This window comes from Salmo trutta, chromosome 23 (assembly GCF_901001165.1).
Source record: "Salmo trutta chromosome 23, fSalTru1.1, whole genome shotgun sequence".
NCBI lineage: Eukaryota > Metazoa > Chordata > Actinopteri > Salmoniformes > Salmonidae > Salmo > Salmo trutta.
The window spans coordinates 10,881,169-10,953,257 of record NC_042979.1 but is presented as its reverse complement, the minus strand read 5'-3'; the positions used below and the strand labels follow the sequence as shown (position 1 = coordinate 10,953,257).

General features: G+C 43.0%; 1 pseudogene; it reads right to left on the bottom strand.

Moving 5' to 3' along the window:
• Positions 1-35,631: 35,631 nt before the first annotated feature.
• LOC115160259 (NAD(P) transhydrogenase, mitochondrial-like) lies at positions 35,632-69,176 on the bottom strand (annotated as a pseudogene).
• Between the last annotated feature and the right edge of the window lie 2,913 nt (positions 69,177-72,089).

Below are 72,089 nucleotides of genomic sequence, written 5' to 3'. Positions count from 1 at the left end.
AAAACCCGGAAATAATAAATCAAACGCCCTACTAAATAAACCACCACCCTGAACCACATAAAACAAATACCCTCTGCTACGTCCTGACCAAACTACAATAACAAATAACCCTTATACTGGTCAGGACGTGACATGCGGGTACTATTTTATGAAGCTGTACTATTTAAAAATCAGTTTTTGCTTTGTCATTATGGGGTATTGTGTGTAGATTAATGAGGAATTTTATTTTATAATAAGGTTGTAACATAACAAAATGCGGATAAAGTCAAGGGGTCTGAATACTTTCCGAAAGCACTGTACGTACATCTACCTCTGCCAAATTTGGTGCTTTTACACAAAGTTTGCTATTGAGTCCACATTTACATACTAGTCCTCTAATATACAAAATAAATATAATGTTTCATTCCTCCATATTAATACAGAATCATAGATAATATGAAATGTTTTACCACCGGTGCGTTTAGGGTTTAACTACACCCTGTTGCAGGAGAAGTTGTAGGGTATTTTAGGTTTAAAAAGGCTTCTGAAGTTTCTAATTTCCACTTTCACATTTCAGACTTGCCTTTCCGTTATGAAAAATGCATTAACCCCTACAAAAATGTCCATGAATTATAATCCACATAATAATTCACATTTTCTGTTGCTGCAGGATTACTGTCTTGCTGTAGCAAACTGGCTCAAATTAAGATCCTACATCTGTAATCCAACACATAATGGTCAAACCTTTCACAAGTGCCATACTGTACACTGCAGTGATATAAAACAAACAGTATCATTGTTTGAAATGTTTTGTACCCATCCCCAGAATAATTTTCTCGTTTTAGTTCCATCAGTTGATCTGGTCATAGTGAGATGCCTCAATGGTAAATGTAACCAGAGTCTACATATTGAAAAGCCTCTCATGGAAAATGTAAACCACATGCTTGCCACATATAAGTAGTAAACATCTTCTGGCCCCCTGCCCCCAATTTCAGCCGTCACACAACACAAGCGTAGATAATAGCAATGATGACTGTCCAAAACACATGTATTGTATTTAATTAATTAGCAGCCCAATGTTATAAGAATGAGAACAGTTGGGTGGGTTTAATCACACAGTTTGAAGACTTAATTATTAAAAGCATAATGCAAACCTTCAATGTAATACTAGTAATATGTAATAATACATTTTTCTATGACCCAACTGTCAAAAGAAGTTGTGACGAGATTGTTACATTGCCTCATTATAAAGTAGATTTAGATAAGCCCTAGCATTTGCCTTTTTGATGTCCCTGAAATATTGCATAATATCTGGGAGACACGAGAGTTCTTGGCATTGACACTATTGGTCTCAATATAGTCAACTGGATGATCCCTATTAGATGTTGGGGAAAACTGGGCTGGTTTTCAAATGGGTCATATTAAAATCTGGACTGTGATATGAATCGATTTGGACACTGAATTGTGTGATAGTAAATTAGAGTGAATCAGATGAGGATCAGATGAGGTAATCCGCATATCATTGTGACTTCATGTTAGCCCATGAATATTCAGCGAAATCTTGAGTTATATTGTTAAAAAAGGTGGGTAACCGATAAAGGGTGGTGGAGATTACATAAACGCCAATGCCAACAATGCTAATTTAGCACAATAGGTGCTTGAACGTTACAAAAAAGGGTGTGTTAAACAACATTTACATGTGTTTATGCTCCACTACGCTCCACTACATCCCAAGCTAAATCCATGTGAACAGCTATCCATGCTTTAGACAGTGTCCTTAGATGACAGGTTTCACAGTCTGCTGTACTATTGCACAGTACTTCAACAACTACAGTGTAGGAACGAAAACAAAGATGGAAACTTTTCAGAAGCCTTTGAGTTGCACTTAATTGTCATTGTGATGTTCTTCTAATGGAAACCACAGAACGCTAGAGAATTCATCGGCAGTGCCTAATCCTGTCATCCCCGACTCCCCAGCTAGAGAAAAACACTGGTTCAGAGAGATGGAAACCAGGATAGCTGACCACAGTGTCACTCATGTCTTTTCCCAGACTGGACGGGGACCAAAAACTGCTCAAAGTCAGCATTTTACAAAGGCACGGACGACAATAGCAGCTAAAGCAGACATTTTTGCTTCTTCCCAATACACCTTCCCAGCCGAACCTGACACCACTTGTCACCCACAATGTCTCCAGTGTAGAGTGCTTCAGTCTACACGAGACCTACCAGTATCATCTGGAGTTTCAACAGCAATTGGTCGCCACTGAAGCAGAAACAAAATCCTAGTTGGTTGGATCGATTCGATTGCTCTCATCAGCAGAGGTCAGCAGACAGTCACTCCACTCTATAAAACATTATTTCTATAACCTACTCAGTTCCAAATCAGTGTTTTATTTAGAGCTATCCTATTGGACAGTTACATGGGGATGACCTTAGCAGTCCAACCAGAACCTTCAAGCCCAACTTCATGAGTCCGGTTCCTCTAAATCAGCTTCCTCTTCGTGATTTAAAAAGCATCCTGTGACAAATGTGAATTTGAAAGTAAGTTTAGAATTGCCTGTTGTTGGCACAGATCACAAATGCTTCTGTTATTTCAGTGTGTGAGTGTATGCAGTTTGCTATAAGTGCGGGGGCTAAGCAGGATAAAGAAATATTTCATAAGGCCTCCTAAAGACTGCATTGCAACATGAGTTTGTTTGGAGAGAAAACAAGAGAATGAGACAGAGGAAAGCACTGCAAAGCTTTTTCAGGTCTCGCTCATTGGCTTCAATTTTCTTATCTCTCCTCTCTAGTTTCTTTCCAAAATCCTAGCTCCACTTCTCTTTTTTCTCCTGCAGACTCAAGTCTTTGCACTATGCATTCAAAACTCAAGGTTACTTTCGTAACCTCGGTTCTCTGATATTTTGAGTGAGATATCTCGCATGTGGAATTCACCTGAATCTCGTAAGCTCAAAGAACCAATTACACATCTGTCGGAGACAGACAGGTCGAGTGGCAAATGAGGTGAGCCACTTCCCTCATGATAAGGAGCCACTCGCCCATGATAAGGAGCCAATCATTTTCAAGAATGGCTAACTTCCTCACACTCTTGCGAATAGGGGAATGAGGTGAGTTCTCGCACTCATAATCTCAGAGAACCGGGGTTACAAAAGTACACTTGAGTTCTCTTTCAATTATTTGTTTCGATATCTCACATGTGGGATATGGCCAACTCCTGTATCACAAACGTGATCTCTGAAGCCAGGTAGTCTCAATGTATCAACCCTCAGAGGCCCCGACAATGAGGACAGTATGCGCCAAAGAAGGTGCAGTGACGTCTAGACGGTAGTACCTCATAAAAGTATGAGGGGGTGCCCAACAAGCCATGTCGCAAATCTCCTGTAAGGAGATGCCCTTGAATAGTACCCAAGAGGTAACTGTAACTCTGGAGGAGTGAGCCTTCAGGCCCTCCGGAGGCTGTAACTCCTTGCTATTATAGGCTAACATAATAGCATCCACAATCCAATGTGACAACTGTTGACGAGAGAGAGGCCTCCCCTTGCCCAGGAGACAAAAGAGTTGGTCGCTCTTGCGCAAAACTCTTGTTCTATCCAAGTATATGCACAACGTGTGTACTGGACACAAACGGGGGAGACGCTCTTCTTCTGTAGAAGTGAAGGGCGGTGGGTGGAAAGCCACAAGATCCAAGGCGAGACAATTGTAGTTGTCACTGACCTTAGGCAAAAAGGCAGGGTTGGGAAACAAGGAAACCTTGGAAAAGCCCAGGGCAAACTGGAGGCATGAATGGTGAACTGACACTGCATGCAGCTCAGTCACTCGCTTTGCAGACGTAAGGGCGACCAGTAAAGCAGGGCCGGAACCAGAACGAATCAGCTGGACGGGCATTTGATTCCCATAGGGGGCGTGTTTTTTTCAAGGGACCTTCAATACGAACACGCACTTGCTCGTGCACAAATGTTTTTAAATGGATTTTATAGTAAAGATATGTAATTTAACTGTAAAAATATATTACCTTAGGTATGAAAACAACCAGTCATGATGTTTTCATCTGATTGTCAAAGAAACAAATCCCTTCATAGAGTTTCAAATTTGCTTAAAATTTATCCTACCATTTTTACAGATCTGCATTCCAGTTTCATAATGCGCATTTTCATGGAACTGTTTCATTTCAATAATAATATCATTGTTACTTGGTTAATGACCAACTGGCAAGTGTCTTTACTGACATTTTCAACCTGTCCCCGACTGAGTCTGTAATACCAACATGTTTCAAGCAGACCACCATAGTCCCTGTGCCCAAGAACACTAAGGTAACCTGCCTAAATGACTACCGACCTTTGAAAGGCTGGTCATGGCTCACATCAGCACCATTATCCCAGAAACCCTAGACCCACTCCAATTTGCATACCGCTCCAACAGATCCACATATGATGCAATCTCTATGGCACTCCACACTGCCCTTTCACACCTGGACAAAAGGAACACCTATGTGAGAATGCTATTTATTGACTACAGCACAGCGTTCAACACCATAGTGCCCTCAAATCTCATCCCTAAGCTAAGGACTATAAGAATATTTTGAAGATAAATACACAACGCAGAGGACGAGAGGACAAGAATTAACGATCAATTGGAGTTGGTTTTCAGTTCAACATCTGTTTAGAATCTGTGGGGTGTCAGTCCTGGACTCAGAGCTACGTGTGCCATGTTTTCATTGGTCTGTACTGTACATTGAGTCTGGAGCAGGACAGTTGTTATTTGGCCATTGGCCCAGTTGTACTGAAAGGACTTCTGATTGGTCAACCCCAGGCTAGGGTGGGGGGTTATAAATAGCCTCCTGTGTCTTTGTTCTGTGGAGAAAAGCTGAGAACAGGAGAGACTGAACATCTACCTCCCAGCATAACATCTATGATTTGTCCTTCTCAAATGAATCTATTTTTCTCCCCCTGATTTTCTTTGGAGTTTGTGTTATTGAAGAATAACATCAACTGCTAACAAGACCCTGGGACTAAACACCTCCCTCTGCAACTGGATCCTGGAATTCCTGATGGGCCGCCCCCAGGTGGTAAGGGTAGGTAACATCACATCCGCCACGCTGATCCTCAACACGGGGTCCCCTCAGGGGTGTGTGCTCAGTCCCCTTCTGTACTCCCTGTTCACCAATGATTGCATGGCCAGGCACGATTCCAACACCATCATTAAGTTTGCAGATGACACAACAGTTGTTGGCCTGATCACCAACAACAATGAGACAGCTTATAGGGAGGAGGTCAGAGACCTGGCCGTGTGGTGCCAGGACAACAACGTCTCCCTCAATGTGATCACAACAAAGGAGATGATTGTGGTCTACAGGAAAAGCAGGACCGAGCACGCCCCCATTTTCATCGACAGGGCTGTAGTGGAGCAAGTTGAGAGCTTCAAGTTCCTTGGTGTCCACATCAACAACAAACTATGATCCAAACACATCAAGACAGTCGTGAAGAGGGCACGACAAAGCCTGCTCAACTTCTGACCTCAAGGCACTACAGAGGGTAGTGCGAATGGCCCAGTACATCACTGGGGCCAAGCTTCCTGCCATCCAGGACCTCTATACCAGCCGGTGTCAGAGAAAGGCCCTAAAAATTGTCAAGACTCCAGCCACCCTTATCATAGACTGTTCTCTCTGCTACCACACGTCAAGCGGTCCAAAATACTTCTTAACAGCTTCTACCCACAAACCATAAGACTCCTGAACAGCTAATCAAATGGCTAACCCAGACTATTTGCATTGCCCCCCCCCCTTTTACGCTGCTGCTACTCTCTGTTTATTATCTCGGTATAGTCACTTTAACTCTACCTACATGCACATATTACCTCAATTACCTCGACTAACCGGTGCTCCCTCACATTGACTCTGTACCGGTACCCCCTGTATATACAGTAGCCTCGCTATTGTTATTTTACTGCTGCTCTATATTATTTGTTACTTTTATTCTTTAATTTGTTTTATTTTTTACTTATCTATTTTTAATGATCTTTTTCTTAAAACTGCTTTGTTAGTTAAGTGCTTGCAAGTAAGCATTTCACTGTAAGGTCTGCATCTGTTGTATTCGGCACGTGACAAATAACATTTGACTTGATTTGATTTTATAATAAAAATCGGAATTCAATTTCTTTTAAATCTAAAGGTAAATATTCAACTAGAGCACCAGCCTCTGCTATATGGACACATTGATACACCCTGATCCATTGGCTGCTAAACAAATGAGTGCATGCATAGAACTCAGAGATAGCCTATAGGCCAACACAGGAGTAGGCCTATAACTTCCATTGTCAACTAAGTAAAAATACATAAAGCCGACAAATGAAACCCGTAGAAAATATCCAGATGAAAATCGCATTCATCTCTCTACTCCCCTTTCTATCTGTCTTGACTTGAACTATTGCTAATGAAGTGCAACATTGTTCAAATCTATCAAATGGGTCCGGCCCGAAGCTGTCTCTAGTGAACTTGCAACATTGTATCAACTAGCCTATTACTGGCCCTCAGAGTTTCCAGCACCACTGAGCTCAGGACAGACATCTGTTTTGGGGCAAGGGGAAAGTGTTCAGGTATTTTATGACACTTTTACTGGCTATATGGGATCATCAGATCATAGGTGAGGGAAAAATGACTGAGAAGCTCAACTTATTAGTGGTGGATGTTGTGAGTTAAGACTACATTTGCGCACAGCAGGCCAGGTACTTCTATGCATGCTCAGGCGCGAGCTCCCTCAACATTAACAGGACAGAGAAACCAGACACATGCTCAGTGCTAACATGGAGCACTCCAAACAAAAGACAATAAAAATACTGACAAAACTCATAAATGGTAGTTATGAAATGAATAAAACTTGATTCTCACAAGTGTAGCAGGTTGTGAACTTCGAGAAAAACAACGGTAAACGACTGTAATTAATAGGCTACATGCATTAACTGAAATTAATGTAACAAAATAACGATACATTTACTAATGATGACATACAGTACCAGTCTAAAGTTTGGACATACCTACTCATTCAAGTGTTTTTCTTTAATTTTACTATTTTCTACATTGTAGAATAATAGTGAAGACATGAAACTATGAAATAACACATACTGTATGGAATCATGAAGTAACCAAAAAAAGTGTTAAACAAATTGCCACTCTGCCTTGACAACAGCTTTGCACACTCTTGGCATTCTCTCAACCAGCTTCACCTGGAATGCTTTTCCAACAGTCTTGAAGGTGTTCCCACATATGCTTAGCACTTGTTGGCTGCTTATCCTTCACTCTGCAGTCCAATTCATCCCAAACCATCTCAATTGGGTTGAGGTTGGGTGATTGTGGAGGCCAGGTCATTTGATGCAGCACCTCATCCCTCTCCTTCTTGGTCAAATAGACCTTACACAGCCTGGAGGTGTGTTTTTGGTCATTGTCCAGTTGAAAAACAAATGATAATCCCACTAAGCGCAAACCAGACGGGATGGCATTATAGCTTCAGAATGCTGTGGTAGCCATGCTGGTTAAGTGTGCCTTGAATTCTAAATAAATCACTGACAGTGTCACCAACAAAGCACCCCCACACCATCACACCTCCTCCTCCTTGCTTCACGATGGGAACCACACATGCGGCGATCATCCATTCACCTACTATGCGTCTCACAAAAACACAGCGGTTGAACCAAAAATCTCAAATTTGGACTCATCAGACCAAAGGACAGATTTCCACTGGTTTAATGTCCATTGCTCGTGTTTCTTTACCCTAGCAAGTCTCTTCTTCTTATTGGTGTCCTTTAGTAGTGGTTTCTTTGCAGCAATTCGACCATGAAGGCCTAATTCACACAGTCTCCTCTGAACAGTTGATGTTGAGATGTGTCCGTTACCTGAACTCTGTGAAGCATTTATTTGGCTTGCAGTCTGAGGTGCAGTTAACTCTAATGAACTTATCCTCTGCAGCAGACGTAACTCTGGGTCTTCCTTTCCTGTGGTGGTCCTCATGAGAGCCAGTTCCATCATAGCGCTTGAGGGTTTTTGCAACTGCACTTGAAGAAACTTTCAAAGCTTTTGAAATGTTATACATTGAATAACCTTCATGTCTTAAAGTAATGATGGACTGTTGTTTCTCTTTGCTTATTTGAGCTGTTCTTGCCATAATATGGACTTGGTCTTTTACCAAATGGGGCTATCTTCTGTATACCACCCCTACCTTGTCACAACACAACTGATTGGCTCAAACGCATTAAGAAGGAAAGAAATTCCACAAATTAACTTTTAATAAGGCACACCTGTTAATTGAAATGCATTCCAGGTGACTACCTCATGCAGCTGGTTGAGAGAATGCCAAGAGAGTGCAAAGCTGTCATAGAGGCAAAGGGTGGTTACCTTGAAGAATGTCAAATATAAAATGTATTTTGATTTTTTTAACACTTTTTTGGTTACTACATGATTCCATATGTGCTATTTCATAGTTGTGATGTCTTGACTATTATTCTACAATGTAGAAAATAGTAATAATAAAGAAAAACCCTGGAATGAGTAGGTGTGTCCAAACATTTGACTGGTACTCTATGTAATTGATTGTCACGTCCTGATCAGTAAAGGGGTATTTTGTTATTGTAGTTTGGTCAGGACGTGGCAGGGGGTGTTTGTTTTATGTGGTTCGGGGTTTGATGGGCTATGTTATTATGTAAGAGGGGTGTTTGTTTAGAGTCTTCCGGGGTTTTTGGTCTATGTTCTATGTTAGTGTATTTCTATGTTCAGTCTTTCTATTTCTATGTTTAGGGTTTGTTGATTGACCTTCAATTGGAGGCAGCTGTTCCTCGTTGCCTCTGATTGAAGGTCCTATGTATAGGGGTGTTTGTGCTATGGGGGTTTGTGGGTAGTTGTTTCCTGTTTTGTGTCTGTGCACCTGACAGGACTCTTTAGTGTCGTTTTGTATACGTGATTTGTTTGTTTTTCCTTCTTTTGAGTTAATAAAGAAGATGAATATACACGTTCCCGCTGCACCTTGGTCTAATCCTTACGACGCCCGTTACATTGATAAAAATAAATAATCATAGGTTAAACAATTCACACAATTAAACAATGAATGCGCAAGAATTGGCGGGAGACAGTTAAGGCATTCTTGAGAACTGAGCGCATATATTCTGGAGATAGACGCACCTATATCTTCGCCACTCACCCCTCCTCTTCTTCTTGTCTCAACATTAAATTATACTCAAGACACATTATCTTCACACAATTGTTTTATGCTTTTCACTGACAGCTGCAAGTCAATAATCAGCTAAGTCCATTGCCATACGTGCTGCACAAATTGCGGGCTTCCCAAATAGGAAACAACCCACATCTATTTTTTTACAAGCTAATAATCCTTTGTGGCTAAGTCATGCTCTCTGTTGAAGTATGATTTTATTTTGTTCTGTATAGACAGGAGTAAATACACTGAGTGTACAAAACATTATGCTCTTTCCATGACATGCTCTTTCCATGACATAAACTGAATTCAGGTGAAAGCTTTGATCCCTTATTGATGTCACTTGATGAATCCACTTCAGTCAGTGTAGATGAAGGGGAGGAGGCAGGTTAAAGAACGATTTTTAATCCTCGAGACAACTGAGATAGGGACTGTGTATGTGTGCCATTCAGAAGGGCAAGACAAAATATTTAAGTGCTTTTGAACGGGGTATGGTAGTACTCTTTTTGACCAGACAGCATCAGATACATGGGCTACACATACAGGGGCTTGCGAAAGTATTCACCCCCCTTGGCATTTTTCCTATTTTGTTGCCTTACAAAAAAAACCTGGAATGAGTAGGTTTTAACCTGGAATTAAAATGGGTTTTGGGGGGGGTTGTATCATTTGATTTACACAACATGCCTATCACTTTGAAGATGCAAAAAACAAACAAGAAATAGGACAAAAAAAACAGAAAACTTGTGTGTGCATAACTATTCACCCCCCAAAGTCAATACTTTGTAGAGCCACCCCCAAGTCTCTTGGGGTATGTCTCTATAAGCTTGGCACATCTAGCCACTGGGATTTTTGCCCATTGTTCAAGGCAAAACTGCTCCAGCTCCTTCAAGTTGGATGGGTTCCGCTGGTGTACAGCAATCTTTAAGTCATACCACAGATTCTCAATTGGTTTGAGGTCTGGGCTTTGACTAGGCCATTCCAAGACATTTAAATGTTTCCCCTTAAACCAAGTGTTGCTTTAGCAGTATGCTTAGGGTCATTGTCCTGCTGGAAGGTGAACCTCTGTCCCAGTCTCAAATCTCTGGAAGACTGAAACAGGTTTCCCTCAAGAATTTCCCTGTATTTAGCGCCATCCATCATTCCTTCAATTCTGACTAGTTTCCCAGTCCCTGCCAATGAAAAACATTCCCAAGGCATGATGCTGCCACCACCGTACTTCACTGTGGGGATGACGTACCTGATACCTAAATATAATTATTTCAAGAGCGTGAATCTTAATTTAAATTGGCATGTCAATTTATTTTGAGGTTCCTTGAGAATTTGGATGATTTGGATGGTTTGTTCTCTTAGTTGATGCTTTTATGGATCTGCAGGTTGGTCTGTCCTCCTCTCTAAAAGTTTGTGTCTCTGTGGATATGTCTTTTTCTCTGTGGATTTTCTCTGTGGATGTCTTTTCTCAACCTCCACTCATTTGTGGTTTGATGAGATGTCTCCAGCTGCGTCTCAGAGCAGTCTCAGAGCTCCAGGTCCATCTCTGCGCCTCTAATCTGCCTGAAGCCTCCCCCCCCCCCCTCACTTTTACAAGAAAAGCACACTCAGCCAGATGTACACAATACCAATTAAGTTTATCTTACCTTTGCCAGCCTGGCTTTAATGGACGTCCTCAATTATGAGTAAAAAAAAAAGAGTCAACGGCGGTATAGGGTCTAACATCAAAACCAAGAGACCGCTGAAGGGAAAAGAGTCTGATAAGAGTCTAAACTGAGAGGAACAGAGGTTAAGGCCAAGGCGTTTAATATACCCAATAATTAACTTTTTAAATCTCAAGTAAAATTGTTAATTCCCAGGTAGAAAGTGTGAAGAACTACCCAATATAACCCAGAGCAAATCCTATCAGAAGGTTATATTATGTATCCTGGCACAGTCATCCTAGGTGTATGAAGCTTGGCATACCCTTAATCGAGTTTATCTCTTCTCCCCTGTGCCCTGGCAGTAACCTGGTATGTGTATGCGTAAGTGTGTCGTATGGGTTTGCGTAGGCAACGGATTACTGATTAAGCAAGCAAATGAGTAGACCGAAGCCTCATTCATTACTGTCTAAACATTCTGACTCCAGGAGTTGATTGAATTACCCCGCAGTTGTCAAATATATTTAACAAGATGGTATAGCAGTAACCAGAGCAGCTTGTCTTTTTTATAAAGAAATAATGAGACGCATAGGCCATTATCAGTTCATTTAACAGGAAGTTAACACTTGTTTTCTCAAAAGGCCAATATGAGCTTTTACATTCAATTTCACATTTCTTGTATTGAGTAATTGTGGTTTTGAAATTACAATCCTCCAGAGCACTAAGAGGGCCAAAAGTCTCATTTGAGATCCAGAAGTTAAGGTCAATGTTTCTCTTGTGATACTTTATGGCAAAACATTATTTATTAATAAGTAGAATCTAAAGAAAATGCCTGGCAGAATATTAGAGCGTGTACTGTATATATGTAGATGCAGGGCTTGGCTACTGTCATGGTTAATGATAAATTGTATGTATGAGTGAGCCAAACACTAGTCATGACCTAAGCCCAAAGTTGCATTCAGTAATATCAAGTAATACAGTACATTACACTAAAGAGCAATACAATACATCTATGAAAAATAAGAAATATTTCATAAAAGGTTTTGGCAATGCTGTCCCAATGCATGTCATGTTCATTCAAACTATATTCCCAGAGAGATACTGTAACAGTGCAAGCAAGAAGCAACTGTAGTAGTTAAACTGTCAAATAGTCCTTTGGTCTTCAGTCTATTTCACATTCACATACATGACATTCGGCACTTGCTATCTCTGCAACATTATGTATATTTTTTTGTTAAAACATCCCATAAATATTATTTGAAATTTCCCTCAAGGGCATATTCCAATAACATTCTCATTAATAGAATGACTGGTTAAATTGTTGCCCTTTTAAGTGATGGACAAAGTGAGTTTCTGTTCATTCATTTCATTGCACATTTCTCAGGTTTCCATGGCTGGTGGTGAATGCCAGCAGGAACTCAACACATCTACCACACTAGTCTAGCTCAGGGCAGACTCTGCTGCTGAGGAATTAATGCAAGCATTCGGCACATTCCTTTGTTTCAGAAACACATTCAATTGGGTGGTTTAGTAATCTCAGGTCTCCATTATTTCCAACCAGTATCTGGGTCCAAGCCCAGATGAAATTCATTTTTTGCTCATGAAAAGAGAGAGAAACCTCTGTCAATGGATGATGCTGAATCCATCATCCCTTTATAAGTTCAGGCTACACTTTTCACATTAGTAGTCTTACATATCTGCATGCAAATATTGCTCAATAACTACCAATTTATGCATACCTTTATGTAATTTTGTGTGGTTGAATTTTGATCTTATAAAGATGTTTGGTGGTAAAGTTGTGTGTTAAAATACCTATTTAAACAGGAGGGATCAGGAATCTTACAGGTAGGCCGCAATTACTCCGTCAGAGGCTGACCGGGTAGTTTTGTGGCTGACAGACTAGTGGAAAACAAGAACACCTTTTAAAAACAGGTACGTTTAATTACTCACATGGGAATCACTTGCTTAGTGACCAAGTCATTACATGAGAGGGAAGAAGAGGGGGAAGTAGTAGTCATGGACACATGCCTTTCCTGTCTGGGAAGACAGGACATGGTACAGTACAACGTAAACTGGGGAGAACCTGTTAGCAGTTACACGAATTTGTTGTGCTCTGTGTTTTGTAGGTCAACATGTCCTCCTCCTCCCCATTAATTGGTGTCTCGGTCTATCACGCGAGGAGAGGACGAGGAGCAGCCTAGCACAGCTGGTACTGATTAGAACTGGGCCAGGGGGGACACAGCCAGAGAGGAGAGGAAGTTGGTAAGGGTATCTCCTGTTGGAACAGGTTATTTGAGCCCATTGGTAGTACAGCATACCTTGGCACAGTTATATTATCTTACTACCCATTACATTAGGATGGCAGTACTTTACATCTCAAAATCCACTCATACTGTCAATCAACCATGAAACAACCCCAAAAGGCAAACAAATGGTTTGGTTGTCCAACCTGGGAGATAACGTCTCATCAGATAAAGTCACTTATTCCATTGTCTGTCCAAGAAGCAAATCCCTTTCTATAGTATGTTGTCATTGAAATGGACATTTCTACTATTCCACATGTCCCAGGCCAGGCTTGACCAGAGGGCCAAGTCCATGTCTCAATGACTAATCACAGGAAGAGAGGATATACATGAGGACTGATTCCCCCCTTGTTTACACCTCACTTGTATTTTAGTGAGCAGTCAGGTGGATTAAAACAAGTGGTGTTTGTGGATAATCAAGGGTGTAGTAATTAAGGGTTGATGTGTAATACTGGTTCTCTTGATGACCCAACTCATAGGACTGCTACATACACAGATGTATACAATGTATACAGAATTTAGACGCATCATTTAAAGGATCAATATGTAAGTATTCAAAAGCAAATGGATCACATTTGTACTGTAACTATGTTCTTACAATGTTTTTACAGACTATATATTTAATCACTTCAAGTACACGGTTTTGGTGCCACCTAATTTAAGGGGCATCCAGCAGGGTAAACCACATTGTTGTTGACGTTGAAATAATTAATTGCTTGTTTCAGCCTCATTTTACTGAATTTAGTCATGGATAACATATTAGTGTATATAGACCTATATGTAACTACACAGTACACATTGTCTTAATTTGTTGTGGTCTTGCATCTTTGCTACATTGTTGTTATCTGGTTGCTGCAGTACAGACCTGAACCCGCAGGTTATGGAAAGCCTGGCATAGTTGGCAACAACACCCAAATGTGTAAAGCACCTGCTAGTTTATGTTGCACAAAACCCAGACTCTGTAAAACACACAAACAAATAACGTAGCAATCACCTTTCAATCAGTCTTAAAGAGGTGACGTCAACCACACACCCGCAGTTTGACTGCTTTCATACTTGGCCACCCAACAATCAGGGGCTAAGAGTACAGAGTACAAATAACGTTTTTTTGTTCCTGGCCCAAAAAGCAATGGGGCTGGGGTGTGTGGGCCTGAAATAACTCCCACACTTCACGTTCTGTCAAGCCGTAAACAACAGATCGTTGAAAAGAGTTATACGGGTTTATCAATAATTGATAGATTGTCTCTGGAATAAACAAAAATACATCAAGTTGACCTTTATCTCTGTAAAACAACCTTTTAAACAAGTAACTGTGACCTGAGAAGAGAATAGGTTTATACAGGGAGAGCATCCCAACCTCAAAGCTCCAGTCTCTCACCCACCTCAGTCTCTTCATTCAGCCGGCCCAAGATGGGGAGGGATTTAGTAAATGTATTGCTTCTAAATGAAAGTAGGACAGAATATATCAACAGAAACTTCTGGCGGAGTAGTTTCCATTGGTTTCTTGGGGTGTAGGGTTTGAGTATAGCTTGAAGGTAGGGAGGGGCAGTTCCTCTTGCTGTTCCGTAGGTAAGCACCATGGTCTTGCAGTGGATGCGCGCTTCGACTGGAAGCCAGTGGAGTGTGCGGAGGAGCAGGGTGATATGGGAGAACTTGGGAAGGTTGAAAACCAGGCGGGCTTCAGCATTCTGGATAAGTTGCAGGGGTTTGATGGCACCAGCAAAGAGCCCAGCCAACAGCGAGTTGCAGTGGGAAAAAATACAAAACATTAACAATATTACATACTTTCATCCTCATAAAAGCTGATTTATACTTATGCATTATTTTGTGAGTGGAAAATGGAAAATGATCGGATGAACGGCAACCTGCATCACAGGCAAAGTGTGAGGCTTCAATGTGTCATGCTTCATAGCAAGTTTATGCAAGACATCACCCCAGTGATGAAGCTGCTATACTTTTTTATGTCAAACTCAAAGTCATCTTTATGATAACTGTATTGACTTGGCATCATGAATGAACACTGATATCAAATGTGACAGATATAGCCTTGGTGGAAAGTAAGACATACGATCATCATGTCGACATGTGTTCAGCTTAACATTTGACAAACTCACATCTCCTGTTTGTGTTGGATTGGATTTTTCTGATGGAATGAGAAAAATGGCCTCCCACATGGCTGGATCTATGCTTTTCACCACAAATGGGTGGCATGACCGGCAGAGGAAAAACGCATCTCCTCAGAGAGAGATGAAATAATGTTCGCACAGAGGAAAAAAAAACACAATCGACTTCCAAAGAATGAGCAGCAAAAACAGGCTAGCTGTATAATATGTGACCTGGAAAGTACCCTTCAAACAAAGGGCTTATACAAAAGGCCAGGCACCGAAAGTATTGATAGATATTTTAAATATATCGCTACTTTTCCAGCTCGACAACCACACAATAACACCAATTGTTGATTTTTTTAGGCAAGACATAAACTTAATACATTTAATACTGAGTAGTAAAATTAGAATGTGTCTAGGAATATCCTTGGCCCTTTCCTAATCCCAGAAAATAGCCAATGGTAATACTTCTTACACCTCAAGCCACCATAAAGCATGTTATTTCATATGGGTATTTATTGAGGGGAGGGAAGGGGTATTACATCAAGTTCGAGTCACAACTGAAACAAAGCGAGCCAAGGAAAACCACACACAATGGAATCTCTAGTATGTTTGTTTTGTTTCATTCCAGGCCCTCAGGAACAGAACTGACAGAACATTGTGGAACAGGAGCTGAGCGCTGCCCAGCAAAAAGACATGGCTGCCTGCGGTCACTGGAGGTAGAGCAGAAATAAGATGTGGCTCCCCGCATCAAAACAGACAGTGTGGTAATGCTAGACTTGAGGCAACAAATTGGTCTCTTCATCCCACTCTACTCTATACAGCAGACAGAGGGAGGTACTGGTGGTCCCGGGTCTCTATCGTTAGGATGCTTAATTATCGTGACTTGTATGATTTGTAGGAGTTAGAGCACACTCTCAAGTAGCAAGTGACTGGTTATTAGAATATTATTACAAACCCCAGGAGCAGGCGAAGGAGCTGATTACTGGCTCATGTGGGAGGCACAATTTACCAGGAATGTAGAGAGGCGGAATGGGAATGAATTGCTTGGAAGTAGCGTGGCACACTGGGTAATTACCTGGTCCAAAAAGGAACTGAACGGAGCGCTCTCAGATCATATCCCGATTAAGTTCGAGAGAAATTAGCCAAAACTTTGCCATTATTTATTCCAAGATTTGCTTTGTTCATTTAAAAGGGTCACCGACTTCCACCTGGTGTGGTCCTGCACCCCCCACAGTGACAGGAAAGGGAGAACATTGAGACCAATCAGACCACAAGGAATGTCTAATATGGAGTCTTTCAAAGAGCAAACAAAATATTATTGAATAAAATATTGCTTATTTTCTGTATGCTGTATAATTCTACTGGAAAATGTATTCAACTTGAGTCATTGTACAGTATATCTCACCTTCGTTCAAATGTCCCCTACCTGACACACACAGGCACACTCACGCACACACACACACACACCAACCACTCCTGTGCCACAGAGGTGCAGGGGGAGAGAGGCAAGGCTGCTGGGCTCCTTTAATTTGCTATTGTTTGTACATTTGCAAGACGTGTAAATGATGAAGGAAGCAGGTGGCCCTGATCATCTGGTCTGCAGATGTGGCTTTATGACTCACTTATACCTTGACCAAGCTAGCTACATCACACACACACACACACACACACACACACACACACACACACACACACACACACACACACACACACACACACACACACACACACACACACACACACACACACACACCGATGTGTCCACTAAGTCTATCCTGAGTCAAAAGAGAGAGAGAGAGAGAGACAGCTGGAAGGGCACTTGCCCTCTGGGGCATTGTAAAGTCCTCTAGAGCTAAATAACTTTTTCCTTTCATTTGACTTTGATTCCTGGAACCCTAAACATGGACAATTTACTGACAACAAGTTGGGCAACAACTCAACCTCACTGCTTTCAATGAAATAACAATTTACAACACTAACATTCTCTGCTGAGTCTCCAAATTAGAGATCTTTACTTTCCTGGATTTGAATCAGATTATGATAAGATACAATCAATGATTGTTCCTGAGATCAGAAAGGTATATCAATACCTATGCCACATGCCAAAGTAAGCCTACGTTTAAAGTAAGCATGCTATGACTAAACATGTAGGCGGTACACATTATAGATAGCTTTGCAATGGCCAAACACATGCCAAATGACTGGGTTAATATAACAAATCTGTTACATTTACAATTGGTTACAACATCCTGAGTGACAGGACGCTTGACCAATCAAGGGACTTCCTGGGTCTTTCTTCACACTTCAAACAAAATCATTTGTAGCACCAGACCAGAGCCAGTTTGCTGCGTCAGATGTTTTACGGGAAAGAAGGCCTGAGTGCTTCATTAAAACAGCCCTCTCACACTCCTGTGAAGGTTTTTCTTGCCCATTCTTTCTTTCTTTTTCCATTCTTCATGGCTTATTGGGATTCCTTCTTTGGCATTTGTGTTTTGGCTGTACAGTTATGGTCATTTCTTCTTAACTGCTCATAAATTCATTTGATTTCACTGAAGGTATTTTGCCAGTGTGAGCTAACTGGCCGAATAAAATGTTCTATGTTGGCCGTACAATGACCATCAAGAGTTAAATGTCAACCTTACAGGAAGTTGTGACTTTGCTACTGTGCCAAAGCATATGTGTTTGACGGGTGAACGACAGCAAATACACTAACCAAGATATGACGAAACCTGAACTATGGATACATTAGCATACAACTGGCCTACTATTCTTTACTGTATGAAATCATTTCTAACACCCACTGACCAGTGCACTGCCAAATGACCTTCACGATAAGCTCACAGTAGGTTTCCCCGGCGGCACCATTTCCACCATGGGGGATGATATGGCGGAATCAGTGCACTGTATCTTTGGCCAGTTCTACTCTGGATGAGAGATAAAGTTCAGCAGCTCATGGAGGTTCAGAGAGAATGCTGTAATCTTGCATCTTTGTCTTTCCCCAATTGATATGTTTACCCTGCCTAGACTGTGATGGGCATGTAGCTGATGGGAGTCCAAACAAAAACTCACCCACGCAACATGGTGAATACAATCCATCTATCCTAATAGGTAGATAAAGGTCACATGGACTAGAAAAGGGTGCCCAATAAAATGTTAGACCTAATATGTATGTAAAGAGTGCCCACTGCCCAATTCAATCAAAACGGGTGATCAGGTTACTAGAATAAGTCAAAAACAATATTATTCAAGTGCTAAGTGAACGTAGCCTGTTTGGATTCCTGATATCAAATCAAACAATGTTTACTGTCTGAAAAAGAAGAAACTCAGCGGCATAATTATTGAAATATTCTTCCGTTGAAATAGGATGCTGTTTATGACGCATGCATGGAACCCAGTTCACACTATTTATGGTGATTCATATTGGAATTCAAGCCACAACTACTGACACTCCAAACGACACTGATGACAATTAAAATTCTCAGAATACTTGCGGAAACGTAATGTCAGTGTGAGGCATACATACTTTAAGACACTTGAAGTTGTACAAATATTGCACAAGAGCTCAAATATCACATCAATCACGTTAGCATAATTAACACAATTCAAGTTAAAACTGGGAATATAGGGGGATTTGATATCCCCCCATACCAAACACCTCTGGATGGGACAAGACTGAACATGTTCCTGCTGCTGAGACTAGTAGTACGGTTCAGGCCCTCACTCCCCCACACATGAGTACTAATCTATGGCCAAAATGTTAAGTCAATTTGTCAGTGTTATCTTCATGTCAACAGTTCCCCTCAAATATTTATAATAGGCCCTGTGCTCAGACGACCAGTGAGAGCAGGATGAATCTAAGAATGTTAACATGTAGGGCCCAGTTTTTCCACAGGCTGCTAGTCTAGTACTGGGAAACGGTAGTCACGCCCCAAACAACATGTTTTATAATACAGACCTCTTCAGGAGAGAAAGAGTCATGAGTCATTTTATAAATTAGCATATCATACATCTATGATTATTACCCTATATAGATATAACATAATTCATACCATATATCAGAACCACTCACAGCTGCACTGAAGTTGGGAGATGAGACAAATGCACGAATGAGATGAGCAGTGAGTTGGAGCTAGCTGTCACACAGACTGTCCCACTGATGGACAGTTTCTGTGGGGTTGGTGACCCTGTAATCTATGGAACAGTGCAGCTATGGCCCTAATGCATCACAAAGGTATCCTTTATTAGCCGAAGATCTGCAGCAGTAGCAAACCCAGGGAAACCACAAATGTAAACAGAGCAGCACTTTCTGCTTTACACACACACACCGCAATGTGTCCACTGAGTCAATCCTAAACCCTGACACAAACAATTTATGGAATGTTGTGTTTATTTGATGATTCTTTCTCGTTTGACTCTTTTGGCCGATCTTTAGGATAGCAACAACCTCACTTTTTATTTATTTTGAAGTTCTGGCTCTGCTGGGTATTTCAGGGAAACACACATTGCCTAATAGATGCAGGAAATGGGGCAACACAATGTTTGCTAGGTCACTTCTGACGTGTGCTGCATTTCTTTTCCAATATTACATTTTCATTGCTGAATCATATCCTTGAAGGTCCAATGCAGCCATTGTTATCTCAATATCAAATCATTTCTGGGTAACAATTAAGTACCTTAAGGAAAATTCACATACTATGGTGACGGAAGGTTAGGAGCGTAGCGCAGTGTTGCAATGTCGTTTTTCATCACAAAAGGGGCGGCTCCTTGTAATACGCTCTAGCATTTGTTATAATTTTGTACTACATGAAAATTGAGACATGCCTTATCATTTGTTCTGCAGCCATGGGGGCAGTATTGTCGCTTTGTTCCTTGATCTGATCTATAGGCTATACAGTATAGGCTATTCATCAAAGTAGCCTATTTTGCCTTGATAACCAAATATAATCTCAGCGACTGTTCAAACAGTAAACCAAACAACAAGAATCCACCCAAAAATGTATTTTGTTTAGAAGTAATAACTATTGATTACTGGATATTGTGAAATGGTATTACCTGCATTAGCCAACTAGCTAGCCGTGTGCTTTTTCTCCATGACCAAAACATGATGAACTCTTTTAGCTGATATGGGAATGAATACACAAGCAGCATATCAAACTGGGATAATGTTTTAGGTTACACAGGCAAGTATAAGAATACCTGCCAGGGCATATTTTTATTTATTTAAATCTGATTATTTCACATGGAGATGTGGGAAACTAAAAAGGTTAGCTAGCTTGCTATGTTTTTAGCCAGGCTAAAGCCAGCTAGCTAGATTTCCAGCTAGTGACTCTTCCTTGATTTTACAAAATGAAATGACACATTTTTTTTGCGTTGGGTGATGCGTTGGGCAGACCGCACCAACCTCTGGAGAGCCTGCGGTTGCAGGTGGTGCAGTTGCCTTACCAGGCGGTGATACAGCCTGACAGAATGCTCTCAATTGTGCATCTGTAAAAGTTTGCGAGGGTCTTATGGACCAAGCCAAACTTCTTCAGCCTTCTGAGGTTGAAGGGACGCTGTTGCACCTTCTTCAAAACACTGTTTGTGTGGGTGGACCATTTCAGATCGTCAGTGACATGTACGCCGAGGAACTTGAAGCTTTCCACCATTCCTCCTGGCAGAGCTGGTCTAACTGAGTCCGGTTTGTAAGCCTCCGTGCTCACACACGCTTTTCCAGTTCTGCCCACAAATGTTCTATAGGATTGAGGTCAGGGCTTTCTGGTGGCCACTCCATCAGAAAGCCATTAAAAAGTCAGAAAGTCCTTAAGCCATTTTGCCACAACTTTGGAAGTATGCTTGGGGTCATTTTCCATTTGGAAGACCCATTTGTGACCAAGCTTTAACTTCCTGACTGATGTCTTGAGATGTTGCTTTAATATAGCCACATTATTTTCCATCCTCATGATGCCATCTGTTTTGTGAAGTGCACCAGTACTCCTGCAGTAAATCACCCCCACAACATGATGCTGCCACCCCCGTGCTTCACGGTTGGGATGGTGTCTTCGGCTTCCAAGCCTCCCCCTTCTTCCTCCAAACATAACAATGGTCATTATGGCCAAACAGTTCTGTTTTTGTTTCATCAGACCAGAGGACATTTATCCAAAAAGTACGATCTTTGTCCCCATGTGCAGTTGTAAACCGTAGTCTGGCTTTTTTTATGGCGGTTTTGGATCAGTGGCTTCTTCCTTGCTGAGCAGCCTTTCAGGTTATGTCAATATAGGACTCAATTTACTGTGGATATAGATACTTTTATACCTGTTTCCTCCAGCATCTTCACAAGGTCCTTTGTTGTTGTTCTGGGATTGATTTGCACTTTTCGCACCAAAGCACGTTCATCTCTAGGAGACAGAACGCATCTCCTTCCTGAGCGGTATGACGGCTGCATGGTCCCATGGTGTTTATACTTGCATACTATTGTTTGTACAGATGAACGTGGTACCTTCAGGCGTTTGGAAATTGCTCCCAAGGATGAACCAGGCTTGTGGAGGTCTACAATTGTTTTCTGAGGTCTTGGCTGATTTCTTTTGATTTTCCCATGATGTCAAGCAAAGAGGCACTGAGTTTGAAGGTAGGCCTTGAAATACATCCACAGGTACACCTCCAATTGACTCAAACAATGTCAATTAGCCTATCAGAAGCTTCTAAAGCCATGACATCATTTTCTGGAATTTTCCAAGCTGTTTAAAGGCACAGTCAACTTAGTGTATGTAAACTTCTGACCCACTGGAAAATTGTGATACAGTGAATTATAAGCGAAATAATCTGTCTGTAAACAATTGTTGGAAAAATGACTTGTGTCATGCACAAAGTAGATGTCCTAACCGACTTGCCAAACTATAGTTTGTTAACAAGATATTTGTTGAGTAGTTGAAAAACACGTTTTATTGACTCCAACCTAAGTGTATGTAAATGTCTGACTTCAACTGTATCTACTGAAGATATATTAATGTTTTATTTTTCATATTTTTGTTTTTACAAAATATTATACTTTTTTGAATTTATTTCGTGTAGATAGTTGACAAGAAATGACAATTAAATCCATTTTAATCTTACCTAGTAACACAACAAAATGTGTAAAAGTCAAGGGGTGTGAATACTCTCTGAAGGAACAGAAGATATGTCCTAACGCATGATTTTGTCTGTCTTTCCCGCCTGAGAGAGCTCTTTAAAGTATGGAGGAACAAACACGAGTGTTACCTACTGCTTCATGTGACAGCAGTTTGAACCACAACCATAGAGGCCTAGAAAGATGTAGCAAAGTGGGTTACCCTGCAGCATAATTACAACAACCTCGAACAAGAGTTACTCTTAGATCAATTTACCTTTCATTGACTGCCCATGATCTGGTCACAGAGCTCTGGGAGTTGTGTAAAGGGATTACATTTCAAAACAGACAGAGTTGAGGTCAGAGTCAGGGGATACGGTAGCCTTATATGGACAACACTCTACAAGCTAGTAACAAGAGGCTTAAAAACAATCTGAATCAACATGAGAGGAAAATGGTCATTTTGCATTAGACTGTAATAATCAGTCTTGTCCATGAAGGGGAGGAATCACATTCTGCTCAGATTGATGCAATATTGTATAAATAAAAGCAGAAATAGAGGGAGAGTATGATTTCTAATGTATTATTTAAATGTACAGTTACATTACTCTTTTCATTTGCTAAAATAAGCATTTCATAATGAGATTCACTTCATCGGCTCTTCGTTACATTCTGGCTCAATGACCTGTCCAATACCTCTAGATTAGACCTATCATAATTCTAGAGCTGGAGTCTAATTCAAAGTATTTGAATCATTTTACATCCATATTGCTAAAAGAGTCTGAGCAATACTTTATATCAAGGTAGGTCTTTGAAGGATATAGAAAGGGATTAAAAGAAGCTAGTAAATTGTTATTTGGTTCATAAATACCTACAAATGGCTACTACCCACTGGGCAAAAACTGGTTGAATCAACGTTGTTTCCATGCCATTTCAACACAAAGATTAAAAATCAAAGTGGAAAACTGATTGGATTTGCAAAAAGTCATCAACGTAAGGGAATTTCGTATTTTTTTCACCCAACTTTTAACCTACATGCAATGACATGGTGACATTTGTTTGATTTTGCGTCGAATTCACATTAGTTCACAACTCAACCAAAACTGACTCCATTACCCCCTGATGTCTGTGACCAGTGGGTACGGCCTCCTACAAATGCTTTGTAATGGCATGACTCTCAAAAGAAATAAACTAATATTCCAATGATAATTGTACAGATGACAGATTGCTCTGCACTTCGATTTCTATGTCAGGACAGTTTTCCTTCATAAAATCTCCAGATATTATAAATGTTGTGGTAATATTATGGTCATTGCGGTATGTTATTTTTGTAACTTCTCAAGAGGGGTATTATAAACTGGCTGGTTGGAGCCCTGAATGCTGATTGGCTGACAGCCGTGGTACACGGGTACGACAAAACATTTATATTTACTGCTCTAATTACGTTGTTAGCCAGTTTATAATAGCAATAAAGCACCTCTGGGGTTTGTGGTATATGGCCAATATACCACAGGCTGTTCTTATCCACGACGCAATACAGAGTGCCTGGACACTACACCTCCTCCTTGCTTAAATATACCACACTTAAACTGTTGATAACTAATATATTGTGAATCTTTCCGTATTACATTGGCTCCAGAAAGACCCCGGAGTTGGTTTGTTTTTGAAGATTGCTTTGTTGATCCAATCTTCTGTGACTATTCCATCACATGACTGTTCCATCACAGCTAGTTTCTAAGCAAACTGTTGCTCTTTTGCTCTTGTTTCTTGTTGATGTTATGGCTAACTTTGTGAGTCTGTGTGCCATTTTTATAATAGAATATACTAGCATATTCATACTTGAATATATCTACCAATTAGTCTTTCACATCAAAATCATAATACGTCATGATATTTTCTTCCCCACATAGTGAATTATGAATCGGTTGATTGACTGTGCCGATTTAAGGCTGATTGGTATTCTCACTGAAAGTTTCTATTTCTCTAGCAAGTTTCCATCTTCCTACTCAACTATATTTTGGAAATTGTGACCTCTACAACAACAACCAAGACAAAACATTGCTCTGTCTGAAATCCCTTGTAAAGCTCTCCATTGCAAATAAACACATTTCCCGTACTCCAATAACTCCACAAAAAAACCCATCTAGGTCTGGCTGGGAATGACAGGAACAGGACCGACTCAGGTCACGACCTGTAATTGGGCTCTTGGCATTGCCTGCTCTAGTGTGTGGGCTGAGCATATACTATGTTTTCTCAAACCACTAAATTAAGTTTGCACTGCAGTTCCAGCAGGGGGTGAGTCATTGGACAATCACACTAATGAGGATTTCCTTTTCTCTGTGCTGTCTTTTCCCCTCTCTCTCGTTCTCCCGCTCACTCTGTTCCTAGAGAGGTATACATCACTGGACGGACCAGCCTTTTAGACTATCTTCCATGTGGATAATCAGATAAGTAGCTCCATAGTTCAACATTACGCCAAAGGTTAAATCAAATTAGTCAAAGAGCGTTTCTACAGCGATGGGCTTGTTTGTCCGTCAGCAGGAAGATAGGACAGCAGCCATTTCTATGTAATTGCATTTTGCTGTCGTTGCAGCGTACATGGATACAAATGCAGAGCCATGTACCGTACGTACTTGAAAGAAGATCTTTATCAAACTTGTTATGACTTAATAGCCTGTGATGCTATGAAATATTTGATAGGATGTCTATACACTCCCCTTCTGTGATGAAGGGTATGCAAGTCAAGTATGAGTTCAGATTTTAGAATCCTTCTGCATATGTCCAGTTATGTTATCAAGAATAATTGCCCCATTCAAGTCAATGTTTACAGTTGAAATGTATTCTTTTTTTTATTTGAGTGCTATGCCTATCCTAAGGCCCGGGAATGAAAAAGCTTTTTGAATCCAGTGCAAGGAGAAGAATAACTGCCCCATACTGTTAAATTCTGTCCATACAGAATGTAACACTATGGGACAGTAGGCCAACAGAAAATAACATCCATCCTTAAAATGTCATAGATTTACCCATTGCTCAAATCCTTTCTCTTTAACCATGAAAGTGGGGAAGGTCAATAATGATGGCATCTCAAATGGGAAATGAGATTTGATTGGGCTGTATCATTGGCCTCCATCACATTGGTTACATCAGACCATTGCCCCTTTTCCTGTTACCTCAATAGTCAGACGCTGTGTTCAACAAAACCTTGTTAAGATACTCAGATAAAGGTTATGTTTGACTTTTATTTATGAGAGATACAGGCGATAAGGCAGCTATGGAAATCAAACGCAACAGATTGTGCTGTTCTGCAGTGTAAAAAGTTGATTGGTATTGGTGTTTTGGTCCGTGGCCGGTGGCAGGTATTTTTTTCCCCTGGTACCAGGGAAACTCACATAACATACAAACAGTCTGTATGTCTCGGTCTGACTGGGAGTCTTAATCCTGTTTGCAGGTGTAGAATCTGTCTCTTTGTCCCGTGTTCCTGACCCAATCGTCGCACGCTCAGGGATGACTGTAGAGCCCTACACCCTCTCCTCGTGGCACGGAAAGGTATTGTCTGTCCCCCACCTTTGAAACGCCCCGCCAGATAACCTCATCGTGCACAAAGACGTGTGGGATGAGGGCAACACAAGACCGGCGTGATTCCAAGCCTGCCTTGAGGCTTCCTCCGCCGCCCACAAACAACAAAGGGAACCCCACCACGATAAGAGCAGGACAGGTGTTGTTTTTAAATCATTTTAGCTAATCTCCCGCGTGCTTCATCAAAACCCCACTTCTATAATCAGAAGCTGCTTCGCAAGACCATCTAATCACTGAGTGAGCCATTCTAGAAGGGGGAAAAAAGTGTTCAAAGAAAGTTAAAGCAAAGGTATGCTGCTCCTGTGACTCTTCAGAAGTTAAAATACCTTCAGCGGTGACACATTGTTGCCCACATGAGGGGCTGATTTGTTTTTTTGTAGCTTTCGAACACAAAAGAAAAAGAAAGTGAGTGAGAGATAGAGAGAGAGAGAGGGAGAGAATGTTTTCCTTTTTATGCCCAGGCTCTGAAACTCCATCCCTCTTTCATGGTGTCAGTCATTCTTTTGTGTATGGCAGTGGCGGGCCCCTTTGACACTGTGGTGGTTATCCTCTTGATACCCGACTCCCATTGAAGCTATGCTCTCTCACTCCTTTGTTCGCTCATCACTTCTGTGCTACCTACCCAGACGGAGACAGAGAGAACACAGTGGTAACACCATGCCAAGGTCCAGGCCCCCCCACAGCTAAACAGGCTCTCAGGTAGAGCTTTCTAAAAGGCCTTAACGGCATTCTGGACAGGTACGGCTGTAGAGTCTGATCAGAGTGTGTGTTCTTAACTCTCACCCTCAGAATTCTGAATGAATAGTCTCTATCTGTGTCGCTCCCTTTTTCTCAAACACACACACACACACACACACACACACACACACACACACACACACACACACACACACACACCTGAGTAGCCAGCAAAAAAGGACTCTCCAGGGCCTGGCCTCCCTAGCTACAGAATACCACTGTCAGATCATTCCTATGGGATTTCAACTCCATTCCAAAAGGTTCCTTCAAGACATTTCTTAGGAGATTCTCACGGAAATCTTCAGAACTCCCCAGATAAGAGGCACCTCTTGTGACAACCCAAAGTGGCTGCAATGTGATGGGGGAGATAAGGGCTGGGGGGAGGGGCCCTGAGTAAAGCAACATTCTGGTAAGACTGAAACAGCTCACAGCTGTTTTATACCAACACAACTTCTCACTGTTGAATGGACTTTAATAAATGTCACTAAAATGGAATTTGCAGTGTTATGTATTGACCTAGAGAAACATTCTCTCATTCAAAAGGTTAAAGAATCAAAGTAGTGGATGACTTAGTAATATTATTTCAGATTTTACGGTAAAGGTTGAGGGTATTTTCCATCATTATTTTATGACAGTCTCATCAGAGATTAGACTAGTAATAAAGTTGGTATTCAAAAACTCTTAATATAAACATTGATGTTTAAAAAAATACGCAGCAAAAAATGTTTCACAAATTATCCCAGCATTATTTAATAAAAATTGGCAATATCAGTAGATTATTTTAACTGCAATGTAAATAGTTGTGAGGACACAGAGCAAGTGTACAAATGTTTGTCATCGTTTCCATATTTCCCATAAAAAAAATGGAAATATCACATTTACATACGTATTCAGACTCTTTACTCTGAATGTTGTTGAAGCACCGTTGGCAGTGATTACAGCCTCGAGTGTTCTTGGGTATCACACTACAAGCTTGGCGCACCTTTATTTGGTGAGTTTCTCCCATTCTTCTCTGCAGCTCCTCTGTCAGTTTGGATGGGGAGCGTCGCTGCACAGCTATTTTCAGGTCTCTCCAGAGATATTTGATTGGGTTTAAGTCCAGGTTCTGGCTGGGCCATTCAAGAACATTCAGAGACTTGTCCCAAAGCCACTCCCGCATTGTCTTGGTTGTGTGCTTACGGTCATTGTCCTGTTGGAAGGTGAACATTCGCCCTAGTCTGAGGTCCTGAGCGCTCTGGAGGATCTCTCTCTATTTTACTCATCTTTCCCTCGATCCTGACTAGTCTCCCAGTCCCTGCCGCTGAGAAAAATCCCCACAGCTTGATGCTGCCACCACCATGCTTCACTGTAGGGATGGTGCCAGGTTTCCTCCAGACGTGATGCTTGGTATTCAGGCCAAAGAGTTCAATCTTGGTTTCATCAGAGCAGAAAATCTTGTTTCTCATCTCATGGTCTGAGAGTCCTTTAGGTGCCTTTTGGCAAACTCCAAGTGGACTGTCATGTGCCTTTTACTGGGGAGTGGCTTCTGTCTGGCCACTCTACCATAAAGGCCTGATTGGTGGAGTGCTGCATAGATGGTTGTCCTTCTGGAATGTTCTCCTATCTCCACAGAGGACCTCTGGAGCTCTGTCAGAGTGACCATCAGGTTCTTGGTCACCTTCCTGACCAAGGCCCTTCTTCCCCAATTGCTCAGTTTGGCCCAGTGGCCAGCTCTAGGAAGAGTCTTGGTGGTTCCAAACTTCTTCTATTTAGGAATGATGTAGGCCACTGTATTCTTGGGGACCTTCAATGCTGCAGAAATGTTTTGGTACCCTTCCCCAGATCTGTGCCTCGACACCATCCTGTCTCGAAGCACTACGGACAATTCCTTTGACTTCATGGCTTGGTTTTTGCTCTGACATGCACTGTCAATTGTGGGACCTTATATAGACAGGTGTGTGCCTTTCCAAATCATGTCCAATCAACTGAATTTACCACAGGTGGACTCCAATCAAGTTGTCGAGAAATCTCAAGGATGATCAATAGAAACAGGATGCACCTGAGCTCAATTTTGAGTCTCATAGAAAAGGGTCTGAATACTTATGTAAATTAGGTTTCTTTTTTTCCTATTTTTTTCTTCGCAAAAATGTGTAAAAACCTGTTTTCGCTTTGGCATTATGGGGTATTGTGTGTAGATTGATGAGAAAAAAACATTTTGGAATAAGTCTAACATAACAAAATGTGGAAAAATACAAGGGGTCTGAATACTTTCCGAATGCACTGTAAGTTCTTTAAAAAAATGTCAACGGTGTGAATGTCTCTGTAGTCAATTCATCTGATTATACTGTAGTCGTACCTACTGAATAGCTAACTAAGGATGACCCCAATACGGACAACAGTGTCTCTAAATAGAGTATGTAAAAAAATAAAATGCAAACGATGCAGATAGCGAACAACCAGCCTTCTTGCTATGGTCCAGCAATGCAATAATACCACAGGCAGCTACGAATGTTATCGTTCCCATTGTGGAGGAGTAGAGCGACGTCAGACCATGCAGCATCATTAATTCTCCAAACATGTCTTGAGATGAGGCATTTTACTCCTCCTGGAGCGCACTCAGGCTGCTGGGGGCTTGGCTCTGGGATCCACGCTAAACCCTTGACCTTGGTGCAGCAATGCTAGTCAACAAGTTAGGTCAGAGCCCTGACCAAAAGGAATATGAAATGCAGGAAGGGTCGATGATGTCATATCTAATGCCACACTGAGAGCCAGATTTTAACCAGGAACTGCCAGGCTCACCACTAAACACGGGCGGCAGATAGCCTAGTGGTTAGAGCGTTGGGACAGTACCCAAAAGGTTGCTGGATCGAATCCCCGAGGTAAAAATCTATCATTCTGACCCAGTTTTTAACCCACTCTTCCCCGGGAGCCGAAGACGTGGATGTCAATTAAGGGAGCCCCCCGCACCTCTCCGATTCAGAGGTGTTGGGTTAAATGCGGAAGGCATTCAGTTGTACAACTGACTAGGTATCCCCCTTTCCCTAAACCTTTGACCTCCGTGGCCTTGCAACGCCAGGCTTGAACTCTGCTTTTACTGTCCAGTAAAGGTCCCCCGAGGTATAGATCCCTATGTCTGAGGAGAAAAATCATGTCATCAGTTCCACCACACCCAGCAGAGACACACACAGGCAGGCCAGACCAGAGGGGAGAGATCTGGACGGCACCCTAGCTAGCCTGTTGTTAACATCTCATCATAAGTAACACTTCACAGAGAGCTGAGCGCTGTTGAACTTACAATTCATCAAGCCTGATGTTTCTCCACCAAAATGCATTCTTTTTTTTGGCTTTGAGTCAGCGTCATTATGCAGTGAGCATGCAAGCTGTGTGTCCATAAATGACCTCTTTGGCTGTTCCCACTGAGACGTGGAAGGGCTTATCATATCTGACATGTTGGTTAAATATGATGAGTTGATGGAAAAGCTCTGGGGCCTTGATGTAGGGAGACTGTCAGCACTATTGGTGGTCCACTTGGTTGAGGACACCAGCCTTTAGTTGAGGACACCAACCTTCTCACTTTCTAGAAAGCAAGTCCTCCATGTTCAGACTGTGAATCCATTTCAGTTGGATATCTGATGCATGACCCATAAGCGTAATTCCACCGTTGCGTAAAGTCCACGGTTGCTGAGACGCGATAGTCCAGCATCCCATTGTGACATAGCTACGCGGCTCTGGGACCACCATCAGCGGGGGGACTCACAGTCCGACGGCGCACCATCCCAAAATCCCAACCAACACGTCCCAGTGTTACCGGTTGGAGTTTTGCTTGAGCCGCGCTGAGAATTAGTTGGGTATGAAAGCCAACGGTCCAATATTCTAGAACACGGCTGTGCGTACGCATACACGTTTTGGACTCTGGTAAGCGCTTTAGGGTTACGCACCTGTGTGGCTGCCTGGGTCAACCTCAAAGAATGCAATAGCTAAGAGTGGTTTTGAATGCTGAGTAACATGAAAAGCCAGACCACCATTCATTGTATCAACCCCTTCATTAACCCTCAATTATACATGACAATAGATGATCCAGCCCTGTTTTCTTAATTAGTTTAAATGCACTCGTAAAGCGCTGCCATTTGTTCTTCAGTATTAAATAAACTACTAAAGCTATACCACCTATACTGAGAACCTAGGGCATGGTAAGGACCTCCTCTGTGTGTGGTGTGTGTGGTGTGTGTGGTGTGTGTGTGTGTGTGTGTGTGTGTGTGTGTGTGTGTGTGTGTGTGTGTGTGTGTGTGTGTGTGTGTGTGTGTGTGTGTGTGTGTGTGTGTGTGTGTGTGTGTGTGTGTGTGTGTGCCTACTCAACCTTTGTGTCCTGGAGGTTTTATTGAGGTTGTAATAGACTTCCTCCAGACACAACAACGCAGACCTTAGCCACATCACACATCACACCACCGTTTACCCATCTCTCTCAGTTGGAGACGACGTTCTGGCACATTCCTTTGAAGCTCGTAAAAATGGAGCGTCTTATCTCACAGGAAAAGTAGCCAGGTAATTTATGGTGTGATCTATGTTTCGCGTTCCAAACTGAGGAGTTTGGTGATTTTGCTGGACACAGATCCTACACATAGTTTCCCACACATAGATTCTGGTCCAGAAGGACGAGTGTGCCTTCTTATACCCACGATACTGAGGTGAACAGTAGAAGAAAGTCAACTTACTATTGAAGAAGACCCAGCAAACCGGGAACATTCCCAGAACATAAGCTAAGGTTTTCATATAACATTAGGATGATAACATTCCAAAAACGTTCGAAAAATGTTTTAAAGCTGCACTATGCAGAAATCGCTCCACTATCTCCTGGTTGCTAAAGTTAGAATAGTTCGCCTAATTTCAGTTTATGTGACAAAACAAGCAATTATAGGTTAGAGAATCATTGTACCATCTAAACTGCTGTGAAACATATTTTCCATAACCAAAAACAATGTATTTTCAGCTGTTTGAAGCTGGTGTACAAAACTTAAAAGCGGGATGCATAGAAATAGCGCACATAGAACCTATCTACCGCTTCTTAGACTTGCTTTCATTATAACAGTTCGCCCAAAAAGTTACATATTGAAGCTTTAAATGAAATATCCTTACATTAACTACAATGCATAACATCTTTAACAACCACCACAGAACATTCCCCAAACATTCTCATTAGGTTTCCAGGTAATGTAATAAGAATGTACCAGTAATGTTTTCAGAACACACAGTCACAACAAAATGTGACAGCAACATTCTGGGAATGTACGCAACATCAGACAAATGTTTTATTCAAACATTGTATAATCATCAGGACGACTGGACAGTTTTTGTGTTATGAGAACATTTGCCACAACCTAACAAATGTTCTGGGAACTTTCACATAACCAATTATGGTTTGCTGGGGACATGCTTCAAACTCTTAAATTACACTCTCACTTATCTCGGTGTTGCCTCTGCCATTGATTCTAACATGACTAAAGGCAGCCTCCTTCTTGAGGCATATACTATATGCAGCCACTACAGCTCTAAAGACTCCTGCAATGCTTCAGAGACAACCCCCTCGATCTCGTATATTAACCACCCCAAATTCCCCCAGCCCAACATTTACATTCAGAGCAGCTGGTCAATAAAAGTATCTTAAAAAGGACACTCAAACATGTTTATGTTATTCAACTTCAAGCTTAAGGAAATTGAACAGTAAAAGCAGGGGTCTAGCGTGTCTTCGTTTATCTTCATCTTCACAGTGGAACAGTTTTGGCTAGGGCTTTTAAAGAGAATCCCCAATACATAAATTCTTTAAACAAGCTGTTTTCAGATGAGATACTGTCAAAGCACATTATGGATGGGCATTGAGTGGAGAAGTAAAATAAGAAAAATGATCAAAGGAATCCTTCTGGCAGTAGAGCTTTAAATGCTTACGTTGGCTCAGTAATGTCCCATTAAAAGTAGGTCCAGGACAGGAGGTATAGCACGACAAATACACGGATGAAATACTGAAGTAAAACATGCTTTGGTAGAAGAAGCATTTGAGGCCAAATGTATACAAGTAGACCTATTTCATTTATCCTTTAGAATAAAGGGCTGATTTTATTATGGCAAATACTGAAGTAAAGCTTGATTTGAAGCAGTAGGGGGCCAGATGTACACAAATATCTATTCCATGTATTCTTTATGATATGAAAAGGGGTGTTCTAAAGATGATGATGCTCCCCCAGTATGATGGTTGGTTGAGGAACAAGGCCCAACAGAGAGAATCCTCGGTGTCCACGGAGACAAACCACAGTGCAATCCAGTCACATTTGGGGTGAAGGAACCATGTACACCTGCGCTCCAGCGAAACAAAGTTCCATCTAGTGCTGTCCCATTCTTTTACAAGGTACTATACAAGGCTTGGGGACTGTTATCTTCCAGTGGAATCATACGCACATCAGAGAACTCATTTACATAGACTGCTGGCCAGAGTCACTGCAGAAGGAACCGGTGAGCTACTTTTCTGGTGATGAAGGATTCCTTGGCTTTGCGGAGGAGAGAATTCATGCGATAACTGGGGTAACTTCATATTGTGTGTGCGCGTGTTGGCAAGAACGGGGCATAATTGAATTGGACTTGAAATTGAAGGTCCCAAATAGCAATAGATGGATCCAGATGTTGCAGATTTAAAAAAAACAAAAAACATTTGCTTATCATACAGTGCAAACATACTGTAACACAGCAAAACCCTCTTGAGAAATCGCATGCTAGGCCAAGGAAAACAAATCAATTGGCTTTCAACTAGACAGAAATGAAAGGCAATCCCAAGTGGATGGTGAGGATAAGGGTGGATTGTCACCATAGAACATGTTGGCTCTCCTCTTATCCTCAGGCCCTGGAAAAATGCTGCTGGCCAAACAAAAGACAGTCATAAGTAGAGGAGGGACAGTACGCCCGCCACCTAACCCTTATTTCAGTAACATCACTTCTCCCCAAACAAGAGGCGGTTTCCCCCTGAACGCCCTCACATGTCTGTCAGGAGGATCAGCAGAGATAGCAGGGTGTCTGAGTGCTACTTGTTATACGTTGAAGTGACCCTCATAGCAAACACATGCAATCCTATTCATTTGAAATCTTCACTTCCATGCCAGCAACTCCACCCATGTATTTGTCACACACACACACACACACACACACACACACACACACACACACACACACACACACACACACACACACACACACACACACACACACACACCACAATTCCTCAAAGTGTCTATTACAACAACTTTAAGAACTTCTAATTGCATATGTTTGAGACTAGCTATGAAATGGGTATATAAAGCTATAACAACTTAGTGAAAGTGTGGAGACTTGACTTTCCAAGTTCCATAAATGTGCTCAAATGATGCAAGCTTCAAAGTATTGTAATGTGTTTGAGAGAAGAAAAGTAAAAACAAGCAAAAACATATTTTAAATCAAGGTTTATTGTGGGATGATCTTCCATGATAAATCAGAGAGGAAAACACTCATATCTCCCCACCATAACTTGGCTGTCTATTATGACACCATGTGTAAGTGAATAACAGCCCTTCATACGCTAACCTTTCTAGTCAGCGCAAAGCAAAATATAACAAGATAAATACAAGTCTGGAAAGACAGAAAGACAGAATACATGCGGTAAAGAGTTCAATGGAACGCAGACGGTAGGGGAAAGAACAAGGACGGCATCACTGAGGCACATTCCAAAAATATGTTCTTACAAATCCGTCCAGATTTTTGTGTTAAAAAATGTTTGCTAAATGCTAACTCCCGTCCATATAAACTGGTAGCATAGCTAGCGTATAGAAATCAGTGATGGTACTTGAAGCTGTTTTTATTGTAATGTAGTTGATTGGTGACGGTGACATGAACATACTGTATATTGTTACCCCCAAATAGCGTGAAGTACACATATAAACAATAGGCAAATTTTGATTGGGGGGGCGTGAGTGGCATTGCCATTGTTTGGTTGAGTTTGATTGTTCTCTTTACTGCATTCATTGATGGAAGAAGAGAATGGTTTACGAAGAAGAGAATGGAAGGCAAATTTTATCGGGTTAGGAAGCTATGAGGTAGGGATGTTGTCATGGTCAGTTTCTCTATAGAGTTGCATTGTACCAGGTCCCAGTAAGGAAGCATTAGACAGGGATTCTATCTAGATGAAGGCATAAGGAAAGACCTAGGCACATACATGGCAGGACTTGCACTCTAACCATTTGACAAAATCGGCAACTCATAAACGTATCAATGCTAAATCAAGCCATCATCTCATAATTGATTATCAATTCTAACAGTTATATTATGATGTCCATGACTTATTAAACTCATTTTGCTTTACTTCATATCTGCTCTATTCTTTCAACATCCTTCTAGTGCTAAGAGGAAAAGATTAGCTGTGTGGCAGCGGGCCAACTGAAGCCACATTCACTAAATCCTTCTTATGAAAGGTTATAATCACATGTAACATTAGTGCTACATCACAAAGCTGGTCATTACACTGTAAGCACACATGGCTCACAAACAAAGCACACAGTTAAGAGTTGCCATTACTGAATACGGCTTTACATTGTAGTTAATCACGCAACAGTTGCTGCTAAGCCAGAAGGAGCTAAACGCAAACGATTTTGACACTTGGTCAAATACAAAAATCTAACTGCGGTTTAAAAAGTGTGACACTGTTTGGCGTTTTTTTCTTACTTTAGATAAAGAGGCTGAGAATAAAATAGTCAACAATGTTGTCACAAACATCTAAAAAAGAAGAGAACACCTGCTCATCATCAGAGCAAACAACTGTTCAGAAAGAAAAGGGAGGAGGAAAACTTGTTGCCAGGAGAGGAAAAAGACAACATCAATACATTAATGCTATGTCTAACTATTAGCTTGTTTGTGCCCATTACTCTCTCCCTCTGGGTGTATGTGTTGTGGTGCCCTGGACCTCTGAACCACCTCTACATCCCACCTGCTGCTCAGTCAGACAGGCCCGAGCCCTACTGGACCAGCCACGGCTCACTAGCTGGCCTTGCAGACTTCAGCCTGCAGAGCATCACAGGTCGACTTAGCATCTCCAAGCAACATAGCTGTGTTGGGCTTGTAGAAGATGGGGTTGTCCAATGCAGCATAGCACACTCCCAGAGAACGCTTCATTACAACCACCTAAAAAGACATGGGCACAGGGACTCAGCATAGACTGCAGCCATTCACACAACCGAGAAAGAACGCCTGATGCATTGTTCGATCCTACAGTGCTTTCAGAAAGTATTCACACCCCTTGACTTATTCCACATTTTGTTGTGTTACAGCCTGAAGTCAAAATGTATTAAATATATATTTTTCTCACCCATCTACGCACAATACCCCATAATGACAAAGTGAAAGCATGTTTTAGAAATTGTTGCAAAATGCATTGATTAAATACCTAATATACTTAAGTATTCACACCCCTGAGACAATACTTTGTAGAAGCACCTTTGGCAGCGATTACAGCTGTGAGTCTGTCTGAGTATGTCTCTAAGAGCTTACCACACCTGGATTGTGCAACATTTGCCCATTATTATTTTCAAAATTCGTCATGCTCTGTCAAACTGGTGGTTGATCCTTGCTACACAACCATTTTCAGGTCTTGCTATAGATTTTCAAGCAGACTTAAGTCAAAACTGTAACTCGGCCACTCAGGAACAAGCACTGTCTTCTTGGTAAGTAACTCCAGTGTATTGTATTTTTATTTATTTATTTAACTAGGCAAGTCAGTTAAGAACAAATTCTTATTTACAATGACGGACTACCCCGGCCAAACCCGACGCTGGGCCGATTGTGTGCCGCCCTATGGGACTCCCAATCACGGCCGGTTGTGATACAGCCTGGAACTAGGGTCTGTAGTGAAGCCTCTAGCACTGAGATGCAGTGCATTAGACCGCTGCGCCACTAGGGAGCCCAGTGTAGAGCCGTCCTTGTGTTTTAGGTTATTGTCCTGCTGAAAGGTGAATTCATCTCCCAGTGTTTGGTGGAAAGCAGGCTGAACCAGGTTTTCCTCTATGATTTTGTCTGTGCTTAGCTCCATTACGTTTCTTCTTTATCTGATTAGAAGCATACCCATAATACGATGCAGCCACCACTATGCTTGAAAAGAATGGAAAGTGGTGCTCAGTAATGTGTTGTATTGGATTTGCCCTAAACAGAACACTTTGTATTCAGGACAAACATTTAATTGCTTTAGTGCCTTGTTGCAAACGGGATGCATGGTTTGGAATATTTGTATTCTGTACAGGCTTCCTTCTTTTTACTCAGTTAGGTTAGTATTGTGGAGTAACTACAATGTTGTTGATCCATCCTCAGAATTGTCCTACTGTATCACAGCCATTAAACTCTGTAACTGTTTTAAAGTCACCATTGGCCTCATGGTGAAATCCCTGAGTGATTTCCTTCCTCTCCGGCAACGAAGTTAGGAAGGACACCTGTATCTTTGTAGTAATTAAAACAATTTTGAAAACATAAGTCCACATTGACATTATGGTGTATTGTGTGTAGGCCAGGGACAAAATAATCTCAATTTAATCCATTTTAAATTCAGGCTGTAACACAACAAAATGTGGAAAAAGTCAAGGGGTATGAATACTTTCTGAAGGCACTGTATGTTTACAAATAATCAAAAGCAATAACCGTTTTTTTCTGAAACTAAACATGCTATAGTAAATAAGTCTACCCCAACTGTGATAGCACCTCTTTTTGTCTAGCATGGTAAACATTTAACACTGATCCATGAACATACCTCAACAGGGCTTTAAATGTTGCATGCACCTGCATGTAAGTGGAAGATGTAGGGGGAAGGGCTCCATTTGGAGGAGAAGAGTAAGTTTGTCCCACAACTAATGGGCATTTAAGTGTTGGCCATTTACAAAATTAAGCATCATTAGTGTCTGTAGAGAGAGAGAGAGAAGCAGAGAGAGAGAGAGAGAGAGAGAGACAGAGAGACAGACAGAGAGGCAGAGAGAGAGAGAGACAGAGAGAGACAGAGAGAGAGAGAGAGAGAGAGACAGAGAGAGAGAGAGAGAGAGACAGAGAGAGAGAGAGACAGAGAGAGAGAGAGAGACAGAGAGAGAGAGAGACAGAGAGAGAGAGAGAGAGAGAGAGACCTGGGAAATGGATTGGAGCATCCCGTGATTGTGAGCATGTGTTTTGGAGGCACAGAACGCAGCACAATAATTGAATAAGTAAAACCAGAGTGGTGCTCTCACCACTAGACTTTTATTCCCTGCTATCTGACACGCTGAAAGATACTTGGAACAGAACCGCTGTCATATTGAGACCCAAAAATCAACAGGCGGACCGTCCGAATCTACTCAGAGACGCAGGAAAGGGTCAGTAGTGGCTAGGTGACTCAAGACACAGTGTAGTGTTCCCATGGCGCGGCCCCACCCACAAACACTACTCTTAATAACACACACATACAAACACGCACTGACTCAAACACCCTCCTGTGAGAGAAGAATGTAAATCACTCCCACTATGGTTGTGCTTCAGGTCGGGGTTAGAGTAAGGGTCTGAGTCTGGGACACCCAGGCCTACCCTAGCCGGCCTCTCTAGGCAGGGCATCCCAGTCCAGACTCCCAACCTCCTCATCCATAATACATGGGACAGATGGTTTTATTTGGGACAGGGGTAGGGTGCAAACAGAGGTAATCTCAGTCTGGCAATCAGCACCAGAGGATGTGGCTATGGCACAGTCGGGCTAGGCCTGGACCAGTGAATCACCAGCCACCTAACCGTCCGCCAGGCAAGGCGAGGGTACTGTACCAGAGGAATGCCCTTTGTCTGCTCTGACAAGCTTGGCTATGGTGGCACTGAGGAGCCCTTCCTGGTTTGTTTATATCTACAGTTAGACTACACACACAGCTCGGCCCAGCACACCCATCCACACCACAGCCTGAACGGCCCCACACAGCGTCATATAAACATGAGCCACAAGTGGAAGGTTATTAATTCAAGTGTCTGAGTCACTTAAGAACAATGAAAATAACATTTTCAACAGTCCAGCAGGTCCGGGGGATATAAACGCACACGTCATGTTAATACAGCCCAGTATAGTAGAGGGCTGGGGTGCTGGTAGTATTAAAGCTCACAAACTCTGATTTCCCAAGGGAACCTGTAGAAATTAAGGCATTTTAAAGTGGGGTGGTGAGGCATATGAATCCCACATTTAGGAAAAGTTCCACTCGGATGCTCCAAAATGTCATCATTCCAGAGGGAGCGAGTCACCGCTAATGGAAGCCGTGTGAGATCTGTGCCTGCTGGAGCTAGTACACCTGGGTAAGGGCCTTGTTGCCTCAGTAACAAAGAGTACAGGGTGCATGCGTGTGTGCAAACGCAAGTGTTTGTACGTAGAAAGAGGCCCCGTCCCCCTCAAAGGATTTGGCCTGTGGACTCGGTGAATCTGGAAGTCTAGGACTTGAACAGAACTAAAGACGAATAGCTTCCTTCTGAGCCCATGTTAGTTACCCGCTCCAATACTACTCTTCACCATTTGGAGAGCCGGAGTAAATCAGCTCAACTTCCAACAAGCCATTCTGTGACCGTCAGCATTTGACAGGGGCTGCAGTCCCATTCCCTATCTTTTCTTCCCCCTTGAAGTGTATACTCGTTCACTCTTCATGGATTCAATGATGGAGTTGGGGTCCTCCTGGGCTGCAGAGTTCACCGTGTCGTTAGCACCAATTACCAGAACCAGGTCCGTTTCTGAGACAAAGAAAAAGAGATCACAGCAAACCACAGAGAAAATGTGGTGCATATTGTCTATAGACCCGAAACACGAGAGGTGAACACGTGAAGGGACAGGAGTAGGTGAAACCAAACATACCAGCAAAGTCCTCGTTGATCTCCTCCATCTCCAGCACGATGTCATAGGGAACGCCCGCCTCGGCCAATAGCACGTTGAGCTGCCCAGGCATTCTGGGTGGATACCAAACTGGAAAGAGAGAAGGATGAACATCTTATTCACCTCCATCTATATGGCAAATCACAAGGACGAGAAGGGTGAGAAAACCCTTGTAGTTTAAAAGTATCACAATAGTTTGGCTATTGACAAAAGTTGAGTCAGAAGTACAAGATGGAGGGGCCATGATGTTAGTGCCGGGGGCAGTTTAGGTTAATGTCAGAGGTCATAAAGGGCCTGAGAAGCAGGGGAAATGGGTTAAGGACGGAGGACGAGAGGGCCCTACGGATACACACTGGAGCAGCAGGTTTATGACCAGAGAGTAAAAGCAGAGATCAGAGCAGCTGCACTCTACTCATACTGCCTGAGGTGTCTCGTTCCCCCTCTCCTGCTCGACCCAGACCCTCTGTGATCTCCTGCCATTATGAATCAGTCCCCAATTTACACACACGGCTGTTACCCACAGTTGCCTTAGGAACTTTGAATACCCTCGTGTGTAGCAGTGTGTGGAGTTAACCCGTTAGGTACTTCATGTAATGCAATGCAGTGCACATGTTGCAGTGTTGAAATGGGGGGGAGAGAGGGAGGGGGCGTGGCCTTTACAAGAGAGGCTAACCAGAGCAACACCACACTGTGTGAATTATATTACATTACAGATACATTAGGAGCAATATCCACCTCTGGGGCTCCAAACAGTGGCAGCCCCATGCCCCGCCCTCATAGCAGCCTAACACCCCCACCCAATTATCCAGGCGAGAGGGAAGGGGAGGGGGGGACAGGACTACAAAATCTGGCCACTCTCTGGCCACCCACTTCCCCCTCTAATCAACTGCAAATGCTCTAAGTAGCAGCAGCTGCTGGAACCCCAGATCAAACGAATGAAGGAAAATTACACAAGCTTCCGGTGTGCCTTTTCCCTTCCCTTCTCTTTCCTCTCTCCGGTGTGCCTATTCCTACTTTAGCGCTGCTCTCCTTCACTCTCCTCTCTTTCACCTTCCTCTGTTCTCTCCACAGTTAGCCTCAACCCTGTCCTTTCCCCTCCTGGCTTTACCTCTTCATCACCCCAGTGGTGCATTGGCAAGGCAGGGGTAATGAAGAGGTTAGGGCAGGGGTGGGCAATCATTTTGGCTCGAGGGCCACATCGCGATTTCAAAATGGTACAGATTTGTTCGTCCAAATAAATTTGCAGGCCAGAAAAACATACTGTATACAGTAGGTCCATTCCCAGCTAGCACATAACATTCTGAGAACCATAGGTTTCTTAGGTGGGAATTTTAGTACTTCAGCATAACGTTTTCTACAGGTTTCCTCATGGTTTTATTCAAAGTTATGTTCTCAGAACATTAGGAAAACTTTCCATGAAAACATTAGTAATGTTCAAAGAACGTTCTAAGAATTTTTTTAAGAGCCACTGAACATGCCGATTGGCACGTGTCTTTTCTGTTGCGCATTAGAAAAATGGGATTTCAGTCTAGGAGGTGTTTCCTTGACGATTCCGCATTTGGTTAATGATGTTTGTTCCCCCCATTTCCTAAAAATCGTCAGAATGAATCTAAGATAAATTTGAAATCTGTAATTATTTTTGACATTTTTGCAGAGGATGTTTTAGTTGCACAATTTTACATCTAACAAAGGTGTTTGGGGCAGTATTTCTCAAGTTTAAAAAAAAGCGCAGCGTGTTGTCTTATGTAAACAAAGCCGGGTGGCTGGGCAGGTCTATCTCACGGTCTATGCTATTGGAAAGAGAGCCATCACTAAAGCTGTTCACCCCATGTTAGTGGGAAAATGTACATTGTCAAATCAAAACCCAAACTCAATTTACCCATTGTGACGCACGGATGTTCCAAGTTCAGTTTTAGACGAGACTGACTTTATTAGGAAAATTATCCTATTTACACTTTGTAGGCAATTTGGACACTAGAATAACTGTTTCTAACTCATATCGATGCCACAAAAGTTTTCAAAGGGATTCATTGCTTTTTAAAGACGGTCACTTTTTTAAAACATATACATTCCGTTCTCAGCGTCAACAAAACTCTATCCTTCATCTTGTTAAGTGTGTTCAGGTGTGTTGGGTGCCCACTAATTGGCCACACCTGATCTTAGTGAGTGCTTGTTTCATTTGAAATGGGGTTTGTTTGAATAGACAAAAATGAACAGCTTTGAATGAGTAAAAAAAAAACATGGAAACTAGCTCCATCCTGGTGGTGCAGTGGACTAATTTCATGGATAGAGAACAGAAGAGCATAAGTTTCAATCTTACAGACACTGTGCCACAAAAAAATATATGTGTTTGCATGATTAATGCCTAAGAAAATTCATTTCCATGTGTCCTAACTGTACTTGGAGTTTAACCTGTCTCCTCCCCTTCACTGATTGAAGTAGATTTAACAAGTGACATCAATAAGGGGTCATTGCTTTCACCTGGATTCACCTGGTCAGTCTTTGTCATGGAAAGAGTAGGTGTTCCTAATGTTTTGTACACTCAGTGTATATTGACTCAGGGGGTTGAATACTTATCTAATCAAGATAGTGTTTTAATAAAAATAACATTTACACGTAAACATTTTCCTGTAAATCGTTGACAAATAAATTACAATGAAATCAATTAATCCCACTTTGTAATACAACAAAATATAGAAAAAGTCAAGGGGTGTGAATACTTTCTGAAGGTACTGTATAAAGTGGGTAAGACAGTATGTAAAACAGTATTGCACCTGTACTGTCTCCACCCTCTAGATGGTAGTGGGGTGAACAGGCCGTGGCTCGGGTGGCTGAGGTCCTTGATGATATTCTTGGCCTTCCTGTGACACCGAGTGCTGTAGATGTGCTGGAGTGCAGGCAGTGTGGCCCAGATGATGCGTTGGGCTGACTGCACAACCTTCTGGAGAGCCATGCGGTTGTAGGTTGTGCAGTTGCCGTACCAGGCAGCGATACAGCCTGACAAAATGCTCTCGATGGTGCCTCTGTAGACGTCCGTAAGAGTCTTAGGGGCCAAGACGAATTTCTTCAGCCTCTCTCTGCTGTTTCCTGTAGCCCACGATCAGTTACTTCATTTAATTGACATTGAGGTAATTTTCCTGGCACCACTCCCTGTTGGTAATCAGGCCTACCTCTGTTATGTTGTCAGCAAACTTGATGACTGAGTTGGAGACGTGTGTGGCATGGGTGAACAGGGAGTACAGGAGGGGGTTGAGCACGTACCCTTGAGGAGCCTCCGTGTTGAGGATTAGCGTTGCACAGGTGTTTTTGACTGCTTTCACCACCTGGGGTTGGCCCGTCAGGAAGTCAGACCCAGGGCCCTGAGCTTAGTGACTAGCTTGGAGGGCAGTATAGTGTTGAAGGCTGAGCTGTAGTCGATTAGCAGCATTCTTACATAGGTATTCCTCTTGTCCAGGTGGGATAGGGCAGTGTGCAGTGCAATGGATATGCGGATCTGTTGGGGCGTTATGCAAATTGGAGTCGGCCTAGGGTGTCGGCTAAGGTGGAGGTGACATGATCCTTAAACTAGCCTCTCAAAGCACTCCATGATGGAAGAAAGGAGTGCCACATTTTACATTACATTTTAGTAATTTAGCAGACGCTCTTATCCAGAGCGACTTACAGGAGCAATTAGGGGGGTAAGTGCCTTGCTCCAGAGCACCAACAGATTTTTCACCTACTCGGCTCGGGGATTCGAACCATTAACCTAGCTAGTTAACATTAGCTGGCTCGCTAGCTAACGTTACGTGTATGATCTGTGTAGAATTGTTATTCGTATTTATGAGCCTTTTGCTTTGCAATTTATAGCCTAATGTTAGCTAGCTAACATTGAACCTGGTAGGTTAGCTACCTGCAGATTCATTCGGGGTAGTAACGTCATGAGTTGGGATTATGGTTCATTTTTTAGCTAGCTAGCTACATGTCTTAACAAAATACTCTTCTATGCAAGTATCCATTTCAATAGAATGTTCATGATGTCACTGTGACAGCTATTGATAGACGTAGCTGGTAAATTCGCTCTGGCTATCTACTCCGAATTCAGAGCACTCTCGTCTGAGTGTGCCAGAGCTCAGAATAACTGATGAATTTACGAACGCTCAACACCTGTTGAATATGCCCGGTGTCAGTAAACGTTGGCAAAAAAGCGTAATTAAATTGTTGCCATCAGTACAGTTGCATTCAGCAATGCTCTGGATAACATAAAAACAGCCTAACCAGCTCTGCTAGGGTGAGTAAAATGGTCAAAATGAGCTGTTCTCCCATTTGTGTCTGGAAGTAGCTAGCAAGCTAACCGAAGTTAGCCAGCTTGGGTGCTTGACTGTTGTTAGGACAGAACACTCGGATCAACCATTAAAGAGATGGGTGGGGCCAAAGCTTAAGAGGGAGTGAATGATGCTTAATGGGTGTAGACAAAGAAGAGCTCTCCAGTAGGTGTACCAAAATATTCAAAGGTAATTTTTTCAAAAGTGAGGTTACAAGTTCATCAACTTTCAAAGCAGAATGACTTTCCCATTGTTCCTCAACTGCAGTGTATGATATACTATTTTCTAGCCCGAGTCTCTACTTTTATTTGCTATGAAAACCTGTCAACTGCTGTCTGTATAAAATGTCCGAAAAAAGGAGGGAACACAATAAAGCTTCAGAACACAGTCTGCCTGGACTTTGACTGGCACATCTTAATAGAAGTCCAAAACTGACTACCATTAGTGAACCGTGATCAAAAATGCTTGTATAAATAGCAAAAAAACTCGGACAATCCCAGAGATTCTTACCCGGATATTGACATTCTAATGCTAAAAACACAAACATTTGCATACAGCCCTATCAAACGTGCTTCAAAAAATTTAATAATCCTTATATAAACACATTTAACATTTAGGAAATAACCAATCAATTATATTTGCTTAAATGTTATTTCTCAGTTTTTAGTTTTGACACACCAGGTATTTAAAATCTAACAAGAAAAATATTCAAACCAACTTATCCCAGCAATAGGGAAGTCCAGAGTTTTTCTGTAGAGTATAATTTTAGAGGACCAGTGAATCCCCATAGGGACAGAGGACGTCTGAGAGCTCAGGCGTAAACAAGTGTACTAACCTAGTTTATCTGCATGTATTGTCTCAAATAGCAGAATATGGTTTTGATAATAATCCTAAATACAAGTGGGAGCTCTTTCCTCTCATTTCAACAAGACCGGAGGTGAAATAATTGAGCCTGTTATTTTAAAACACAATAAACAAACACCGTAAAATAAATAAAGGACATCAAGGCTGAAAAAAAATAATCAGTCGTGAAATGATTTCAATCCTTTTATCTGAAGCAGTAAAGTGGGAGCATGTGCAGGATTCTGGAGCAATCAATCAATTATGTTACTCTTAAAGCTAGAATCCTTAGTTGCTACATCCATTTTTAGATGTATAAATAAATTATATATTGAGTCTTGAAGAATGTAACTTATAAATAATTCTGATCTCATGATGGTTAGTCCTTGCATCCATAGCTCTGCCTATACATTTGAGAGTGGATCCATTTCTCCAGCTCCATCCCTCAGCCGTTTAACAAAAACAAGTAGCGTGGTGTGGGTTTTGTTGGTTTTCCAACTGCAGATTTCCCCTTTAAGGATGATTGTACTTATAGCCAAAAAAAAGATATTGGGATATTCTTACACGTTTATTGATCAGGTCCAAGTGCACATGAATTGCTCCAGTACATGTGGTAGACAGGACATTTCTAACTCAAAAGACCAAGTAAGCCTTTATTCACTGGTCTTCACCATTCCAAAGTCAATCTAGACCAGTCAAACACAACAAGGACCATCGACACTTATCTTTCATCTGCCCCGTGCAGAGTTGAGAAGCCTCTTACTGAAATGACCACCATCCAAGAAAGAGAAGCAATAGCAATTCACAGCAAATGGACAATCTAAAGCCTCAATTGCTGTTTACAATGTCTGATAGGCCTGTCACAACAGCCGTCAAATACTCTGCTTTCAACACAGCATGTTGCACTGAGCATAACTACGGTCCGCACTAGCTCCTTAATGATTTTCAACTTTTTCATGCAGACTCTCAAACACAAGCTTTTCTCCTAACGAAAACAACCCCGTCCAGACAAGGCCAGTGTTTATCAAAAAAAAATCTTAAATGTTTCCACTGATGTCAATCAAGCAAAGTGACTGTGACTGGTCCAATTATAGGAAAGGTGAAAAGCAAAACAAGACGGCTCCGGTTCCAGCTTGGGCCTGGTGTAGTGTAGTGCACTGCAGTCAGCAGGAGAATCTGGGACCCGCTGACAACACAGAGAGCAACTGTGGAACAGCGCACCATAATACCAGGCCTTAGAAGCTGAGGATCACCTTTCAGTCTGGCAGGACTACCTGGCACACAAACACCAGCTAATTTAGTTACATTTGGAGAAGATGTCTGGATAGAAAAACAAGTCTGGGTTTGCAGTAGTCAGTTAGACAACTGTGTACTTTAGAAGTTCAGAACATCCTCCACAATAGATATAGTAACATCTCCCCCACTGTCTCCATGGGCCCATGGTGTAGATCCATGTTAGATAGATAGGGTCTAATCGTTTACTGTCTAGGTCCATGGCTGGGTCAGGACACCGTAGGGTTGAGCCCTGCTGGATGGCTGGAGGCTGGACTGCCTGCGGCGGTGTGTTTTAAATGAAGGAGCCATCTCTGTTGTGCTTGGCCCCGCACGCCTGTTTACTCTGGAGTGCCACGTTCATCATCCTTTCTTCCCTTCTCTTTATTCATCCTCCCACATCTCATCGCCCCTCCATCTGTTCGTCCTGTCTGCCCGTAATGGTCCAGTTCTCTGTTGTAGAGAACAAAGTGGATGCCGACACAGACAGAGGACAGACAGAGCCATAAGCTTTGCTGGAGGCCATTACACTTATTGGCCCAGGAGGTCAAGCCGAGCCACAGACAACCAGGCTGATTAGAAGAGCAGAGCAGAGCCAGCCACTAGGTTGGGGCTGTGTCCCAAATGGCACCCTATTCCCTTTACAGTGCACTACTTTTGACCAGGGCCCCCATTTCCATTTATAGTGCACTACCTTTGACCGGAGCCCTATGGGTACTGCATATTAAAACCCATAAAAAAATAGCCTTCTTTTCTCCTCCCCCCTTATTTTCTCTGGAAGCAGCATACTGTATGGACCAGCACAGGTTGAGGCTGCACTGCCAGGCAGGAGAGATAAAGCTGACTTCTCACTCAACAGTTCCCTACGCCACTAGGTTGGAGAAGAAATGTGCAGAGAGCCGTCGTCAGGGGACGGGTTTTCAGACAGGGTGGGAGAGTGGAAAGACAGAGAGTGAGATTATACAGAGGTCTGTCAAAGTTTCAATAAACCCTACTCCAAAACACGACCCAGGCTCTTGGACCACCTCGGGATAGAGTGGGCCTGCATGCCTGACGGGCCCTACTTGAAAGGTGCCCCAATGAAGTTGAGCAAATTAACTGGTGATGTAACAAGGTCAACAGAGGTTAGCTAAACATAGAAAAAAAGTTTGGGAATTTCTGAAAAATGTGGATGGCAAAGGACCATGTTTTCTACTTTCTGCACAAGACCTTTGGCCACAACGCACTTACTCTCTAGGTCTTAAAAACATTTGTCAGTTGAACCCTGCGTAGGTGGGTGGTTTACATGAACCTGCCCTGCCCTCCGGTGTGTGTAAGTATCACTGTGTTAATGCTGTGTGTGTGTGTGTGTGTGTGTGTGTGTGTGTGTGTGTGTGTTGCTGGGTTTTTACTTTACCTGGAGTGATGATGATGTTGTGGGCGTATTTGATCATTTTGACAGTCTGGTCCACGTTCCTATGATCTCCATGGGCTTGCCTGACCCAGTGGATGATGTACGTTGGCCAGGGAACGGATCATGGCCTAGCCCCTAGCCAGGGGGAGAGGAGAGAGAGGAGGGGGAGTACAGAGATGGATAGGATCAAAAGCTGCTCAGCCTTTTTGAGTCATCTGCATTTTTCAGTGAACCCAGTTTCTTTCAGGTAGTCAATGCAGCCAAGAAGAATTTAAGTACAGTTAGAGTTCCTCCTAGTGGAGAACGTTGGAAGCACAGAAACTGCCTCTTGCACATTTTAGCATGTTCATGGTTGACATGTAGGTTATGAGCTGATGCGGCCTATTTAACCCATTCTGTCTGATGTATGACACTTCCTAAATACAGACAGACGGAAGGAGTATAGGCTCCATACTTTAATCATTCTATAGCCCTCAAACTCAACTCTGGACCTCGAAGCCAGTTCCACTGCGTTTTTTCATTGTTCCCCTCTACATCAGGGACTAACTTAGACCTGGGACACCAGGTATGTGCAATTAATGATCAGGTAGAACAGAAAACCAGCAGGCTCCACACATCGTAGGGTATGAGTAGAATACCCCTGTTCTATAGGATTTGTGACACTTCGAAAATACAGACCAATGGACTTACTTACCACACACGATGCGGGAGAGAATGGCCCCTGAGGAGCAGATGAGGGCCCCTACGATGTTGAGCAGGTTGTTGCTGAGCAGGAAACCCTCAGCACACAGGGCCCAGCCGGAGTAGCTGCTGAGCACCGCGATGACCACCCATGGCTGTTGTCAGCGTCAGGCCCTAGAAGAGCAAGACTACCGTTAGACTGAAGGTTGATATGGCAGTGGGATTAATAAAACAAGACAATTCATTCATGTGTTGCTAAATTCAATATGTTGTCCATACTAAAGAAGGTATACATAGAACATGTGTCATATGTGTAGTAGGCCTGGCCTATATAAACTCACATGTCTGCATTGTCCTGAAACATGTGGGCATAAGCAGACAACCTGTATTATTGAATGGTAAACAGAGATATCTGATCAGGCTGTAGAAATGTAGTGTATTTAGCCCCTATCAGGTCACAGTGGGCCTCAGTCAGTGCATTAGGTGTTTGTCAAAATAAGGAGTATTCATTTCAAGTGCTCTCTATGATATCATCCTAGTGTTACTCTCCAAGATCCCTAACTCAGGGAAAGGCTCTTAACCAGAGCCAGCTACCTCACATTATGCAACGATACACTCCATCAAACAAACAGTGAGGGCAGGACTTGAACAATATCAGATCTCCTTTTAAAGACATTCACGCTCAGGCACAGGTGATTGTTTAGCTACACCTTTATCAGTCCGAGTGGTGTGATATTGTATACGTAAAAAATGAATATCCGTTGATTTATCCGACGTCAAAAACCACACGGAGGCCTGAGCAGCCAACATTCACAACGGTTTTAACCAGAACCACCTTCTCTCAGCGCCGCTTCAAAACCTCATCATCTTAGTTTACCTTTCATCTATCATCTTATTATGGACTGATCCTGTGGTTAATGCTTCCAATGAAAACTCTCCTTAAGGGCCAACAGTGGAGCAGGATTGTGAGCTGAGTGCTTTTTATTGAAGGATAGCTGAACTTAAGCCTACCTAAAATGGGCTAGAGCACAGGATTTCAAAAGGAGGTACGACTTCCATCGTATTTCTAAGAATCAGTTCAAAGATTACAGGTCAGTCCAGGTTGGTGGATATTAGGGCCATAGATATAGAATTAGTAGAACAGGAAAAGACTCTCAAACCATACAAATGTCACTGCACACTCATAACTTAAAACATTGATTTGAATGGGGATGTCCGTCCCAGTAATTCTATTTATGTGATTAGGGTAGAGGCGGCGTGTAGGTCGTACCATGACGGCCGAGAGAGAGGACAGAGTCTGTTGGGTAGCTGGGTAGCAGCACGTAGGGGATCATCAGGCACCCACTGGAGACCATCAGCCCAGTGTTCATAGCATCAGCACACCTGGAGAGAGGAGGAGAAGAAAGACTGTAGGCATGGACATATAGAGCTAAATGCATATCAGGACATTACTATGAGCTGCCCATCTAATTTATTATGGCCTTCATTTACAAGTATTCAGTCCTCATCCACTGTTGAGGAACAATCGGAAAGTGAGCATTTTATTTATTATCCAAGGAGGTTACTATCACACATGCTGTATGGATTAAAAAGGGAGTTGGACATTTATCCCTGAACTAATTCAGCCTTGGCAGGCAGGTAGAAAGATAACAGAGAATTGATTTTCATTTCAGAGACTGAAATGTGTTCATGAGGCTGTTTCATGCTTAATTGAAACTGAATACATGTTGATAATCAAATGAACAGAGCCAACATCTGGATTCCACCACCTGTGATATGGGACGCATTGTAATGTTTCATTAACTTCTTTCCTCATTTTGAAAGCCTTCCAAAACAAACCCACAACTGAAAAACAAAATGCAAAAGAAAATAACAAGAAAAACGTATCTAGCATGAAATGTGCATTTTGTGGAAAATGGACGTTTTAATCTTTTATCGGAGCAGGTTTTCCAGGTTCCAGTGGGACTGTGGAGTGGGAACGCTCCCTGGGATAATGCGTTCCAGCTTTCGGGAACAAGTGGAAAATGACTGGGGGCGGTGGGGCTAATTAGTGCCAAACTGGGAAAGGTTCCGCCTGGCCTAGCTTGGAGCAGGGGGGCCTGGGTGGCACGGCTGGGACAGGAGACTGAGAGGAGGGGTGCAGATTCGGGTACAGACGCTCAGGCATCAACCTGAAGGACCCAGACCACTATTGGTCTACTGGTCTACTACTGACCAGAGGGTTATTGGATCAAACCCAAGCTGTCTAAATTGAGATGTGGTGCCCATGATCAGAACATTCCTGAAAACGCAGGAAAATGTCTGCGTGTAATATATATACACTACGTGACCAAAAGTATGTAGACACCTGCTCATTGAATATGTCATTCCAAAATCATGGCCATTAGTATGGAGTTGGTCCCCGCTTTGCTGCTATAGAAGCCTCCACTCTTCTGGGAAGGCTTTCCACTTGATGTTGGAACATTGCTGCGGGGACTTGCTTCCATTCAGCCACAAGAGCATTAGTAAGGTCGGGCACTGATGTCGAGCAATTAGGCCTGGCTCGCAGTCAGCATTCCAATTCATCCCAAAGGTGTTCGATGGGGTTGAGGTTAGGGCTCTGTGCAGGCCAGAAACCATTTCTGTATAGACATCGCTTTGAGCACAAGGGCTTTCTCATGCTGAAACAGGAAAGGGCCTTCCCCAAATTGTTGCCACACAGTTGGAAGTACAGAATAGTCTAGAATGGAGCCTAGCCCGAACCTTGAAAAACAGCTCCAGACCATTATTACTCCTCCACCAAACTTTACAGTTGGCACTATCTATTCGGGCAGGTTGTGTTCTCCTGGCATCCGCCAAACCCAAATTCGTCCATTGGACTGCAAGATAGTTAAGCGTGATTCATCACTCCAGAGAATGCATTTCCACTGCTCCAGAGTCCAATGGCGGCAAGCTTTACAGCACTCCAGCTGACACTTGGCATTGTGCATGGTGATCTTAGGCTTGTGTGCGGCTGCTCAGCCAAGGAAAACCCATTTCATGAAGCTCCTGACGAACAGTTATTGTGCTGACGTTACTTCCAGAGGCAGTTTGGAACTCAGTAGTGAGTGTTGCAACTGAGGATAGACGATTTTTACACGCTACGCACTTCAGCACTCAGCGGCCCCGTTCTGTGAGTTTGTGTGGCCTACCACTTTGCGGCTGAGCAGTTGTTGCTCCTTGACATTTCCACTTCACAATAACAGCACTTACAATTGACCGGGGCAGCTCTAGCGGGGCAGAAATTTGACGAACTGACTTGTTGGAAAGGTGGCATCCTATGACGGTGCCACGTTGAAAGTCACTGAGCTCTTCAGTACGGGCCATTCTACTGCCAATGTTTGTCTATGGCGATTGCATGGCTGTGTGTTCGATTTTATACACCTGTCAGCAACGGGTGTGGTTTAAATAGCCGAATCCACTCATTTGAAGGGTTGTCCACATACGTTTGTATATAGTGTATGAATAATAACATCTATGGACAAATTAATCAAATCAATGGGCCATGATGATGAATATGTATAATGAATATATGTATTGCTTTAACTGCCTCATTTGCAGACAGGAAATGTAGGTCAAAGTGGAACCGTAAAAACTCATGGTGTGCTTGGCCTAGGATTTCCTACCCTTTTTCACTTGCAGCTCCCAACAAAAACAACATCCCACGTCCACCTCCCCAATCCCATAGAATTACATAGGACTCAAATACACTGCTCAAAAAAATAAAGGGAGCACTTAAACAACACAATGTAACTCCAAGTCAATCACACTTCTGTGAAATCAAACTGTCCACTTAGGAAGCAACACTGATTGACTATAAATTTCACATGCTGTTGTGCAAATGGAATAGACAACAGGTGGAAATTATAGGCAATTAGCAAGACACCCCCAATAAAGGAGTGGTTCTGCAGGTGGTAACCACAGACCACTTCTCAGTTCCTATGCTTCCTGGCTGATGTTTTGGTCACTTTTGAATGCTGGCGGTGCTTTCACTCTAGTGGTAGCATGAGATGGAGTCTACAACCCACACAAGTGGCTCAGGTAGTGCAGCTCATCCAGGATGGCACATCATTGCGAGCTGTGGCAAGAAGGTTTGCTGTGTCTGTCAGTGTAGTGTCCAGAGCATGTAAGCGCTACCAGGAGACAGGCCAGTACATCAGGAGACGTGGAGGAGGCCGTAGGAGGGCAACAACCCAGCAGCAGGACCGCTACCTCTGCCTTTGTGCAAGGAGGAGCAGGAGAAGCACTGCCAGAGCCCTGCAAAATGACCTCCAGCAGGCCACAAATGTGCATGTGTCTGCTCAAACGGTCAGAAACAGAACACCGTGCAGGACGTTTGGCATTTGCCAGAGAACACCAAGATTGGCAAATTCGCCACTGGTTCACACTGAGCACATGTGACAGACGTGACAGAGTCTGGAGACGCCATGGAGAACGTTCTGCTGCCTGCAGCATCCTCCAGCATGACCGGTTTGGCGGTGGGTCAGTCATGGTATGGAGTGGCATTTCTTTGGGGGGCCGCACAGCCCTCCATGTGCTCGCCAGAGGTAGCCTGACTGCCATTAGGTACCGAGATGAGATCCTCAGACCCCTTGTGAGACCATATGCTGGTGCGGTTGGCCCTGGGTTCCTCCTAATGCAAGACAATGCTAGACCTCATGTGGCTGGAGTGTGTCAGCAGTTCCTGCAAGAAGAAGGCATTGATACTATGGACTGGCCCGCCCGTTCCCCAGACCTGAATCCAATTGAGCACATCTGGGACATCATGTCTCGCTCCATCCACCAACGCCACGTTGCACCACAGACTGTCCAGGAGTTGGCGGATGCTTTAGTCCAGGTCTGGGAGGAGATCCCTCAGGAGACCATCAGGAGCATGCCCAGGCGTTGTAGGGAGGTCATACGGGCACGTGGAGGCCACACACACTACTGAGCCTCATTTTGACTTGTTTTAAGGACATTTACATCAAAGTTGGATCAGCCTGTAGTGTGGTTTTTCCACTTTAATTTTGAGTGTGACTCCAAATCCAGACCTCCATGGGTTGATAAATTGGATTTCCATTGATTATTTTTGTGTGATTTTGTTGTCAGCACATTCAACTATGTAAAGAAAAAAGTATTTAATAAGATTATTTCTTTCATTCAGATCTAGGATGTGTTGTTTAAGTGTTCCCTTTATTTTTTTGAGCAGTATATAACGCATCACTATTCCCAATAACAATCATCCGTCCTCACCTTGTAGTTTCCCATAAGCCACCAGGGATCCGCTGAACGTGACCCCTCCGATGAAGGTGTTCAGGTAGGCGATGATCTTGGTGAGGTTGGCAGCCGGGTCAGTAGCAAAGTGAGGGTACTCGATCATGTACTCTGCCACGTAGGTCAGCACTGCAGCCAGACCCACCAGGCGGTGGAAGGCAACTACCAGCTGGGGGAGGTCTGTGATCTGGATCTTCCTAGCGATACCCAATTCTGGGGGGCAGAGGGGATGAGGACCGGTCAACACACACAGAGACGTGCGCAAAGACACACACCCTAAGGACTGCTGGGAAACGGGCAGTCCTGAGGCACAGGTATGGCTGATGTTTTGGGGAAATTCCTTGTTTGTGAGTGCACCTCCGTGTGTGTGTGTTCTGGTGTGCGTGTTCTTCTTAAAGCCCTGCAGACATGGACGGGGTTAATAGGAGCATTTGGAAAAGCAAACAGGCTAAGGTCTGAACGGATGGTTTAGTCTAGGTTCCAACTTGATTCCAGGAAGAATGTAGATTGACCTGACTGGATCATGATTAAGACACGATGGTGACCATTACCTCAGCACTGCTGCAGTATGAGCAGTAAGCAGTTACTCATATGATTGAAGGAGACAACACATGTCGACTACAGTAAATAGCATACGTGGTTCAGATCATTCAAGCATGCAAATCCAACACACACACACACACACACACACACACACACACACACACACACACACACACACACACACACACACACACACACACACACACACACACACACACACACACACACACACACACAAAACATTAGGAACACCTTCCTAACATTGAGTTGCACCCCTTTTTGCCTTCAGATCAGCCTCAATTCGTCGGGGCATGGACTCTATAAGGTGTCGAAAGCATTCCACGGGGATGCTGGGCCATGTTGACTCTAATGCTTTCCACAGTTGTGTCAAGTTGGCAGGATGTCCTTTGGGTGGTAGACCATTCTTGATACACACGGGAAACTGTGGAGCATGAAAAACCCAGTGGCATTGCAGTTCTTGACACACTGAAACCAGTGCACCTGGCACCTACTACCATACCCAGTTCAAAAGGCACTTAAATAATTTGTCTTGCCCATTCATCCTCTGAATGGCACACATACACAATCCATGTCTCAATTGTCTCAAGGCTTGAAAAGCCTTATTTATCCTGTCTCCTCCCCTTCATCTACACTGATTGAAGTGTATTTAACAAGTTTTCACCTGGATTCACCTGATCAGTCTATGTCATGGTCAGTCTATGCCTAATGTTTTGTACACTCAAGCACGCACACACTTACCAGCGATGCCACCCACAGCCATGGCGGCACTCATCTGTGCCAGGAGTTCAGGGGTGGGCTTCAGGAAGCCCAGGGTGACAGCGATGCCCCCTGCCACACCCATCATGCCCAGGGCATTACCCAGGCGTGCAGTGGACTGGTTGGACAGACCAGCCAGGACTCCCACACAGCACATACCAGAGCCCAGGTACATCATCTACAGAGAGAGATAGAGAGAGAGAGAGAGAGAGAGAGAGAGAGAGAGACACTACAGTGCCTTAGATCCTGGGCCATGTTCAGTATGGCGCATCGTAGCATAACGTTTTGTTGCAAAAAATGTAAACCTGTTCTAAGTTAAAAAGTTCAGGTAATACATGCCCATTTCAGTCACGTTTTCTGCCTACTTAACAAAGCCGAATGAACACAATGCCTGAGCCCACCTGATTGGTGGTACATAGTGTGAGGGTTAGGTGATGCTCACCTGTTCAATGTTGTAGCCAGCCTGCATGGCGACTCCATAGCCCCCCACAAACAACCCGGTGGGCAGTAGGTACAGGTAGTTGTATTCTGGAGGGTCAGTGGGACGCTTGAACATGTCCAGCATCTTCTTGGTGACCAGGAAACCACCTGAGAGAGAAAGAGAACAAAACCAGTCAAAGTCAATCTGGTAGACAACGGTCTGCACATACACTCTTTTGGAACGCTTCAGGCATAACAGGGTGAAGACGGTCATATTTCAAATATTTATAGCACCCTTATTTGATATTTGAGTAACATATTAAAAGTGTGCGCACAAAAGGTTCCTAAAGGCCAACTCAGTGAATGTAGTAGCTGGGGGGTTTCTTGGTGGAGTCGCTCCCCTGATATAACGACCAGACGGAACACTTCATTCTGCTGGGGCGGATCACATTACATTCCAAAAGCAACCTCTGGGTTCTCTACATCGCCACTACACCCCCACACTCAGACAGGTTATCCAGTGGCTAACATCTGTCCACTTCAGCTGTACGTGCTAATTTTAGCCCAGCCCAGACCTCAATCACTTAAACACACCAATAATCTAAAAAAAAAAATATTTCAGACTTGAGGCTCAGAGTCAATACATTCAGATTCAAGAATGCAAAGGGCAGATATTGAAGAAAAGCATGCACAGGATTTTTCCGTGCTGCCGCTATAAAAACACATGGCAATACAAAAGGCTTTGTGGCACGAGCCAGAGGAAGAAAAAACTATTCCTCAACCCGTTGTATAAGGAGCAGGTACTCTATAAATTTCAGGGCTAGTTTATTGAAACTAAATTGGAGGGTAATTTTTTGGTGTATTCACTTGACAATATAAAAATTGTAGAAGAAGGGCTAGGAAACAAATGGTGGAATGTCCGTTTTTATGTTACTGAAGGTTTATGGGTGCTACGGTAGACCACTAAGAAATGTTGCATGTGGAATGGAAACCAATAGGGACTTTAAAACTAAATTAAACACCTGCTCTTTAAAGAAAATAAATATATATATATATAAAGAGGTGCACTTTAAGCACACTGGATCATATGTACAAAGAGATCTGAGAGAGTCATAATAACTGGTTATTACAGCAAATGGCTCAAATCTGCCAGAATGCCCCAGTATGAGGGATTTAAATCCCTGCCATGATCTTTGACCCTGCTCAGTGTTCTGGCCTGTTGGAGCGCCCTCGCACAGACTGGGACCTCTGGACCGCTGCAGCGTTTGCCTTTGAATGAGTGACTCAGCGGCTGTCTAGAACGATGCACCAAAGACTTTCCCGACACTACCATTAACAACATTCCCTCATTTCTTCTCAGCAGAGCTAGACTAAGCCTGGTTTATTGCATGGCCATGGCCCTTTTGAAGACCACTCAGTCATTTCCAGTTCACGTGTGAAGTTCCTTCTTTTCTACCTAAAGGGAGTTAGGGAAGGTCACGAACAGGGTCCGTGGATCAACTAACGGTCACAGCTGAGGAAGAGGGCACAGTGGAGCAATAAGCAGTTTCTTAATAGATAGTCAAGTGAAATAAATGGCCCTAAAGGGGTCTGATATCCACTTATCTTATGTATTCAAAGATCTTATATAAGGTCTCCAAAGGGGGTCCAATTTTGAGGTAAGAGGAGCTCGTCTGCTCTATTTAGTATCTGTTTTCACAGTTACTGTCTGGTTTAGTCCAGAGTCACTCACCAGCGATGTTGACCCCCCCCCCTCCAATGAGAGACAGACCGCCCACAGCAGTCAGACATGGAATAAACACACACACACAGTAAGCACAGCTTAGATCACATTACAGACATGTTTTTCAATTAGTCCCACATGTGTTGAACTGATGTCAAATGTCAAATGACAATGACAACACACTGAAACATTATTGCTTCTTTATCCATTGCCCTGTCAGACAAACAAAGCTTTATAACATTTGATGTGCTGTATAGAGAGGCATGTTTCTTACACATTGCATTCGAGCACAGCAGCACAGCTTAATGAGGAAAATGTCAGAGCGCAGAGGGAGTCCTGATAACCATCAGCCCTATAATGACTTACAAATGCAGCCTGCTGTACTGCAGTGAACAACACAACAACAGGCTGGTCAGACAGGGCCAACATGCTCCCAGTCATGTGTTTATGTGTCTGACTGAATGAGTGAGCTTTTCCTGGCTGTCCCATTCTGGAACTCCACAGTAACAATTAGTCACAGAGACAGGCCAAGGTTTGAATTAAAAGGTGACTGCACTCTACCTCAGTGTCACAGGAAATACATACAGCAGACAATTAGGCTAGAAACATTTACTCGCACACTCTGTCAAAAAGAGAGACATGGCGTCCCCCCCTGAGTGGCACTACGGCACTGCATCGCAGTGCTATCTGTGCCACTAGAGATCCTGGTTTGAGTCCAGGCTCTGTCACAGCCGGCGGAGACCCATGAAGCGCCGCACATTTGGCCCAGCGTCGTCCGGGTTAGGGGAATGTTTGGCCGGCCGGGATGTCTTTGTCCCATCGCGCTCTAGCGACTCCTGTGGCGGACCGGGCACATGCACGCCGACACGGTCGCAAGGTGTATGGTGTTTCCTCCGACACATTGGTGTGGCTGGCTTCTAAGTTAAGCGGGCATTGTGTCAAGAAGCAGTGCGGCTTGGCTGGGTTGTGTTTCAGAGGACGCACGGCTCTCGACCTTCGCCTCTCCCAAGTCCGTACGGGAGTTGCAGCGATGAGACAAGACTGTTACTACCATTTGGATACCACGAAATTGGGGAGAAAAAAAAAAGTTTATAAAAAAGCGAGACATGCTGCTCACAATATTCTAGACACCAGGTGAACTTTGAACCCTTAATGCCATCAGATCCTCACCTGAAGTTTCCCTCCCTTGAAAAGAGGGCGAGTTACTTTTGGAAAACAAAGGCGACATACTCAGGCCATAGAGATCACAGACATGCCTGACCAAATAGACACCAATACCACCTACCTACCACTGACTTATCAAGACAGCTCTTAGATAGTCAGCCAGCCATGTCTATATTGATCACACACACACACACACACACACACACACACACACACACACACACACACACACACACACACACACACACACACACAATAAAGGTGAAGTCCCATGGGATGACAGTTATCCCAGAAGCGTCTGTTTGTCAGGGCGGACTTCAGAAGGGAAAGACTTTAGCTAATTGTGACTCAACAGTTTCAGGTAGGTTAAAGAGTTGTCATGATGATAGTGCCATCCATTGGGCAAAACCAAGGGTTCCCCATCAAAAGTAACCCAACGCTCCAGACAGAGATTGACACAGACTTCTCTCTCTCCTTCTTAAGAATCTGAAATTCCAATATACTTCACTAACGTCTTGGGCTCGAACAGCTCTCTTAGCTTTATTACATTTGGCACCGCAATAACAATAACTCCAATGGCTTCAATGTTTCCACTTCTTTGCATGACCAAGATAAAAGGAATGGTTTAGGTAATGCCAAATATGTGGGGAACACACCTAAGAGACAATGTGTGAGCAGAGTGACTGAGAATGACTAGGGTGGTGCGGGGGCCAGGGTACAGTGGCAAGAAAAAGTATGTGAACCCTTTGGAAATACCTGGATTTTGCATAAATTTGACATAAAACTTGATCTGATCTTCATCTAAGTCACATCAATAGACAACCACAGTGTGCTTAAACTAATAACACACTAATTATTGTATTTTTCTTGTCTATATTCAATACATAATTTAAACATTCACAGTGTAGGTTGGAAAAGTATGTGAACCCCAAGGCTAATGACTTCTCCAAAAGATAATTGGAGTCAGGAGTCAGCTAACCTGGAGACCAATCAATGAGACGAGATTGGAGATTTTGGTTAGAGCTGCCCTACCCCATAAAAAACACTCGCAAAATGTGAGTTTTCTATTCACAAGAAGCATTGCCTGATGTGAACCATGCCTAGAACAAAAAAGATCTCAGAAGACCTAAGATTAAGAGTTGTTGACTTGCATAAAGCTGGAAAGGGTTATAAAAGTAACTCTAAAAGCCTTGATGTTCATCAGTCCACGGTAAGACAAATTGTCTATAAATGGAGACATGTCAGCACTGTTGCTACTCTCCCTGGGAGTGGCCGTCCTGCAAAGATGACTGCAAGAGCACAGCGCAGAATGCTCAATGAGGTTAAGAAGAATCCTAGAGCGTCAGCTAAAGACTTACAGACATCTCTGGAAGATGCTAACATCTCTGTTGACGAGTCTACAATACATAAATTCTGTGGACAGATTAAACTAAAGTTGTGTTGTTTGGAAGGAACACATAACACTATGTGTGGAGAAAAAAAGGCAAAGCACACCAACATCAAAACCTCATCTTAACTTTAAAGTATGGTGGAGGGAGCATCATGATATGGGGCTGCTTTGCTGCCTCAGGGCCTGGACAGCTTGCGATCATCGACTGAAAAATGAATTCCCGAGTTTATCAAGACGTTTTGCAGGAGAATGTAAGGCTATCTGTCCGCCAATTGAAGCTCAACAGAAGTTAGGTGATGCAAAAGGACAACAACCCAAAATACAGAAGGAAATCCACAGCAGAATGGCTTCAACAGAAGAAAATAAGCCTTCCGGAGTGGCACAGTCAGTCCTGACCTCAACCTGATTGAGATGCTGTGGCATGACCTCAAGAGAGCAGTTCACACCAGACATCCCAAGAATATTGTGGAACTGAAACAGTTTTGTAAAGAGGAATGGTCCAAAATTCCTCCTGACCGTTGTGCAGGTCTGATCTACAGAAAACCAGTTATTAATGGGTTCACATCCTTTTTCCACCCTGCACTGTGAATGTTAACACGATGTGTTCAATAAAGACATGAAACGTATAACTGTATGTGTATTATTAGTTTAAGCAGACTGTTTGCCTATTTTTGTGACCTAGATGAAGACCAGATCAAATTTTATGACCAATTTATGAAGAAATCCAGGTATTTCCAAAGGGTTCACATACTTTTTCTTGCCACTGTGTGTATAGTGTGGACTAATAAAGTGGTTCACAGGAACTGTGCAGTAGGTCTAGGGAGATAATTGCTCCATTGGATGCCACCACCATGCCTCTTCTGAAGTTAGCGTCTGGGGCGACATGAAGGCTTTAATGTTGGACCACCATGGGCTCATTAAGACATTCAAGCCTTTCCTGGTTCCTGGACCCAGACCCTTGCCCTGACTGCAGTGCCCTACCGCCGCCGGGAGGAACAAGGAAAAGCTTAATGAAGCACATCGCCCTCGAAAGCAGGAGATAACACAGCCAGCGTGTCACTTCCGCCCGTGTCAAGAGTAATCAACATGCTGCGAACACACACACACAGACCCCGTCTGTAACACTTCCTGTTAATGAAGTAGCTGTGGAGGGTGGGAAAGGGGGCAAAGAGCAACTAATAATGATCAGGAACTATTCATTTGCAATGGTGGCAAATTAATGTATTTTGCAACTAGGACTGAGTAATCATAAAATTTCCTCTCGCCACTATCCAAACATTGATTTACAATTGTATCAGCCTAATAATCAGTCTCTCTTTCATTTGCAGAATAAATATTCAATAACAGATTCCTCTTCTATAATTTATTAGCCTATATTCTTCTGCATTCACAGAGTGGAACCTGAGACCTATGCTTCTAGTTGCTTGAAGAGGATCCACACTCTAGAGTAGTACTTTAAAATCACCCAGACTACAAGGAGCATGAATCATTTCCTGTTCCCTCTAGGGCCAACTCATCACTGAGAGGAGAGCACCTGCAGGTGTGGAGGTGGAGGGAGAATCAGCTGCTAGTTCTGTGAAGGAATCTCCTCTGCACAGTTACAGCAATGCCTTTTAGAGATTAGTAAATCAAATGAATAACATCTGGGTTTTAAAATGTGATAAATTCTCATTTGAAACCAAATCCTAAGTGATGCATCTTAGGCCTGGATGCATTTTCTTCAGTAGTTTTACCTCCACATATATATATATATATATAAATATATATATATATATATATATATATATATATATATATATATATATATATATATACACTGCTAAAAAAAATAAAGGGAACACTAAAATAACACATCCTAGATCTGAATGAATGAAATAATCTTATTAAATACTTTTTTCTTTACATAGTTGAATGTGCTGACAACAAAATCACACAAAAATAATCAATGGAAATCCAATTTATCAACCCATGGAGGTCTGGATTTGGAGTCACACTAAAAATTAAAGTGGAAAACCACACTACAGGCTGATCCAACTTTGATGTAATGTCCTTAAAACAAGTCAAAATGAGGCTCAGTAGTGTGTGTGGCCTCCACGTGCCTGAATGACCTCCCTACAATGCCTGGGCATGCTCCTGATGAGGTGGCGGGTGGTCTCCTGAGGGATCTCCTCCCAGGCCTGGAATAAAGCATCCGCCAACTCCTGGACAGTCTGTGGTGCAACGTGGCGTTCGTGGATGGAGCGAGACATGATGTCCCAGATGTGCTCAATTGGATTCAGGTCTGGGGAACGGGCGGGCCAATCCATAGAATCAATGCCTTCCTCTTGCAGGAACTGCTGACACACTCCAGCCACATGAGGTCTAGCATTGTCTTGCATTAGGAGGAACCCAGGGCCAACCGCACCTGCATATGGTCTCACAAGAGGTCTGAGGATCTCATCTCGGTACCTAATGGCAGTCAGGCTACCTCTGGCAAGCACATGGAGGGCTGTGCGGCCCCCCAAAGAAATGCCACCCCACACCATGACTGACCCACCGCCAAACCGGTCATGCTGGAGGATGTTGCAGGCAGCAGAACGTTCTCCACGGCGTCTCCAGACTCTGTCACGTCTGTCACATGTGCTCAGTGTGAACCTGCTTTCATCTGTGAAGAGCACAGGGCGCCAGTGGCGAATTTGCCAATCTTGGTGTTCTCTGGCAAATGCCAAACGTCCTGCACGGTGTTGGGCTGTAAGCACAACCCCCACCTGTGGACGTCGGGCCCTCATACCACCCTCATGGAGTCTGTTTCTGACCGTTTGAGCAGACACATGCACACTTGTGGCCTGCTGGAGGTCATTTTGCAGGGCTCTGGCAGTGCTCCTCCTGCTCTTCCTTGCACAAAGGCGGAGGTAGCGGTCCTGCTGCTGGGTTGTTGCCCTCCTACGGCCTCCTCCACATCTCCTGATGTACTGGCCTGTCTCCTGGTAGCGCCTCCATGCTCTGGACACTACACTGACAGACACAGCAAACCTTCTTGCCACAGCTCGCATTGATGTGCCATCCTGGATGAGCTGCACTACCTGAGCCACTTGTGTGGGTTGTAGACTCCGTCTCATGCTACCACTAGAGTGAAAGCACGGCCAGCATTCAAAAGTGACCAAAACATCAGCCAGGAAGCATAGGAACTGAGAAGTGGTCTGTGGTCACCACCTGCAGAACCACTCCTTTATTGGGGGTGTCTTGCTAATTGTCTATAATTTCCACCTGTTGTCTATTCCATTTGCACAACAGCATGTGAAATTGATTGTCAATCAGTGTTGCTTCCTAAGTGGACAGTTTGATTTCACAGAAGTGTGATTGACTTGGAGTTACATTGTGTTGTTTAAGTGTTCCCTTTATTTTTTGAGCAGTGTATATACATTCCTGAATATACTACATTACAAAATAATGACGTGCCATTGTTTAGCCTTCTGTATCCAGTTCATTAAGACTAGTCTTCATAAACACGCACCAGAGATGGCGTTGGTGACGGACATGAGTGGGGAGTGAAGTGCTGGGCTCACCCACCACACCGTGTGGTAGCCCACAATGGTAGCCAGGGCCGAATGTGGTCCCCATCTGAGTGAAGGCTGCATTGGGGGTAGCCAGGCCCAGGCCTAAACGGGTGCCAAGACCTGAGAGGGGGAAAGGAGGGAGTAAGTTAATTAATAACTTAATAACACTACACCACACCACATATCCAATGTCCATACTGAATAGCAGGTCTGCAAACCCCATGAGGTGTTGACATGAATTTAATGAGGCCTGTGAGGCACACTAGAAATGCTGACTCTTTCTGTCGTCTGCTAATTTTCTTAAGTGAGGACAAGAGACAGATATGATGCCGTTAGCATTTCAGCTAGGCAGCAATTACAGCAACCAAACTGTAGTGGTGGCGACGTGCCGACCACAGCCAACCCAGAACGAGCTGCTCGGGGGAACGTGTGAATGGGGGTTTACAGGCCTGCCATCTACAGTCTCCACTACCAGAGCAGGGGTCTGTGGGAAACAGCTACAGCAACACTTCAGACAGACACAGCAGGGGGAGGGCTCGTCATCTCACATTTTATTATTCCCTGTTTCCTGGCACTAAGAGGCTGCTGGTGGTGGTTTAGGAGATGGGGGGGGGCAGGTTAGGTTGAGCTCTAATTAGGTGACCAATCCTCATTTCAAAGGAGCTCTCAGCCATTTTGCCTTTCTGGCCTCTCGCATGGTTGATCCGGTGGTCAGAAAATCAAGATGTTCCAGCAGCACCTTCCTTCCTTGGCTTCAGAGGGGAGAGAGACAGAGATACGGAGCGAACTAACTCATGAAAGGACATAAAGATAAATGTGCCTGTTTGTTTATCTCAGGGTGTTTATTTATGTGTGAACCCAGTTTGTGGCTCATTTATCTGAATGTTGGGGAAGAAGGCTGTGTTCTCTGGGTCTCTTTGATCTGATTCCAGAACAGACAGTTACTGCCCAGGATGGCCCAGGATCTAAGGCACTGTAGTGTCTCTCTCTCTCTCTCTCTCTCTCTCTCTCTCTCTCTCTCTCTCTCTCTCTCTCTCTCTCTCTCTCTCTCTCTCTCTCTCTCTCTCTCACAGACTAACCTCTGAGCCTCCGCCTGTAACCAATATAAATAATCTGCACAGATTTCAGTTCAGGGTAGCGTTTATGTCTAATCACGGCTGGTGCTGCTCTCAGAATGGGGTTACAGCTCACCTTTCCCACATTAGTCAGCTATGCGGATGACTTGCCAGTGTTAGTAGAGAATAGAACAATGTAATGAATGTGAAAGGTAATAAAACACTAACAGGCTGCTTTAACCCCCCACGACAGTCCTGTTAACCCAGGTCAGGGTGAGCGAGAGAAAGAGAGAGCGGGAGACCACCATACAAGCTCACAGAGACTCATGACATGGCTCGGTTTAGGAGGCCATTATTCTGACAGCCAGTAGTGTTGTTCTGGATCCTCTGCTTTCTGCTGTGTCAGCCATTTTATTCCCCTTACGTTATAATTAAGTAAACAACTGACTTAGATCCGGGTGGTGTTCATTAGGGCACACCGTAGCAAAAATTGTGGAACAGAAAATGAAAATGAGCATTAAGTCCAGGTACCTTCTAATCATTTTACCACGTTTTCCTCCATTTGGTACCTCCTCAACATGACCCTGGAAGGCAATTGTAAGTATAAGTGAATGAAGTGTCTAGGCAGTCAGTGCTGGTGTGTCTCACCTCCAGTGTACATGCCAGTGGTGGTCAGGGTAGCCTTGACGGGGGACTCGGCAGCAGCCTTCTCCTTGGCCAGCTCCTGCATGCTCTTGGGTTTGGGAGGGGCTGCCACTGTGATATTATCGGGCAGAGGAGCTGGGAAGAGGTTGTTTCCATTCTGCAGCAGATAGAGAGGACAACGTTGTTAGAACTACCAACAATGCAAAAACCAAAGGGAGCCTATGGGTTTAAAATTCACATTTTACCAATATCTTCCAAAACAATTTCCATAACCAAACATTGAGGCCCATTTCATTTGCGAACTGCAGAGGTAGAGCAAGTAAATTCATCATAGATTCCCTGATTAACCAGTCTTCCCTCGTTGTGCTAATAACAGATGTAACCAAACCCAGCTGCTTCACCTCACCTGCATGACAACGGATCCTCTGATGAAGTGGTCCATAGTGCCGTAGTTAAACTGCTCCTTGACCTCATAGTGGAAGTTCTCAGTGGAAGGGCTGATTGCACAGATGAGTCCGGTCAGGTTGTTGGAGTACAGGGTGCTGGACTGGGTAGGCAGGCGGCTGGGCAGGTCAGCGAAGCCTATGTGGGTCACACCCTAAAAATAACAGAAGCAGCTATTTTACTGAAAGACAAATTGTGGATTCTTCTTTCATCAACCTTTTAGAAAAGGATTTACACTATTTTAGTAGGTAACCTTGTGGTACCAGGTCTAGGCAATCCAAATGATACGGACATAAGCAGGTTCACCACGGTGTCAAAAGAGAAACAAATGATGAAACTGAAGATGAGAATAATAGCAGATTGTCTTGACTGACCTTGTGTACAGAGAGTTCTCCAGGCACGGTTGTCTCGATGTTTCCTCCAGCCTCAACGGCCAGGTCCACCACCACAGAGCCATCCTTCATGCTCTCCACCATGTTCTTGGTGATCAGGATGGGAGCCTTGCGATCTGAGGACACAGCACCATGGTCAGAGAGGTCAACACCATGTTGAATAAGCTTCTTGTCTGCAGTGCCAGCAGGGTGCTCAATCAGCACAGCATTTTGTACAACAATGTCTTAAAGTGTAGATTTAATGACAATTAATCAAACCCTGGCAAATAAACAAATTGCAATTTGTTGTTCTCGGTTTATGCTAGGCAATGTTTTCGGGTTCTTTCTGAAGTTTAAACTAGCTTGAAAGTAAACGGATGTCATGAGAACACAGAGAAACTCTTCCAAGGTCAAGTTGAACTGGTCAGGATATGACACAGCAGTACTGATCAGGCTAGGCTTGTGTAGACTAGACCAAAGGAGTCAGTCACTCCACCAGTGTTGTGTTAGAGACCACCTAAAACGAGACTGATTCAAGACTAAGACCGGAGGGGGGCAAGACCGAGTCAAAACTGGGACCGGGGGGAGATGAGGGGTTCGAGACAAGACCAAGACCAGAAAAATGATTGTAATTGTCAAATCAACACCATAATAAGAGTTCAAAATGTCCAGTGTTTCTGTGTTCATGTTTCAGAACAACATATGGATTCTTTGGACATTCAGAATGGTAAATAATGCATCCTGAGGGAAAATAGAGCCACTCTACCAATGATTACTAACCCAAACACAGTGGGGAACAATGGGCCTTCTACGCCTTCAGAGAAGAGCTAAGGATTTATAAAATAATCATATTATTATTTTCAATGATGTTCCGATTTAATCTCTTCAGTTGAAGAAAAAAAATACCCCAGAAATATGCAATCTGGATTTTTCTTTGGTGGTCTCTGGAGAGATAAATCTAGCTAGCTAGCCAAGTCAGCCATTGGCTAGGCCATCAGACGCTTGATATAAAAGCATCTGCCAATCAATTGTATTAGGGTAATTTATTGGAGTGACAGTGGAATCAACCAATCACATTTTGTAATGGGGTGGGACCATGTATACAAAAAGGTCTGCCTTCTCTAAGGCCAGCAAGCCATTGTGCAATAGCGAGCAATAGTTTTCCCACAAAAGTAAATTAAAGTAAAGTTACGAGTAAAGTAGGAATCCCAGGTTTCAATAGGTGATAAGATTAATATTTCAAGAAAGGAGTGTATATATTTGGCCTTGCGAAGCATTTTTTGGCGCTGAATGACTAGAAGCTGATAATTGTGTTTTTTACTCCGCTGGTCTTGGCTGGTCTCGGCTGGTCTCGAGAAGAAATTACGAGTCCTCACTGTCTGAGACCGAGTCAAGACCGAGTAAAAACGTATCCGACACAGAGACACTCAATATGTGGTCTCGAGACCAAGATCGGTTTTGAGTACTGCATCACTGCTGCCCACCCAACAGGACATGTAGTGCTAGTATAGTGGACAGGATAACATGTTCTAGACATGGGACCATTACATAACATCAATGACTTTGACACCACATGCCATGTCAGTGGAAATGAAAATGTCATTCACAACTACAGCTGCATATCTTATCAAGGCCGTCTACCAATGTAAACAACGTATGACAAGAGAGAGTGCCTTCAGAAAGTATTCACACCCCTTGACTTTTTCCACATTTTGTTATGTTACAAAGTGGGATTAAAAATGTATTTTTTTTGTCAATGATCTACACACAAAAAGTTGTAATGGCTTGGCACTCTAAAAGATGTCGCATAAAGCTTACTTCATTATTATTATTTTTTAATTATTTTCACTGCATCGGGGATTGCGTACACAGACATTTCGGCTTTACCTTCTAGGTACAATTTTGTTTAATTCAAAACAGCACTTGTACTGAACAACTGATGAGCAGCAGGTGCCTCTAATCAGGGTTGCCACTCCTCTGCCAATCAGGGATGTGGCTTTTCTGGTCTACCTGTATACAAATGAGTTACAAAGAAATACAGAATTCTAGGGTATGGGAGCAGGCACGAAAGGCAACTCATAAATCAACTGCCCCAGGTGTCCGCTCACGTAAATACATCATAGCCCACCACAAATCATTTTTGTTTGTCTGAATTTGCGGGTTTTACGCATCAGCAAGCTTCTGGGAGAGTACGATTGTTCTCTTTTGATTAGTCAACAATCTAAACAAGATACTATGTAATGTCAAAGCAGAAGAAATATTCAATACATGTTAGATTCACCTTTGGCAGCGATTACGGCTGTGAGTCTTTCTGGGTAAGTCACTTAGAGCTTTCCACACCTGGATTGTGCAACATTTGTCCAGTATTCTTTTCATAATTCTTCAAGCTCTGTCAAATTGGTTGTTGATAATTGCTAGACAATCATTTTCAGGTCTTGCCATAGATTATCAAGCAGATTTAAGTCAAAACTAATTTAGGCCACTCAGGAACATTTGCTGTCTTGGTAAGCAACTCGAGTGTAGATTTAGCCTTGTGTTTTAGGCTATTGTCCTGCTGAAAGGTGAATTAATCTCCCAGTGTCTGGTGGAAACCAGGTTTTTCCCTAGGATTTCCATTCCGTTAGTTTTTTTATCCTGAAAAACTCCCCAGTCGATTACAAGCACACCCATAAAACTGAGTTACTTTGCCACATTTTCCTCAGTATTACTTCAGTGCCTTGTTGCAAACAGGATGCATGTTTTGGAATATTTTTAATCTGGACAGGTTTCCTTCTTTTCACTCTGTCAAATAGGTTAGTACTATGGAGTAACTACATTGTTGTTGATCCATCCTTAGTTTTCTCCCATCACAGCCATTAAACTCTAACTGTTTTAAAGTAACCATTGGTTCAAAGTGAAATCTGTGAACGGTTTCTTTCCTCTCCGGCAACTGAGTTAGGAAGTACGCCTGTATCGTTGTAGTAGCTGCTTGTATTGATACACCATCCAAAGTGTAATTAATAACTTCACCATGCTCAAACAGATGTCTGCTTTTTACATTTTTGTACCCATCTACCAATAGCTGCCCTTCTTTGCAAGGCATTGAAAAACCTCCATGGACTTTGTGGTTGAATCCGTGTTTGATATTCACTGTTCGACTGAGGGACCTTACAGATAATTGTATGTGTGGGGTACAGAGATGAGGAAGTAATTCAAAAATAATTTTATAACACTATTAAGGAAGGGAATAATACCAACTCAGCCTTGAGGGGCAGAGTTAACCAGATGGATAGGGCCTAACCACTACCTTAACTGCACTAGGTAACTGAGCTGATGAAGCCTTAAAGCAGCTTAGAACCTGAGAGGATTGGACAGATTAAAGCTGATGATAGCAGTACATGCACTTCGTACATGATTGAGGAAGAACGACGAAGGGGTGAAATCAGGGATGACAACAGACTGGTTGCCAGTCTTTCTGTTCTCTTGCCAACTCCTTATGGCTTGACGATGACAATGGAGTAGGCCAGAACAGAAACAGATCAGACTAGGAGGACAGCAGTGCAGAGGAAGATGTAAAGCAAGTCGAAGAGGACAAAGCGATACAGATTTGTCTCTATGGGAGGGGATAGCGGTAGTGAGGTGTGTGTTTGGTGGTCACTATGCATACCAGGGATAAGTGCCGTGCTGAGGAGGATGTCTACTTCCAGACATTGCTTGGCAAACAGCTTCATGTCAGCCTCGATTAACTCCTTGGACATCTCCTTAGAGTAGCCGCCTTAGCCGTCACCGGCCTCCTTAATGTCCACCTCCAGAGTCTGAGCTCCCAGCGACCTGAACTGCTCTAGGGCTGCCGCTCTGGGAAGGGGCACAGGGGACGTCATGGGGGCGCTGGCAGTAGGGTGTGAGGGCGCTTAATGAAAGTCCCTGATACATTCTACAGCATCACTGCAGGAGCGTAGGCTATATCTATGATTGTTTTAAGATTTCCAGGTAGTAAACAATTTGTTGTATAATGGTTGGGCTGGTGAGATTTAAATCTTTGAATCTGGAGAGAAAAAAATGAAGAAACAGTGCTTTGTCCTATTATCCCACCCTTTGAATGAATGAAATGGAAGGAATCTGCAGTCCTCAAGAAAACTTGCTTCAAATTCTCAATGCAGCTGCTGCCACCATCTGGAGAATTAGCTACATCACAATTTCAAATCTCATTAAAGGATTGGCTCACTATTTTTGAGCCAAATCTCTACTTTTGATGTAAATGGCATGTTATAGAAGGGATTTCACTTGGTTTTGAGAAAATTAGACCACCTGCAATATACTTCCTCATTGCACCTTCTGCAGTATGGGAGCTATGGAAAACATGAACAAATAGGTCATTTTAGAAACGGCAAAGCTCTCAGTGTAGTGATGTAGGTCTTTAGATGTTGTGAAAATGAAATTGAGTAATTCCTAACTTTATCTGCAACGTTATATTCCATTTTGTGCAACTCAAATGGTTTCTCCTGCTGCACATTATACACAGAAAACAAGCACAGCTGGTAGGAGAAACTACCTTAGTTGATATTGACCCTTATTGCCCAGTGTGACTGTAAGTTTCTCTGGATAAGAGCATCTGCTTAATTCCAAAAAAGTGAATATGAAAACAAAAACTTGAAAAGCATACTGGGTATTATTATTATGAGCTCTGCCCCTAAACAATTACACATTTGATCGGTCCGGACCAGACCAAATCTCATAAACGAATCATAGACATCTAGGCTATGTTTCACAAGTTTGAACAGCACAGTACAGTACGGCACAGTTCAGTCCAGTTGAGCATAATAGAGTACAGTACGGTACTGAACCAGACAGTAGAGTTTTATTTAGTAGATTACCGTACAGTATGATACAGTACAGTAGACTTTAACCCGTGTGTGGTGTTCGGGTCTGTGGGACCCATTTTCAATGTTTACTAAAAGAAAAATTATACAATTAATACTTTTTTCAACCTGAGACTCATTGGTCTTGGTTCATTTTCTGTGAACATGTTTTCATTGAGTGTACACTGTGCACCCCCCTGCACATTTATATTACATATGTGGTGTTCGGATCCACTAGACCTGAGGGTAATAAAAATGTGGAAGTGTGTGTGTGTAGATGAAAACCAGTAAAAATTCAACTAAAAGGTTTGCTGTGTGCCACTCTCTTCCTCCTCCCTGGGCCTGCTGTTTCAACATAGACAAGTTCTTCGTGCTGTCTCCCTGCCGGTCTGCCTGTCTTCCGCTTTTCTCGCACTCTTTACCCTTTGAATTGTGTGAAACTACACAATGTCTTGCGGGAACCTGCACAATGTTGTTACAATACATTATTTCGCTACATTATTTTAATACATTGTAAAAAAAATAAAAAAAAAATAAAGTATTTTCCCACAATTGTGGGAGAACACAACAAATAAATAGGTTTGCATGCGTGGCTCCTTACCACATTCAATCAGTATGGCAAAAATTATCTCTGCTCAGAGGGCCTTAGAAATAATTTTTGCGGAGAGAGAAGCTAGTGTGGAAGACTGTCTCTGTCAATTTCATCTACACACACACACACAGTTGCCATACCAGGCAGTGATGCAACCTGTCAGGATGCTCTCGATGGTGCAGCTGTAAAATCTTTTGAGGATCCGAGGACCCATGCCAAATCTTTTCAGCCTTATGAGGGCGAATAGGTTTGGTCGTGCCCTCTTCACGACTGTTTTGGTGTGTTTGGACCATGCCCTGATTGACTGGTCACCACTGCTCATATGAAAACCGTGGATTGAAATGTGGTTTATGAGACCCGAATATGAATGTCTGTGGTATTTGGTGTAAGATATTATGTCTCCAGCAGGTGGTAGTGTCGGACAGATTTAGGTACTCGAAGGCCTTTAAACTGGGCCAATCCAGACATCTGCCGATGTGGAAGCTGCCCTTGCAAGATTTGAGATTTGACTGGGAACATAAAATGCAAATGTTGTGAATACACCAAATAGTAAAACCCTGCAGTTTCTCTCCATACACATTGTTTTATTGTATTCATGCTAGTTGTAGGTCAGACATGGGTCTGGTGCCATTAGATCAAATTCCCCAACCAAACTTGGAAAAATAGAAGTGTGTAAATAAGTGTGTGAATAGATAATAGCACATTACCTGAAGTTGAAATACTGTAGCTTACAGTCAAACTCAGCATGACAAAGCTAGGAGACTCATATCCAAGATGATACCATTTCTTTATGTCTTTGGTTTTATCTCTCCTTACATGTAGTGCAGATACTTGGTTCCTGTTTTTTCTTAACTGTCTCTATGTTAGGAATGTGTGGTTACCGCGGGTGTTAGCTAGTTCAGCTTTAAATGGATGTTGCCTTTAAATAACCAATAGCGGTTTTTTTTACCACTTTAATTTATCTGCTTGTTATGCCCTAATATGTAGCCTCACATTGAAGTGTTTTACCATTTTCTTTTCAGGACAACCAAGGCTACTAGTGCATCACAAAACACTTTTACATAAACAGTTGCATTCATGAGTTTTATTGACAATTGTCAGTAAAAAAAATGTCTGCCAAGCAAAAACCTGTTAAAAATGAATTTATAAGAATGCACAGAAATTATTTGCACAGTGGGAAATAAATATGGAACTTGTCAGTGACAACTGTGTGGAATTTGGAGTTTGTGACCGCTACTATCTGAACTTATTACAGTATTATAGACACTTTGTCCTGGGATTTCCTATTATCTTCTATGTAGAAGAACACTTACCTTCTAACAAACTTCTAACTGTTCAGACTT